At 38.5% G+C, this 72089-nt stretch overlaps 2 protein-coding genes across 3 annotated transcripts; both read right to left on the reverse strand.

Annotated features, from left to right (window-relative positions):
* Positions 1-367: 367 nt before the first annotated feature.
* On the reverse strand, positions 368-32886 carry PDGFRL (platelet derived growth factor receptor like). The gene is made up of 6 exons (XM_083367046.1): positions 32759-32886; positions 31397-31691; positions 24794-24945; positions 20273-20566; positions 4589-4728; positions 368-1357 (listed from the first exon to the last, which is right to left on the reverse strand). Exons 1-6 carry the CDS (start codon positions 32811-32813, stop codon positions 1169-1171), a joined length of 1125 nt encoding a protein of 374 aa, XP_083223172.1. The 5' UTR covers positions 32814-32886; the 3' UTR covers positions 368-1168.
* Positions 32887-36359: 3473 nt separating this feature from the next.
* On the reverse strand, positions 36360-59253 carry SLC7A2 (solute carrier family 7 member 2). 2 transcript variants are annotated; one of them, XM_083366857.1, is made up of 12 exons: positions 59003-59253; positions 56073-56460; positions 53958-54113; positions 52948-53113; positions 51215-51351; positions 49831-50053; positions 44783-44919; positions 43094-43196; positions 41910-42112; positions 41485-41651; positions 39917-40025; positions 36360-39380 (listed from the first exon to the last, which is right to left on the reverse strand). In XM_083366857.1, the coding sequence occupies exons 2-12, from the start codon at positions 56443-56445 to the stop codon at positions 39187-39189; spliced, it is 1968 nt and encodes a 655-aa protein (XP_083222983.1). In that variant the 5' UTR covers positions 56446-56460; positions 59003-59253; the 3' UTR covers positions 36360-39186. The 2 variants fall into 2 exon arrangements, with proteins under 2 accessions (XP_083222983.1, XP_083222982.1); XM_083366856.1 differs by lacking the exon at positions 44783-44919 and adding an exon at positions 45215-45354.
* Positions 59254-72089: the final 12836 nt, after the last annotated feature.

Genomic DNA, 72089 nt, shown 5'->3' on the forward strand with positions numbered 1-72089 from the left:
ACAATGAACCTGGCTGCAGCCATTTTGCTCATTCTAGGTTGGGAGGGGATGCGGGGGATTTTTACTAGTCTAACCATTTTTCTATCTCGTGGGAACCAAGGTCATTTCTGTCGGTTAAGTGGAGGCATGAGCTTTTGCTAAGCTATTCTATTGGGGAACGTAGCTGATTGCATGGTATTGGGGTGGGAAGTTCAACTTTGTAATATTGTTTTGTTTTGGAGGGAATTTCAGACTTGGTTTCACTTTTGACTGTGCTGATACTATGTAACCAATAAACATGTTCTTTGAGGAAGTTTCAAGCCTTGGAGTTCTGATTTGTTTGGTCTTGTTTAGTGGAACCTTGACACTGTAAACACCAATTACTCTGAAACTTGAAAAAAAGTTTATTTAATATGCAATCGTTTTTTTAAAGATACTACCATCAGTTGAAATGCTACTACCTACAGCTTCCAGTCCATCCGGCAAGATATGTTAAGATTCATATATGCTATGGCTTCAAATAAAATATAAAAGCAATTTTAGGTAAGAACAAATTCTGCTTGGGAATGGGTGGCAATAGATACATAATAGATATTTTGATAAGGAAATAAACTATTAGGAAACATGTTCTTGATCAATAAACCTTACAAGTATGTTACTTGTTTGCTTTTCCTGAAAGCAAGCATAAGGAACAGAACTAAAATATTGCAGGCTCATACTATATTATCATGTAAAAATTAATAACTCTCCAAATTACTGTTGGAGAAAAAGGGTTGAATATGTATCATTCATACGCAGACACAAATACACACAAATATGAAATTATTCTCTTAGGTTTAGTGCTTTGTAGTGATATTATGTAAATCTTTACAGTATACTCTGTAAAGATGACCAGCATTTCTGTAGTGAAAATACAGCAAGACCTATGCAAAGGCTGATGCCCAATGATGGCATCTCTATAGCAATCTATGGAATTAACAATAGAAGCAAATTCTGAACCATACATTTCCTTCCTGCGGCAAAGTTTTGAAATGCTTGTACTATGCTGATTGCCAGTCTCTTTTATTCTCAGTTTTAATTCATATAAGATTCAATATATTATGATTTTGGTCCAATGTATTTCCAGTTCCAGTTTTAAAGCTAGTCAGAAACTAGTCAGTCTATTTCTTGTTCCATCTGCCTGAAGACCTCAGATTAGTTCAACCTGAGTAGCTACTGTGGTTTGTCCTCGAAGATTCTGAGCAACACATACATAGTTTCCAGCATCAATGGTTTCCAGATCTTCAACAGTAATAATGCTCTCAGAGATTCTTGTAGTATGACCAACTCCTCTATCAATCAACCTCCAAGAGTCTTGGATATTTACTGGTCTTTTATACTGAAAAGATGAAAACAACACATCACATGATGTAGAATTCTACAAAAAATAAAATAAAATTCCCACCTCTTTTCATTTGCAAATTTTATTTTCTAATCTAAAACATGCATTGTAGTTTTAATCTGAACTACAACCAATAAAAGAGGCAAGTTAAGGCTGATGATTTGACAAATGTCTTTGTATTTATGTTTAATTTATTTTTTAAATAATTCATATTAGGCTTCATATTTGGAAGAAATATATGACACAATTTAAGATTGATCTCCCTTGCATTCCTCCCAGAGAGATTGCTTAATTTAGTATGTTAGTATTAAAGTTTGCATCTCTTGAATTTACATGATTTACCATAAATATTATAAGTCTAGCAGCATGCTTTATGTAAGGAATAAGAAATTAGATTATAATAATCATTCTATCATTTCTTCTTTGTAGACTTCAGACATTTAGGCAGGAAGTCTAAAGAGGAGCTGTACTTCCTTGCTTGCATCACAATTGGGACCAGCAGCTCTATCATTACAGTGACGGCTAAATGGGAAATCAAATGTCCGTGGCAGTGCTTTCCACTTTCCTGTTCTTTGGAATGCTCACATTGGTGCTGGGATAGCAAGCTCACAATGGTTGCCTGTAACTATCAAAACTAATCAGTTTCACTCCTTTGTTTGCCTTTTAACAATGCTTGGTCTTCCCTTCCCCTACTGCCCCTATTGCCCTTTAGAATGCTCACTCTGTGTTGGGATAATTAGCAAGAAAGAAGGAAATTAATGTTTGTATTTACATTCATTGGAGAGGAAGGGATAGCAAGAAAGTAAACAAGCACACAGTGGGGAATACACATCAAAAGTAATGTGATGACACCAGAAGCCCCAAACCTACTATGCAAACAGCCAAGTTTATTCCCCATTTTGTGCCTGCTTACTCACTTTTAATCCTTTCATCTCCAATCTCTCTAGTCTGTAAGAGGAGAAGGAAGTGGGTCAGTCATAGGAGAGTTTTCCTACAGAGATTGATTTTTTTTTCTTCCCACCCCAATGCAGAATAGATAGATTGCTTAGACATGTGTGAGGCTGAAAAAGAAAAAAAAGGCAACCAATCTCTGTAGGTAATCTCTCCTGTGCCTGGCCTGTTTTTTTCCTCCCCACCACCACCTCACAGAGTGGAGAGATTGGAGAAGAGATTGGAATAGTTCATCACAGAATGGTGAATACACTGGGCTATTTGCGTAGAACATTTGGAGTTGATGTCATCACATTTCTCTCAATATGTTTCTGCCATCGTGTGACTCTTGCTCTCTTGTAATCCCTTCCTCTCTAATCTCTTCAATCTGTAAGTGGGAAGGGGAGCAATCACTGATCAGGCACAGGACAGTGTATACTGACTGGAATGACAATCATGTGAAGGGCGCTACAAAGTTTGCAAATGCAGACAGGTTACAAAGCTATTGTTTTCAACCTATCATAACTCTGAATGGTCACTGAATGAGACAGCCAGTAAACAAAGTCTACCTGTACAGCAGTGTGAATGACCTGAGAATTAATACAGCAAGCTATGTATGCAAGTGTACATTTTCCTTCAGACAAAGACTGAATGAAAGTAGAAAGGATGGGACTGGGACTGTTCCTTTTTCCCACATTGCCCAACACCCATACAACCACTTAGGGCATCACAGATCTCTTTTAAGTGGCTACAAGGCCTTATATTGTTTTTGTTGGATTTGGTTTACTTTTAGACTTTAGCTAAGCTTGTGTATTTCAAGCTTCATCAAGAAGGTTGACTCAGGCTCAAGGTTGACTCAGCCTTCCATCCTTCCCAGGTAGGTAAAATGAGGACCCAGATTGTTGGGGGCAATAAGCTGACTTTGTAATAATGCCACTTGGGGTGTGTGTGAAAGCCCTAATAAGCAGGCATATAGATAGAAGGAAGGCTACTGCTAAGCTTGTAAGCCGCCCTGAGTCTTCGGAGAAGGGCGGGATACAAATGGTTTTTTTTAAAAAAAGAAGTTTAGATCCAAAATCAATCACCAATGAAAAATCCCCATGCATTTTATAGAATGAAATGACTGGAAATGATCTGCCATTCTTACCAAAGATCTCAATTCCTTACATGATGATTTGATATGCAGACCAATTAGTTGTGTTAACATTACAGCCTCAGTATATTTTTTTGTATCCCGCCTTTATTATTTTTAGAAATAACTCAAGATAGTTTATCCAACACAGCTCCCTCCTCCTATTTTTACCCACAACCATAACCCTGAGAGATGGTTTGGGCTGAGAGAGATTGACTGTCTCAAGGAACCCAACTGTCTTTCATGGCTAAGGCAGTACTTGAACTCACAGTCTCCTGTTTTCTAGTGTGATCCAGTGGTGGGTTCACACCACTTCGACAGAACTGGTAGTTAATTTTTTGTTGCCCAGGCCCAGAATGGACTTCCAGAAGCAGCATCCACACAGAGAACTGGTTGTTCACATATTTGAACCCCACCACCGGTGTGACCAGTTCATTTTCATCACAACTGCCTTACAACATCATCACTTAATCAATAATAACATGCAAAAGAAATTACTTAACCAATAAAATTATATAGAAAAGAATATATGTAAGTCACATATTGAACTGAGGGAATCCTTGGTGCTTTGGGGGCTTGGTTGTTTTCTTGCAGACATGTCATTACCCAACTAGGTAACATCATCAATGCTACAAACTGATGAAATGACTGCAACAAAGCAATCAGAGAGCACCAAGGATTCCACCATAAACATGCAATATTTTATGTTTTTTGTTGGCAAAGAAACCTTTTTCTGTAAGAAACTAATCAGGGAATTTCAAAGATAATTTCTAGCAAGACTTAGTCATAAAACACTTGCATAATCTAATTTTGCAAAATCTAATTTTGACTGCCAATTCTGTAACATAGTTGCAATCTTGCTGCCCATCCATGCCTTTTCCTAACATTTTTTCCCTCTAGGTTTGTCTAAAACAGGGATAGCCAATTTGTTTATCATCTTGTACTAAATAATCTATACAATATTCTTTCTAGGCTTAGAGTAATGGAAACTTATGTTAATATTTAACCTATACTGAAATCTCTTCTAGTAATTGAATATATTTCTGTAGCTAATTGCTTTGTTCCACAATTATCTAAAATCCACTCTTCCGCATTGTAATACACACATAATGTTCCAGTTTAGACTTTAAGAAATAAGCAAAGGAAACAAAATCTATGGTACATACCTGTTGCCCTGGATATATCCAATTAAATTCCACTTCTATATCTGGCTGCCCCAAAACTGTGCACAAAACATTAACATCACTGCCGCCCTGTAATTTATTGGATGATGCTTTGATTGTAGTTAAAGGAGGTCCATAAGGAACTAATTCAAAGCAAAAGATAAGAAAAGAAGAAAAGTGAGGTTGCTTTGGTCCCATTATATTCACATAAATTAAGTTTCACAAGACAAGAATGGAACGACAGAAATGTATTTTCAATTATTACACTCTTTGTGCTGCCACCATGTGGTTGTTTGGGGAAATTATAATATGCTAACTTGACCCCTTCTACTCTGTGACGTGCTTCCTCCTTCTCCTGACTCTGTGCCTTCACCCCTCCCCTTCCTGGGACGAACTTCCTCCTTCTTCTCTCTGGGTGATTCTCCTCCTCCATAACCGGCAGATACACGTGCAGACACTGTGGATCGTTACTGTCTTTTGACCTTGAAAATACCGCCTATGCATCATCTACCTCACCTTCTCTGCTGTAATCTTCTCTGCATGCAAATAAAGGTACTTCTGGATGATAAAGGTACTTTCACAAGTTCTGCTATCTGGCAAGGGTTGTTAACAGTGATAATATCCGCCTATACAGGCCAAGCACAGGGGTCTTAGCAAGGGGATAAATCATTAAATGACAGTCTGATCCAGAATAGTCAAAAGACAGTTTGAATTCCTACTGCCTGCAATCTATATGTGTGTGTGTTAACTGCAAGCAAGCTCAGTGGAATCCACCATCTTGTGAAAGCACATGGTCGCACAAGCTTAATAGCATTTCCTGTGCAAAGCTGAAAACTGTACGTTGAACCTTGTTATAAACCCTATCTAAGCTACAGTTCGTCTGCTTAAAAAGACAGTACCCATTTTTTTGCAAAACTTGGAAAATGTCTAGACAAGGCTCGGAAAACACCTTTATCGCTGAATCAACACAGATGCAGCGTGGTTCCGACCACACAGACATTCAGGGAGCTGAGTGTGCTGATTCTACTGTAAAATCCAAGCATACAGTAATTTAATTTAATTTAATTTAATAACATTTATATACCGCCCTTCTCCCTGAGGACTCAGGGCGGTTCACAGGGCAGAATAAAATACCAAATACAAACATTAAAAAAAGATTAAACGGTTGCCCTAGTTAAAACAATAGGAGTACAATTCTAAAAACCCCAGGATAAAATTAAGAGACCAAAGATAAAACAACCCCACCGATCCCCATCAGGCTAGGCCAGCTTGTACAAACAAAAACGTCTTGAGATCGCGACGAAAGGAGCGAAGATCGGGCGCCATCCGGAGCTCTACCGGTAGCTGATTCCACAGCTCCGGAGCGCCCACAGAGAAGGATCTCCCCCTGGGGGCCACCAATCGACATTCTCTGATCGGTGGTACCCTGAGGAGGCCCTCTCTGTGGGAACGCACAGGGCGCAGGGAGCTTGATGCCGGCAGCAGATGTTCCCTAAGGTACTCCGGCCCCATGCCATGGAGGGCTTTAAACACCGTTACCAGTACCTTGAATCTCACCCGGAAGACAACTGGCAACCAATGCAGCTCACAGAGCAGAGGTGTAACGTGGGAGTATCGGGAGACTCCCAACACAACTCTCGCGGCTGCATTCTGTACCAGTTGGAGCTTCCGGGTGGTCCTCAAGGGCAGCCCCATGTAGAGAGCGTTGCAGTAGTCCAGACGAGAGGACACGAGCGCATGAGTGACCGTGCACAAATCATCCCGGCTAAGATAGGGCCGCAACTGGCGCACCAGGCGAACCTGGGCGAAGGCCCCCCTAGTCACAGCTCCTATATGGTCTTCCAAGGTGAGCCGTGAATCTAGGAGGACTCCCAAGTTGCGAGCCCTATCTACGGGGGGTAATAGTTCACCCCCCATAGCCAGAGGTGGAATGTCCGAATAGACCCGGGATGAAGGGATGCAAAGCCACTCAGTCTTGTCGGGGTTGAGTTGAAGTCTGTTCCTCCCCATCCAGACCCGAACCGCCTCCAGGCAACGGGACATCACGTTGAGGGCATCACTGGGGTGGTTTGGGGTCGAAAAGAAAAGTTGGGTATCATCAGCGTACTGATGATACCCAACTCCAAAGCCACGAATGATCTCACCCAGCGGTTTCATGTAGATGTTGAACAGGAGAGGCGAGAGGACCGACCCCTGAGGAACTCCACAAATGAGAGACCTCGCGGTCGACCTCTGCCCCCCTGCCAACACCGACTGCGAACGTCCCTGGAGATAGGAGGAGAACCACTGTAAAACTGTGCCTTCCACTCCCAATCCCCTGAGACGCCGCAGCAAGATACCATGGTCGATGGTATCGAAAGCCGCCGAGAGGTCTAATAGGACTAGAACAGAGGAATGCCCCCTGTCCCGAGCCCTCCAGAGATCATTCACCAGCGCGACCAATGCCGTCTCCGTGCTGTGCCCGGGCCTGAAACCCGATTGGTACGGGTCTAGATAATCCGCTTCATCCAGGACCAGAGGGAGCTGATGCGCCACCACACTCTCAACAACCTTCGCAAGAAAGCGAAGGTTGGAGACAGGACGAAAGTTGTTCAATACAGCTGGGTCCAAGGCAGGCTTCTTGAGGAGAGGCCTCACCACCGCCTCCTTCAAGACGGCGGGGAAGATACCCTCACTCAGAGAAGCCGATATAACTGCCTGGAACCAGCTGCGTGTCCTCTCCCGGGCTGCATAGACCAGCCAGGAAGGGCACGGGTCCAATAAACATGTGGTGGTTGGTGGTGCTCAGCCTCCCCATGATCCTGTCCACTTCCTCCGGAGTCACAGAATCAAACTCCTCCCAGGTGATATCGACAAGACCGCCCGTGTCCTGATCGTCAGACTCTGCCCAGTCAGAGTCCAGACCGGTCCGAATCCGAGCGATTTTGTCCGACAGATGTTGGTTAAACTCCTCGGCACGACCCTGCAAGGGATCCTCCCTCACCTCCTGATATAGGAGGGAGCGAGTCACCCTAAACAGGGCGGCCGGGCGATTATCTGCGGACGCGATAAGGGTGGCGAAGTGGTTAGTGGTTAGTAAGATCAACCCAGAAACTCCGGGAAAACTATGAGGCAACTAGAGATGAATTTTCCAGTAATCTGTCAGACTTATGGGACAAAACTGCGCACTGCATGTCAATTTTGCAGAGCCTTAATGATAATCCTGTTGAATTAAGAGACTCTATAGGTCGTCTATCTGCAGCTTATGAACGTTACCAGTGGCTGTCTGCAAAACACACAGCCTTTTTGAAAGACTCTAATACAGGTAACTCCTCAGCAGTACTAACCATGATGGATGCAATAAACCAGCAAAGAGATCTCCTAGTGCAAGATGCAAAGGATAAGGCAGAAATCCATATTGCTGAACTACAGGAGACCAGATCCCATAAATCCACATCAACTAAAGTCACAGTACATTCTGCTAGATCCTCTCACTCCAGGGCTTCAATGATAAGTGACAAGTTGGTAGAGGCCCATGCACATCTAGCAGCAAAGAAAGTGCTTGTTTCCTTTGGCAGAAAGGAAGCAGAGGAGGAAGCCAAAATAAAGATTCTGCAAATGGAAAAGGAAGAGGCAGCTGCCCGAGCAAAACTGAAGGTCTATGAACAGGCAATGAAGGAAAGCACCGATCCAGATTGTTTCATCCCAACAGAAGTGGAGGATCCGATGGAACACACCAGTCAATATGTGCTAAAGCATAATGTTTGCAACGATGCAGAGCCATCTTCTGTATTTCCTACGAACAACGCTGTCCCGACTCACCACACAGAGACCCCAGAACTGCAAAAGCCTGCACCTCTTCAACACCACAACACAAGTGCGCCAACACTTCAAACTGCATCACCTCTTGCCATTGACAAAGTAACTTCCAGCAATAAACAACGGTTTAATCGACAGCCAGCACAAGCCTTAGGGACTACACCACAGCTGAATGATCTTGCAACATCATTCTATCCTGGTATACCTCACCCTTATTCACCAGAGAACTTTCACACCCAAGGGGTTCCACAAGTTTCTTTGGCAACAAGGAGTGAGAGATCAGACCATTCTGAATACGCCAGATACATGATTTGTCGAGAGCTCATCAACACTAGCCTCTCAAAGTTTGATGACTGTCCAGAGAACTACAGATCCTGGAGATCAACCTTTAAAGCTGCTATTGCTGATCTCAACCTTACCACCAAGGAGGAATTTGATCTACTCATAAAGTGGCTGGGGCCAGAATCTGCAGATCGTGTTAAAAGACTGAGATCAGTGCATGTTGACTCTCCAGACACAGGTCTCGCTGCTGCGTGGGCAAGACTTGAACAAGCCTACGGAAGCCCAGAAGCAATAGAGAATGCTCTATTCAAAAGACTACAAAACTTTCCAAAGATAGGCAACAAAGACAATCACAAGCTGCAGGAACTAAGTGATCTCCTCATGGAGACAGAATAGGCAAAAACAGACCCATGTCTACCTGGTCTAAGCTACCTGGACACCTTCCATGGTGTCAATCCAGTGGTGTCAAAACTGTCATACGGCCTGCAGGAGAAATGGACACAGCAAGGCTCACACTACAAAAGATGCTATGGTGTTTCTTACCCCCCATTCTCAGATTTTTGCAGGTTCATCAGCGACCAAGCCTGGACAAGAAATGATCCCAGCTTCAACTTCGATGAATCCAGTGTGCCTGCTCCACCATCATCATCAAGGTGTGATAACATAGCAGCTAGACACACAGACTCACGTGGAGCTGTGTTTACAAAAGAGACTTGACTGGAGGAGGTAGATTTGGCCTAAAATAGCTGGCTCCTTTTTATATTTTGGATTTTACTCTAAGACTGTTGGCTGAAAAATGAGTACATCAAACATTACCAGAGTTATGAAGAAGACTTCTTCTGCACCCTCTGTTGCAACATCTAGCCCAGCAACCCAGGTATCTATTGAAACAATGTTGCAGTGTGAGAAAATAAGCACTGCCCATAATGAAATGCAGGCTACACTAAAATTGATTCAAGAGTCAATGCAAAGAAACCATGAAGAGACACAAAGCAATTTTGAGAAATTAAGCAAAGAAATTTTGGATATAAAGGCACAATTTGAAGTTCACCATCAAATAATTGCCAAAACTGAACATTCAGAAAATGGAAGATAAATCAGATGATATTGATAAAAAATGGAAATACTATTGCAAGAAAATGAAAAATTAGAACAAGCAAATCAAATTTAGAAGGAGCGGTCACGATCTTGGAAATGGAGAAGGTGGAACACTACTTGAGATTTCAAAATATCCCTGAAGACAGAGAAGAAAACATAGCAGTTGTGATCACTGAGCTTCTAGCAGAAGCTTTGAAAGCAGATAGAGCAGAGATGCAAATGGAGATAGATGAAATATTTCAAATGAACTCAAGCTATGCAAGGAAAAATAAACTATCTAGAAAAGTACATGTGAGATTCATAAAGAAAACAACGAGATGAAGTACTGAGAAAAGTGAGAGATGAGCCATTACAATACAAAAATAAGAAATTGTGCTCTTTTTTTATTAAAAAGTTTTAACATACATTTTATCTTTAACAATCCCCCCCTCCCCCTCCCATACCCATCCCTCCCTACCCCTCCCACCCTGACTTCCCAGAGCTAAGTGCAGGGTATAAAAACAAAAAAACAATCATGAACATCCAAATGCTAACAACCATAAACTCTAAAATCTATCACTCTCTAGCTCATATAGGATAACTACAAACACTATTACTATTAAATATAAAAAAAGAAAAAAGAAAAGAAAGGAAGACTTATTCAAATGCTACATGAAACTTTTTAGTCCCATATTTGTTCTGGATATACTCAATCCATTTTCTCCACTCCATAATGTAACGTTCTTGCGAGTGATCTTTCAAATAAGCCGAAATCTTTGCCATCTCTGCCAGGTCAGAAACCTTTAAAGTCCATTCTTCTATAGTCGGCAGTTCCTCCTTCTTCCAATATTGACCTATTAAGAGTCTTGCTGCCGTAATTAAATTCAACATCAACTTAGTGTCCACAACCACAGCATCTGTAATTATACCTAACAAAAAAAGTTGCGGGCAAAACTTTATCCTTTGCTTGAAAATCTTCTGCATGTTCCACCAAATTTTTATCCAAAAGGCCTTAACCTTTTTACAAGTCCACCATATGTGAAAATATGTTGCATCTTCATCGCCACACCTCCAGCACTTGGGCTGATAATTCGGATACATACTTGCAAGCTTTTTAGGATCTAGATGCCATCTATAAAACATTTTATAAAAGTTCTCTCTTAAGTTTTGAGCTTGTGTAAATTTTACATTCCTCACCCAAATCTTTTCCCACGTATCCATTGTAATAACTTCTTGAATGTTTTGGGCCCATTTTATCATACAATCTTTAACAAGTTCTGTTTCTGAGTCAATTTCAATCAGTGCAAGATATATCCGTTTGATATGTGCTGGACCCTGCTTTCTAATTTGCTTTATCAGATTTTCATCAGTCATTGTAAAACCAGTTTTCTGATCTTCTTTCCACCTGGCCCGTAGCTGAATATATTGGAACCAAGTTTGAACAATCTTCTCATCTCGCAAGAGACTGTACGGTTTCAGACACCAGACATTTCTTTCCAAACTTAAAATCTCCTTATATGTGGTCACATCATGTTTAAAACCAACATTTATATTTTCTATTGCGTGTTTTGGGATTGCCCACAATGGTATCTTACAACCTAACTTATGTCTGTACTTCTTCCAAACTCTCAACAATGCTTGTCTTAAAATATGCGCTTTAAACACATTATCTACCTTTTTATCATACAACAAATATGCATGCCAGCCAAACAACAAGTCATGGCCCTCAAGATTTAATAATCTCTCTTGTGTCAAATTAATCCAATCACTTATTCCTGCTAATGCAGCAGCTTCATAATATAATTTAAGATTGGGCATTTTAAGACCACCTCTTTCACGAGTATCCTGCATAATCTTAAGTTTAACTCGTGGCCTTTTCCCTGCCCAGACAAATTTATTGATACCTCGCTGCCATTCCTCCAGATTAGAATCTTTCTTAAGAACCGGTATCATTTGAAATAAGAATAAAAATTTAGGCAGGACATTCATTTTCACTGCTGCGATTCGCCCCAACAAAGACAATTGCAATTTTTCCCAGCTCTCCATTTCTTTTTGGATTTTTCCCCACAATCTTTCATAGTTATTTTTATATAACTTTGTATTAGAGGGTGACAAAAACACCCCAAATATTTGACCCTCCTAACAATCTCAAATCCAGTTAGTCCTTCTAAAAGAGCCCTTTGCGATACTGTCATATTTTTGGCCAGAATTTTAGTTTTTTGTGCATTAACTTTAAATACAGAAACCTTCCCATATTGCATTATTATCTCCATCAGGTCCACAACAGAGTTCTCTGGCTGGGTCACTGTAACAACCAGATCATCTGCGAACGCTCTCAATCTATAATCCTGATCTCTAATTTGTATACCCTTAATTCTTTCCGAACTCCGTATTTTTACCAATAATATCTCCAATGTTAACACAAATAACAAAGGCGATAACGGACACCCTTGCCTTGTGCCCTTCTCAATATTACAAACTTCAGTCAAACTATTGTTAATTATTATTCGGGCAGTTTGTTTTTGATATAATGCCCTAATTGGTTGCAAAAATTTATCCCCAAAATTCATTTTATCTAAAACTTTCATCAAAAATTGCCAATTCAATTGATCAAAAGCTTTTTCCGCATCTAAAAAAATTAGCACCGCAGGGATCTGGTTATTCCTTTCCAAAAACTCTAACACATCAACTATATGCCTCACATTATTTTTCATTTGCCTACCACTGATAAACCCAGTTTGATCCCCATGAATCACCTGTTGCAGAACCCTCATCAGTCTATTAGCCAACACCTTAGCAAATATCTTATAATCTGTATTTAAAAGTGATATCGGTCTATAATTTTTTACTTGAGTAGCATCTTGATCTTCCTTCGGAATCAAAGAAATAAAAGCAGTTCTCCAAGACGGAGGCACCTTTCCCCCTCTCTGAATTATCTGAAACAGTTCCTTTAATGGCTTTATCAACTCCATTTGTAAATTTCTGTAATAAACCGCAGTCAAACCATCCGTACCTGGCGCTTTATCCAACTTCAATTCCTTAATTGCTGTAAGAATTTCTTCTTCTGTTATTAATTGGTTAATCTCCTCTTTTTGTGCCTGCGTAAGAACCGGGATGCTAGCATTCTCCAAAAATACATCAATATCCTTTTCATTAATCTTCTCCTTAGCATATAACTTAGAATAAAAGTCCAGAAGGGCTTCCTTAATGAGATCCTGTTGAAACACCACCTTTCCCTTATGTTCAATTTTATCTACCGTATATTAGAAGCCCTTTGCTTTTTCCTAAGTCTATAAGCTAGCCATCTACCTGGCTTATTAGCATTGCAAAAAGTATTATGCCTAGCAAACCGCAAATTGGTTGCCACTTGGTCAGCCATTAATTTGTCAAATTGTCCTCTTAATAGCTTAATAACCTCCTTAGCCTTCACATCCAATGGGTTCAAGATCAAGGCCTTTTCTTTTTCCCTAATTTCGTTCTCCAATTCTTTCCTTCTGGCTTCCAAAGTACGTCTGTGTTTGTTATTCATATATATCAACACCCCTCTCATATAGGCCTTGCTAGCATCCCAAACCATGTCCATAGAAGTATCCTTATTCATATTAATTTCAAAAAAATCCTTCATCCGCTGTTTACATTCTTCCACATTTCTCTGATTTCTAAACAAGTTCTCATTTACGCACCACGAGCGCCTATCTCTATTGTCCTTATTGATCTCTAACCAAACTGGACTATGGTCAGAAATAGCTCTTGCACAGATCTTTACCTTCTTAATCCTAGAAAAAAAGTCATTAGTCAGCAAAATAAAATCAATCCTGGAAAAAGATTGATGTCTATCAGAAAAAAAAGTATAATCCTTTTTATGCAGGTGAGTGTCACGCCAAATATCTCGCAGTTCCAAATCGTCCTTCATTTCAAAAAAAGATTTAGGCAATCTGGCATGACTCGGAGAGCGCTTAAAAGAACCAGCCTTATCCATCTGTACATCCAAAACACCATTCCAATCCCCCATAAAAATAAACGATTTGTAATCCAATTGAGTAAGCTTTGTATGAAGTGAGCTAAAAAAATCAGCTTGCTGTTGATTAGGAGCATACAGTCCAACTAAAAGCGCTTTTTTACCTTCTAGCAGCAAATCTATCATAACATATCTTCCATGCTTATCTGCTTCAATTAATTCCGCTGATAAAGCGCTTTTAACATAAACAACCACTCCATTTTTCTTATTCATCGCAGAGGCAACAAATTGCGTGCCCAATCTTGAGTTGGATAAATACTTTTGGTCCATAGCCCCAATATGCGTTTCTTGCAAACATATAACATCAATCTTGAATTGTTTTAAATATTGAAAAACTTTCTTTCTCTTCTGTGGTGAATTTAGTCCATTAACATTCCAGGTTAGAAATTTAGTCGCCATGCGTGGCATCCCGAAGCTGTTGGAGCACATCTTTAATAGCCCCTCTGTCTTCTTTGGGCCACGCTCCTCCCACTGCTTCACTGTAAGTACGCTTTGAAAGTTCCATAAACTTCTGTTGGTCTTGCTCTTTTATTTGTTTTGCTCGTTTTAAAGCGGCACGTGTCACCCTCTGCTCTCCAGCAACAGCCGACGAGGCTATAATTTGATCCCCTCCAGCACCATTCTCCTCTTTCTGTCCACCTTCAGCCTCTTGGGATTTCCCTTCTCCACATCCCTTTGCAGCTTCCAGAAGTGATAGTGGGGTCGCTTTTAAAACATTATTGTAGAAGTCACGCGCCTGTGTCACAGTAACCAGACGGTATCTTTTACCTTCATGCATCACCACCAATCCGACAGGAATCTCCCATCTAAACTTTATTTCACGTTGCTTAAGTTCTTGCACGAGAAATGCAAAATCCTTCCTTCTCCTTAAAATCTTTGGAGGAATTTCTTTTAAAACCAAAACTTCTTGGTCAGCAATCACAACTTTAGTATCATAAGCGGCTTGAATAACTTCATCTCTGGTTTCTCTCTTTGTAAAATAAACCACCACATCTCTAGGTAGCTTTCTCTGTCTAGCAATCCATGAGTTTACACGAAAAACTTTATCCATGCATCCCTTTATTTCAGATGCTGGCTGACCCAATACTTCTTCCAAAGCCTCAGAAATCAGCTGCTTTAGGTCTTCTTTAGGATTCTCTTTTAAGCCCCTGATTCTAATAGCATGCTGCATCTGGTGATACTGGACAAGACTCAATTCTCCGTCCATTCTATCCCTTAAATCTTCATTCTCCAGTACCTTTACTTGTAATATAGCATTCTTTTGACTCAGATCCTCCACTTTTTCGTCCAAACTTTGCACACATTCAGCCACGCTTTCCACTGTAGACAAAATGTCTACCCTCATCACACTAAACTTCTCTTCTATCCTCTCCTCCAATTTCTCCAATTTCTCCTCCACCTTTGCCAACTTGTCACCCAGCATTTCTGATATTACCTGGGATTGTTTTTCCAAAGCATCTTCTAAATCCTTCGATGTCAATGCAGCAGGAGGAAGCAAAGCTTGCAACGATGTCTGTTGCACCGGGGAAGTTCCAGCACTCCGAAGAGTTTTTGAGGGAGGTTTAGCCGCCATCTTTTCACTTTCACTTGTTGCGCACTTTCACTTTAAGTTTATAAAGTCCATTAAGCTAGAGAGTAAAAATAAAAGTCCTCTTCACCTTGACCTCCTGTACCGCTCTGCCTGCTCCTTTTTATTCCAAGGTCTTTCCTTCTGGCAGGGGTGGTCGCAAACGCCTGGCTCTGCTCCAAAAATCCCGGAGCAGAGACGCTGAACAGCTGGGAGCAACCCAGGCTACGGGGGAGTTCAATCCTTCAGCCGCCCAAGCTTTAAGCTCAGGCGGCCCCGGAGAACTCAACCCCTACCTGGGGCCTCACCCCCTCCTCTTCTCCCGAGGAGGGGGCTTCAAATCCACCCGAACAGCTGATCGACGCTGTTTCGGGTGAAAACAACTCAGCTGAGCAGCGGGCAGCCCGAAACGGCTGTCTCTGGCGCCGCACCGCCACCGGAAGTCAAGAAATTGTGCTCTTAAAGCAGATACCTAACAGAGTAAGAGATACTCGAAGACATTATCACTTTTTAACAACAAAGCTGATTGCAAAAGGTATAAATTTTAGACTCTTTCCAGAGTCTCAACATCTTTAAGCTGCGGTCTACTTTGTCAAATGCCTTACTAAAGTCCTGGCATAATATGTACACAACATCTTGCTGGTCCACTATTTTAGTCACTTTGACAAAGAATGCAATGTTTGCCTGGCATGATCTGCTTCTGACAAATCTATGTTGCTTTCTACTAATAGTTTTGCCTGTTTCTAGGTGTTCACAGATCCATTGCTTAATTATCTTTTCCAGAGTCTTCTAAGATATTGATGTCAAACTGATCGGTCTATAGTTTCTTGGGTACATTGTTTCCCATTTTTAAAGATGGGAAACACTTCATCTCTTTTCTAGTCTTTTGATAGCTCTCCAATGCCCCAGGATTTTTATAAAATATTTTTATCAAATTTTTATAAAATTAAGTTAGAACACCCCCCACAGGTTTCCTGCCTGAGCAGGGGGTTGGACTAGATGACCTCCAAGGTACCTTTCAACTTTATTATTATTGTTAACATTACAAAATGTATGGGATACAGCTAAAGCATATTTTAGAGGTATAGCTATAACATACATGCAAAGAAAAATAAACAGAAGACAGCAATATGTACTACTGAAAGAAAAATTTGGAAAGTTAGAATCAGAACTACAAAAAAATATGCAGAAAAAGACTTTGAAAAGAGAAATGGAAATAATAAAACACAAATTAAATTTGTTGGATTCAGAAAAATTGGCATAGCAGGTAAGAAGAGCAAAGCAATTTTTTTTTTGAAATTGCAAATAAACCAGGAAGATGGTTAGCTTATAAACTTAAAAAAACAGAAAGAGAAGAAAATGATATATAACTTAGTAGATGAAAAAGGCTGTCTACAATTTAAAAATGAAGAAATAAAAAAGATAATTAAGGAATATTACAAGAAACTGTATGACACAGAAGAAACTTCAAGAAAGAGAATGATTCACTATCTAGAAGAAAATAATCTTCCAAAAATTCCAGAGATATTTAAGACTATGTTAGAGGAAAGAATTACAATGATGGAAATATCAGAGGCTATAAGAAGGCAAAAAAACGAAAAAACACCAGGTCCAGATGGATTACCAGCAGAGTTATATAAAACCCTACAAGACATACTAAGTCAGGGCTTTTCAACCAGTGGTACGGGTACCACCTGTGTTACATTGGCACCTGGCAGGTGGTACGCGACCATCCTAGAAAAGTTGTAGCGGGGGAGGGGAATGAGCTGAACCGGTGGCAGCACCGCACAAGCCTGAGCGAGAGATGGCTGGAGCTGCAGGGCTGTCAGGGCTCAGTGGAAGCGCCAGAATCAGTGCTTCTTCGGGACTGTCAGGGTTCAGCGGAAGCACCAGGATCAGTGCCAGGATCGAGCTGGAGCTCAGCGTTGATCCTGGCACTTCTGCTGAGTCCAGAAGAAGCGCCAATCAACTAGAATGTTGCAGCATCTCCAGGGTCTTGTGATTTACATTCAGATGCTTGGCAACTGATTGATATTTATGATGGTCACAGTGTCCCAGGGTCATGTGAAGTGACCAAAACCTGCTGCAACCACCCAGCAGATAGGGGGAATAAAAACCAAACACCCCACCCCCGCTGCCAATCCTCAACAGAAATGCTCACAATGAAAACCTTGTACAGGAGGAAAAGCGCCGCAGGTGGGCACATATACAAATGCAAACTAGATATGAAAAAGACGTCAAACTGATTGGATTTTATAAAGAACAAACGGCATTTGATAAGACTTTGTTAATTTCAGATAAGAAACTAATTAGGAAAATGTATAATTTTTTATTAATTTTGGAAATGGAAAGCAAACAAGTTAAAAAAACAAAATAAGATGGATGAAAAATTTTGGATATAATATAGAATCAGAAAAATGGCAAAATTGTAAATTGACAATGTCAACTTCTTATAAAGAAAATTTATATAAAATGTTTTATAGATGGCACTTGCCACCAGCAAGATTAGCAAAAATGTTTAAAAATATGTCAGACAGATGTTGGAAATATAAACTTAACTCGGGCACATATTATCATGTTTGGTGGACATGTGATAAAGCAAAGAATTATTGGAAAAAGATACATACTTGGTTGGAAAAGATGTTAGGAGAATATGTAGATTTTAAACCTGAACTTTTTTTATTAGGTGTAATGCCAGAAAAGATTAACAAAACAAAGCCTATATTTGATTTTACAGGTCACAACAGCGGCAAGAATAATATTTGCGCAATATTGGAAAAATGAAGTAATACCACCAGATGAAGAAATAACTAAAAAAAATACTGGAATGTGCAGAGATGGACAGATTGACTATGAGACTGAAAGAAAGAAAAAGAAACAGAATACTACTAAACTTGGGACTTACTCTACCGATGGTTAGAGGAAAGAATAAAGAATTAGGAATTAAATATGTATTAGTGTATTTAAACCCAGACAGCACGTTGGTTGAAAAATGATTATTGTATGTATGGACAAAATTAATAAAAGATTATTAAAAAAAGATTATTAGAATTTCAAAGGGTGGCTGTTGGTTCACCAATCTAGTAAACAGTTGTGGAATTTCTCATGCTTGAATTGTTCAATATTCTATTTTAATAATCCTTCTTTCAGGACTGGTTATACAGGCAGTCCCAGAGTTACACCCATTCGTTCAGTGACCTTTCAAAGTTGCAATAACACTGAACAAGGAGGACTTATGAATGGTGCTTTGAGTTCTGGCCCACACATTATGCGATCATGATTTCTGATGTTCCCTGCTGGTTTCCCACAAAGTGGAAGATTGAGAGGAATTGGGGAGTGGCGGTCATTTAAGTTTCTTGCTTAAAGACAAGCATGGTTCTTTCTTAAAGATAGCAACCAGGACTTGCAGAACTACCATTACTAAGTGACACCATCCCATGACATCAATCTTTATGACCATGTTGTTTAGTAATGGCAATTCTGGTCCCAATTGCTGTCATAAATGGAGGAATACCTCTCCTGATCTATATTACTTTGGGTACTTAGACAATAAACTGTGCCTTTATTGTATAAGCACATAGCAATTCTGTGCCTGGCACTTTTTTTTAAATACATAGTAATTATTTACTCTGAAAGTCCAATTTTCCATCATAACCCTTTTCCTCCCCTAAAAAATACCTCTCTATATAAATATAGACCTATGCAAAGCATGAGTCCTTTTGGTACTGTCCATAGGGTTTTCATGGCCAAGATACTGGAGTGAGTTGCCATTTCCTTCTCCAGTGGATCACGTTTTGTTAGAACTCTCTGCTATGACCTGTCCATCTTGGGTGGCCCTGTACGGCATAGCTCATAGCTTCATTGAATTACGCAAGCCCCTTCGCCACAACAAGGCAGTAATCCACTGAAGAAGAGCCTAATGCTGGGAAAGGTTGAGGGCAAGAGAAGAAGGGGACGACAGAGAATGAGGTGGCTGGATGGAGTCACTGAAGCAGTAGGCACGAGCTTAAATGGACTCCAGAAGATGGTAGAGGACAGGAAGGCCTGGAGGAACATTGTCCATGGGGTCACGATGGGTCAGACACGACTTCGCAGCTAACAACAACAACATGCAAAGCATTTTCAAAACATGACTGCTTTAAGAACTGTTACATCAGAAGTGTGCTATACATAAAAACAGAAGCCTAGTGAGTGAACAGACTTCAGAGTAGGCACATAACTCTTCCAAGGGTGGCTTCTCTAAATTTCAACAAGTGCTTCATTTACATGAATGTGTTTTGCAAAACACCTCTACTGGAAGCTTTGCACAACCCTTATATATCATGCTCATTTCTCAAGACCATATCACTGGATCTGATGAGGTGAATTATGAACTATAAACACTTATGCAATAACAAAGCTTAATTTTCAAGAGACCATAAAATTACTTCTTGAGGGCATAACTCAATGAGCCTAATTTCTTATCACTTTTTTGACTAACAAATTTCATTCAAAGATTTAAATTTTGTTAGTTGGAAAAGGTGCTATCAAAGACTCCTGATTTTTATCTGGTATCATAATCTAACATACTGTAGTTCTCTCCCTGTCTACAAGAGCTATTTTAATATAAGTTAAAACTCTGTCATGGTTTGTAGTAGACAGGTATTCCTCCTACTGTACGTAATCCCCATATCGCCTTTGAAACTTGGAATCTCAAAATTACACTGCTATTTGGTAGCAGATCTCCAAAATTGATTCCTTGTGTTTTCCACAAGGAAATTAAAAGAGGAACTCAGAGAAACTATCAAAAACAGTCTACCCATCTGCATGATATACAGTAATTCCATCATTTTAATTCCTTGTGGCCCCAACAAGAAAACATAGCCAAGGTGTGACTTCTTACTGCTTCAACTGAATAACATCAAAAGTATTCAAATGCATACCAAGTCTCTTGGAATTAACTTACCTTCAACATAAAGCAATTGGTATTTAATAGAAATCTGACGTGTCCCCTGTGATTCAGCTCTGCAGTAAACTACTCCTTTCTGATCAGAGGTTGGATGTTGGTAGATGAACCCCTTCTTGGCATCATAGATAATGTTGATTCCATCCACTTTGATCTCTTCTGCTGGAAACTCTTGGTGCAGAGTTACTTTTGCTGATGGGTTGGTGACTCGGCAGGGAATCACAGCAGGTTTATCTGAGTTGAGGTAGACCACTTCAAAATAGCTGGGAGCAGGAACAAAGAATTCTTCTTTATCTGTATAAAGAAGCAATTCAAGGTGTTTGTGTGTGTGTGTGTGTGTGTGTGTGTGCGTGTAAATGGAGGAATGGATGGACGGATGAATGCATGAATGATAGATAGATAGATAGATAGATAGATAGATAGATACAGACAGATAAATAAGAGATTAGATGATAGATGATAGATTGATATAGATATAGATGATAGAGAAGACACAGATAGACAGATAAAGAGATACGATGTTAGATAATAGATAGAAAATAGATATAGATGATAGATAGAAAATAGAGATAGATAGATAGATAGATAGATAGATAGATAGATAGATAGATAGATAGATAGATAGATAGATAGATAGATGATAGATAGATAGATAGATAGAGCAGACAGATAGATAAGAGAGTAGATGATAGATGATAGATTGATGTAGATATAGATGATAGAGAAGACACAGATAGACAGATAAAGAGATAAGATGTTAGATAATAGATAGAAAATAGATATAGATGATAGATAGAAAATAGATATAGATAGATAGATAAGAGATTAGATGATAGATTGATATAGATATAGATGATAGAGAAGACACAGATAGACAGATAAAGAGATAAGATGTTAGATAATAGATAGAAAATAGATATAGATGATAGATAGAAAATAGATATAGATAGATAGATAGATAGATAGATAGATAGATACAGACAGATAAATAAGAGATTAGATGATAGATGATAGATTGATATAGATATAGATGATAGAGAAGACACAGATAGACAGATAAAGAGATACGATGTTAGATAATAGATAGAAAATAGATATAGATGATAGATAGAAAATAGAGATAGATAGATAGATAGATAGATAGATAGATAGATAGATAGATAGATAGATGATAGATAGATAGATAGATAGAGCAGACAGATAGATAAGAGAGTAGATGATAGATGATAGATTGATGTAGATATAGATGATAGAGAAGACACAGATAGACAGATAAAGAGATAAGATGTTAGATAATAGATAGAAAATAGATATAGATGATAGATAGAAAATAGATATAGATAGATAGATAAGAGATTAGATGATAGATTGATATAGATATAGATGATAGAGAAGACACAGATAGACAGATAAAGAGATAAGATGTTAGATAATAGATAGAAAATAGATATAGATGATAGATAGAAAATAGATATAGATAGATAGATAGATAGATAGATAGATAGATAGATAGATAGATAGATAGATAGATAGATAGGACAAGTCAGCTCAAATTTCTCTGTAAGAAAATAATTACTGCACAATTCTGGATTTTATTAACAATAAACATCTAGTAATATTTAATTTAACCCTAATATTGATGTATTGGGCTGATGTGGTTCCCATCTTCAAGAAAGGGGGGGGGGAAAACAGACCCAGGAAACTACAGACCAATCAATTTAACATCAGTACCTGGAAAGATCCTAGAAAAGATAATAAACAGATCTGCAAACAACTAGAAGCAAACAAAGTTATAACTAGTAGCCAGCACAGGTTTGTTAAAAACAGATCATGCCAAACCAATCTTATTTCATTCTTTGATAAAGTGACTAAACTAGTAGACTAGTGAAATGCTGTGGACGTAGTATATTTAGATTTCAGTAAGGCATTTGATAAAGTAGACCACTATCTACTCCTTGGTAAGCTAGAAAAAGATGGAATAGACAACGTCACCACCAGATGGATCTGTAGCTGGCTGGCAAACCATACTCAACAGGTAGTCCTCAATGGCACTACATCTACATGGCGAGAAGTAAGCAGTGGGGTACCACAAGGTTCCATCTTAGGCCCAGTACTCTTCAGTATCTTCATCAATGACTTAGATGAGGGAATTAAAGGGGAACTCATCAAATTTGCAGATGACACCAAACTGGCAGGAGTAGCCAACACCCCAGAAGCCAAACTCAGGATCCAAAAAGATCTTGACATATTTGAACAATGGGCCCTACATTTGACAAAATGAGTTTCAATTTGGAGAAAAGCAAACTTTTACATTTAGGCAGGTAAAATCAAAGGTACAAGTACAGATTGGGCAAGACCTGGCTTAAAAACAGTAACTGTGAGAGGGACCTTGGAGCCCTAGTGGACGATCACTTGACTATAAGCCAGCAGTGTGCTGCAGGAGCCAAAAAGGCTAATACAATCCTGGATTGCATAAACAGAGGCATAGAATCAAGATCACGTGAAGTATTAGCACCACTTTATAAAACCCTAGTAAGACCACAACTGGAATACTGCAGCCAATTCTGGTCATCATATCACAAAAATGTTGAGAATTTGGGGAAAAATTCAGAGAAGAGCAACTAAGATGTGCCATAAGTGCAAAAATGGCCAATGCAGTCCTAGGCTGCATCAACAGAAAGATTACATCAAGATCATGTGAAGCAGTGACAGGAAATTTCTTCTTAACTTTATGCTGCACTGGTAAGACCGCACTTGGAATACTGCATCCAGATTTCATCACCACAGTACAAAAAAGATATTGAGACTCTAGAAATAGTGCAGAGAAGAGCAACAAAGATGATTAGGTTAAATTGTACAATGAGGCTGAATTGTACAATGAACAGTTGCAGGAACTGGGAATAGTCTAACAAAGAGGAGGACTGGGGTGAAATGATAGCAGTCTTCCAATATTTGAGGGGCTATCATAGAGAGGAAAGGTCAACCTATTCGCCAAAGTACCTCAGAGCAAGACAAGAAGTAACAGATGAAAACTTAACAAACAGAAACCCAACCTAGTATTAAGGAGAAATTTCCAGGAAAAAATCCAAGTGACATAGAAAATCTTTAAAGGGTTCACTACCTACCTTAATTCAAGGCCTGAGGATACATTGAAATTTTCAAAGTTATCCTAAACAGTAGCATTTATAATTTAGCTACGAGTCATGGGCAAAATGCCTATTATATCTCAGGGATATAAGTGTACTACTGTACTTTCAAATTCAAAGGCAACTTTCAGGCTTGACCTGCTTGCAACAACAGCCTGCCAGCTATGTATTTATGTCCTGTCTGGTCCTTGACAAATCCTGTTTTGCAGTCGTTAAGAGGGAAAGGCTGTGTGGGGGTGGAGGGGTAGGGGGAATGGGGGGGATGTGCATGCACAAACACATGCAAGACTATACTAACCTACAATAGGTTTATTAACCTATGGGACATCAGTTCTTCAAGTTTGTTGATCTAAAAGAAAGGTAATGTAATAGTGCTGAAAGAAATAGGGTTTAGTGATACCTTGAAAATTATAGTTATAGCCCCAATGTAAGTTCTTTATTCCACATGGTCTGCTCAGAACTGCAGCTTCCCTATCAGAGGTTTTTAAAACAGCCTAATTTCAAAAACCTTGTGTAATGTATTGGGGGAAAGCAGGTCTGGTTGGAAAAAGCAAACAATGAATATTTGTTGAACATTTGCTACTCGTTCTGTTTAATGTATCAAATATTTAAGGAATGAAATGAAATTTAAAATTGGTTTATACTACTTCCTAGAGTTTCTACCAGTATTCTACCAGTATTATAATGAAGAGATTAACTGACTGAAGTTGGCCAAAACCTTTTGAAGAAATGTTGAAAGATATGTGGTTGGACTAATCAAATGGTTGCTTACTTGAATAGACAAGGTTGTTCTCTCTCTCTCTCTCTCTCTCTCTCTCTCTCTCTCTCTCTCTCTCTCTCTCTCTCTCTCTCTCTCTCTCTCTCCTCCCCTCCCTCCCTTCCCCCACACTCCCTCTCTTCCTCTAAAACAATGTGGCCAGACTTTGGATTTCTGGGGTCTGCTTTGTTTTGGTTTTAGGTCCACAACCACAGCCTAGTACAAAATCCAAAGCAGTAACAAAAAAAATGGGACCAGAAATGTGTTTTAACCATAAAAAAATGAAATTCAGAATCTTTCTGTCCAAAGCCCCACTCCTGCTGACTCAACCTTTTTTTCAGCAATATAATTTGGTAAAGGGAGGAAAAGAACATTTTTGTGCTGTTATTGCTGGAAATCAGAAAGCATATGTTGTATATAATAAACTGGTAAATTCACAGTTGCATTGCCATCATTTCTATCCGTGCAATATGCTAATTAAGTGTACCCAAGATAGCAAGATGCAGTTACAGTTGTGACAATCTGTAGATCTAATCTCTAGAACTGGATAGATGGATCTTTGAGAGGAAAAACAGAAATAATCCTGGTTTCTTTGGTAAGCATAAGTTAGTTTATTACCTGCAAAAAATATGTACGTTGAACCTGTTTTTGACTCATCCTTCTTACAATTGTAGCCTTTGCATAGCAGGAGCCAGCAATTATATTCACCGGTGTCTGCTGCAGTGGCATTTTCCAGGATCAGCCGACTGTACCTCTCATGTTGTTTGATGCTAGCAAAAACAGAGACAAAGGACTATTTCAGCTTCTGGTGCTGATCTTAGGTTCCTTTCTTGCCTTGTTTGATTATTTTGATTTTCATTCTATAACTTTAATCCACTTCTATAAATGAGATGCCACATTTAAAGGTGAAACAAAAATTGGCAGGAAAGCCATTTGACATTGTGTTTTCACAATTTTCTTTGGGTACCAGACTTTCAGTATAAACAGAAATGATACACCCCCACATTCCCACCTGTAGTGCTACAGATCTACCAAAATAACAATCACTGATTTTATATAGTATTGTATAAAAATAGCCTGCAACTAGCTGAATGACTGAATTGGCAGAAGCTATCAGACAATTTAGCTTTTGTACTTTCATGCAAGAAAGAGTAGATGACGTCAAGCAAAGGTAGTAAAAAGGTCATTTTTCTAAGTACCTATTCACAACTTCTGGAAAATTGGAGTGAATTCTGCAAAGGCAGCCAAAAGACAGATATAAAACTGTGGAACAAGCGAAGCAGTAAATAATTTAATGGAAGTTAATGGGTGCATATTTGCAGGACACATGGGTGATATTCAGTACACAAATCTACATTATAGAGATTCAATTGTGCCTGAGGAATTTTGATTGCATGTATTAGCAGAATCTTTTAAATATGGCTAAATTAACCTTAGATGAGACAAGGTCAGCATTAATGAGTTTACTACAATGTCTGTGCCTGCATATAAGTCAAACTGCAATCATTATTAACTTCTTGGTAAAGAATCTAATTTTTCAGCATGTACATGGACTCCTCTTATTCTTTTACAAACTATGTACTGAAAATTAAATTAAATTCACTTTTTGGCATCTGATACAGATATGTTGACACCAGCATTCTCATAATCTTCAGAAAAATGTAAATACATGTAGAGCAGGGGTGTCAAACTCAATTTCACTGAGGGCCACATGAGCATTGCGGTTGCCCTCAGGGGGCTGGATGGGTGTGGCCTGGGTGGGTGTGGCCTACTGGGTGGGCATGGCTAGAGTGCGTATGGCCTACTGGGTGGGCATAGCCAGCTCTACATCATTTGCATCAAGGGTGCCTATGGGGGCCTGGGCAGGAGTGGGACAGATCTGAGGGTCTCTGGCAGAAGGAGGGTCTCTAGGCCAGGGCCAAGGCAGTGGGGGCCGTTCCCTCACTGTTTCCAGGATGGCTTCACGGGCCACATGAATCCACTTCACGGGCCGGATCCGGCCCCCGGGCCTTGTGTTTGACATGTCTGATGTAGAGGAAAACATTAGCCTGAGTAGGCCTCTTTAAACTGAAAGAGTTTACTTGCCATATTACAATATCCTTTCAATCTATTTTGGTGAAAAGATGAAATTGGGCAGGTATATGAAATTTAAAAACAATAGGCGTCTCTGGGACTTGCAATTTGTTCTACAGAAGAGAGAGACACTGATAGCTCAACATATATCTGCAATAAGCTGTAGTTACTAAGTATTTAAGGGACGCGGTGGCTCAGTGGGTTAGGATGCTGAGCTTGTCGATCAGAAGATCGGCAGTTTGACGGGTCGAATCCCGAGTGCCGCGTAGCAGAATGAGCGCCTGTTACTCGTCCCAGCTTCTGCCAACCTAGCAGTTCGAAAGCACGTAAAAATGCAAGTAGAAAAATAGGGACCACTACGGTGGGAAGGTAACAGCGTTCCGTGCACCTTTGGAGTCTAGTCATGCCGGCCACATGACCACGGAGACATCCTCAGACAAGCGGCTTTGAAACGGAGATGAGCACTGGCCCCTAGAGTTGGAAACGACTAGCACGCATGTGCGGGGGAACCTTTACCTTTACCTTTTACTAAGTATTTGATGTTAGCATAGAGTCATACACAGTTGAAACCAACATTCATTTCAAATGCTTTTATATATGGCTGTCCAGATATGGATGGATTTCAGTTTCCATCAGCAATACTTTAGCAAAGCCAATGAGAATTCTACTTCAACATTTATTTTCAGATCCCCTTGTAAAAACCTTTCAGGAACTGATAAAGGTACAGGCATTGCCTAGAACAATGCAATGTTAATAGGCATATTCCAGAAGAAATTAATTAAAATGAATTCCTATTAAATTACCAGGACTTACAGCCAAAAAGACAAATGTAATTCCATTCCTTTCAATTGCAGGTAATCTTGGCTAATGTTCACTGGATTTGTATCTTTAGTGTGTAAATCCTTCCTAGAATAATTGTCACTTTGAGAATCAGTAGACCAGGGGTGTTAAACTGCCAGCCTGTGGGCCAGATACGTCATCCGGAAGCCATGCCCACCCCATTGCCAGCAATGACAAAATAGTCCCGATACGTCTCGTGACGTCACATGACATTGCGGTTTGACATGTCTGTACTAGACCGTGTGATCCTTCACTGGAAGTTCTGGCAGTTCCACCACCAAGTAGGCAGTGGTGGGATTCAAATATGTGAACAACCGGTTCTCTTTGTGGATGCTGCTTCCGGAAGTCCATTCTGGGCCTGGGCAACAAAAAATTAGCTACCAGTTCTGCCGAAGCAGTGTGAACTGGCTAAATCCCACCACTGCAAGTAGGCATCAAGTAGGAAAGCTGTTTCAGGTTCATTCCCTCCAGTTGAAGGCAGATTTGATTAGTATTATAGGTGAAATCTGCCATCTAGTGACCCATTGTTATATCTCAGTTAACAGCAAAATAAACCATAGATCCCTTTGGAGATCCATTCAGAAATATTAATGATTTCTTTGGTTTTGATATGATGAATGCCTACATATTATTAGTACAACATTTTTGAAAAGGGCTTCATGTTCTGGGTCATGTTTATGTAGTTTCCCCACAAAAGACTAACCCAGAGATGGGAAACCAACAGTTCCTTCAACAAAGGTGAGCTTCAGGGCTTGGTGACCATGGTGTAGATAGACAACAGATTTCCTGATAGTGGCCAGCATTTTTAGAGGCAAAATGGTCTGTTAGCCAGTATGGTTCAGAAGATGCCAGTCACAGTTGCAGGTGAAATATCAGAAAATCATTGTCTATCCTGCAATTACTAAACCCTGAAGCTCAACACTGCCCAACAAATACTGGCCATGAAAGCTCACATCAGCAGGTATCTCCCTTAAGACTGAAGTATAATTCTCATCAGACAGCAAACATTCCAAAAATGATGTTTCTGGGAATGGTAATTTAGCAACATTGGAAGAACTATAGTTTTTTTTAACCTCTCATTTAAAATATAGACAGGCATTTATTTATGTTTTATTTATTTATTTTACAGTTTTTATAATCTGCCTCAACCCCCAGACTCTAGGTCAGGGATAGGCAAGGTCAGCTCTTTTATGACTCGTGGACTTCAACTCCCAGAATTCCTGAGCCAGCTATGCTGGCTCAGGAATTCTGGGAGTTGAAGTCCACGAGTCTTAAAAGAGCCGAGGTTGCCTACCCCTGCTCTAGGTGATATACAACAGATTAATAAGAATTAGTATGGTTTAAGAAAGAGCAACAATGCAAAGACTAAAGCTGTATTAGGGAAGAACTCTACCCAGTCCCCAAATCACACTATATTAAAAAAAACAATCAACTCAAGTTGAAATATTTTTCAGGTCATTTCATACTATATAAATAATGGTCAAACTGAAATATTGTTTTATTTGACTTCTGCCATGTAAGCATTTTTAACGGAAAACTATTTTGATTTATATCTTGTAGATAAATCCAATTTCATGGTACAAAAGTAGTTAATATTCATTGACAGGTGAAAGTTCTTATGATATTTCTTTCTCCCTATTCAGTCATCTTATTCTCCTACTATTTTATTTATTAACTCAAATTGTTGCTCTAATATATTTGACTTGCAAACATTTATGCTGATGTAATCATTCATTTCACCCCCATGACACCTAGAAATTTGGGGCATAGGAAGTAAACAAGAAGGTTTTAATCAGTAAAATTATGGCTGAAGTCAACAGTACTTGATGGACTCTTCTTTCTTTGTGAAATATTTGTATTATTATTTTTATAAATAATTCAAGGCAGCAAACATACCTAATATTCCTTCCTTCTATTTACCCAACAACAACCCAGTAAGGTCAGCTGAGAGACAGAGATTGGCTGAAGGTCATCCAGCCAGCCTTGTGACTAAAACAGTCCAGAAAACTCCCTGTCTCTTGGTTTCTAGTCTAGAAACCACTAGACCAGGGGTAGGCAACCTTGGCTCTTTTATGACTCATGGACTTCAACTCCCAGAATTCCTGAGTCAGCTGCTGACTCAGGAATTCTGGGAGTTGAAGTCCATGAGTCATAAAAGAGCCAAGGTTGCCTACCCCTGCACTAGACCAAACTGGCTATAGTCACCAGAGCGAAAGATGACCTAAATGAAAGTACGATAACTATCTTTACTAAAGCTCATATATTTGGGACAAAGGTTTACAAGCTTTAGTCAAGATAGTTATCGTACTTTCATTTAGGGCCATCTCACTGAGTTGTTGTTGTCAGGTAAATAGGAAGGTGTATTAGGTATGTTCACTGCCTTGAATTATTTTTTTTAAAAAATAGGAATATTTCACAAGGAAAGAATACTCCATTATGTACTGCTGACTTCAGCCATAATTTTACTGATTAAAAACTTGTTTACTTCCTATACCCAAAGTTTCTAGATGTCATGGGGATGAAACGAATGAGGACATCAGCCTAAATGCTTGCAAATCAAATATGCTGGAGCAACAACTTGAGTTAATAAAGAAAATAGTAGGAGAATAAGATATGACTGAATAGGGAGAAAGAAATATTACAAGGACTTTCAGCTGTCAATGAGTTTGCAAGAGAGCAATTTAATTTACTTTAGATCTGCTTTTTTCAACTGCCTGGGTGTATTTAATTCTTCAATTATAATTCTGCAATTTTATTAACTGTGATAAATAGTTCCTGATTGCCATGGGTGTGGTGACGGAGCAATGCCACATTCATAAAAATAAATTCATTTAGTAAGGTTGGTCATGAATTCTCTAGTGATATAGTTAAAGCCTATGTTTAATTTTCCCCCATAGTTCTAGCTCACAGCTTTAGAAAGTAAAAGCTATCCTAGCACTGACATCCTTTACAAATCACTCATGAAAAGAACATGTCCAGTTGAAATAAGAGCAGTTGGCTTCATATCTTAGAACAAGAGTTAAAAAACAGGCTCCTTGGCCAACTGGGGCCTGCCAGCATCCATCCAGACAGGGTGGGGCCAAAACCTGATAGCCATTCTTTCCATTTGGAGGGCTGGCTAGGCTCTCAGGGGCAAAATGGGTGCCTTAACTTTGCAGATACTTTCAAGAGTACATTTGTCCCAAAGTTGGTTTTTCCAAAAGATAACTGGACTTTCTTGGTTTTTTCATTGAAATCATTTTGCTTCTCATCCAAGAAACTTCTTCAGCTCTGACTGGTGTGAAAGGATTTATATTCCTTGCAGTCATATGATTGTTAACACTCTGAGGGTTGAAAGTTTATCTGTATCCTTGGAGTCACCCGAATCAGAGCGTAAATGAGTGTGGAACCCCTCCTTCCATCTTCCACCAATCAGTTAGAACTGAAGAAGCATCTTGGATAAGAATCCAAACATTTTTCAAAGAAAAAAGTAAGAAAACATGGTTGTCTTTTGGAAAAGCACCTTTGGGACAACCATGACCTGGATGATTGAGAACCTTCATAGACAAGAACACATTTGATTCCTGAAAACATTTTCCCCCTAATGGGATGAAGCCTTCATATTGCTAGAGCCTGGTATTGCCGCTCAAGTGAGAAACTGTGTTTTCCTGTACTAAAAATATTAGTTTTTTTCTGCTCACGGCTGCCCTGTAATATTGATATTTGTGATGCACCTTGAGGCTTATGGTGCAGTCATGCCCACTAGGAAAGAAATGGTAAATTTCTAACTTTTGTCTGAGATTGTTGGAAATAAGAGGAAGCCAGAAGAATGGTGAAATTGTGTACCGTTCAGCCCAAACGTTGATGTAGGTACTAATAAAGGAGAATATTTGTAGCTCAGAGTTGAAATGAGGAGTCCTTGGTCCTCTCTGAGCTGGATTGTTTTCTTGCAAATGTTTCATTACCCAAACTAGATAACATAATCCGTGCTAGTCACTAGTTATTACCTAGTTTGGGTAACGAAATATCTGCAAGAAAGAACACAAGGGCCTCTCATTGCTTTAGGTGAAAGACTTTGGGAGTCTTTCCCACCAGATGCCTTCCGGATGTATTGGATTATAATTCCCACAATCCCTGGCTACCATGGCCACTGGAAGAGGGATGCATCTAACTATATTTGGGAGATGCTGTCTCCTAAACCAAGCAGATATTCTATCTGTCTCATGTGTTTTACCTGAACAAGACCATCCACATTTGCCTACTTTGTTCAGAAAGTATTTCAATGAAGCCTCAGGACCATTTCATCCTCTTTCACCTGGCAAGCCTTACCTAAGCCTGGTGTCTTTAAAGGTGTCAAGATAAGGAGGGTAGCTCCATCCAATTCTATTCCCTTTACACCGAAGCTCTATACTTTGACCTGCTGAAAGGTTTAATGTAGCCGTGGGTTTCTGGAAGTGGCCCTTCTCCATCACTCGTATCATTATGGAGCTGGCCTTTGGGGAAGGCTCTGTGGAATTTCTTTCTTTTAATTTGGGAGTTCTGGTTTTGACTTTTTTGTTGCTCAGCTTAATCCTGTTCTCTCCAGGTTCCTTTGGACGTTTGCTTTTTGCAGGTTGACCAACAGCTATTACAAAGAGAGGAGAAAAGATGATGCAGTACATTATTAATAGGAATGTTTCTGTTATATTTTTTTCTATGGGTACACTGAACGGAAGAAAAAAAATCTGATTTAAAATTTATATCCAATCTGTTTTTATATGAGCCTAAACTGCAAGCAGCTTATTGTTAGCAACAAGTAAGTCTGCCACATCAACCAGGACATTCAGAGACAGGCAATTTTTAATGCTGCATTGATTTCAATTAAGCTCATGTATATGAACAATTACCCCTAAGGGATAAACAGGAAAAGTAACAACATCAAAATGTTTTTCCCCTTGAGTATGAAATTATAGCAAAAATACTCCACTGAGATTATAGATATTTGGTTTAGAATTCTATACAATTAAAACTTGTGGATATCAAACCTGAATAATTAGAATAATTTTATTTTTACAGGAACCACCTCTCAATTCCCAAAATCTCAGATGTCAGACAGAATTTCTGAGATTTGCTATTTAACTCTTAGCAGGCTGTTTTTCATGCCTCGATTTCCTTGAATTTCTCTTCCTTTCTCCATCACTTTTTTTTTCCCTTTTTGTTGTTACCTGAGGAGAGGGGCTATCTTGTCTGAGTTTATTTCTAAGCTGCCGACCTCTCCAGCTGCATTGAGGGGTTATAAAAGGATACAGAACCCAGCGCTAGAAACAGTTTTAAAGCGAGAGGTAGGATTGCTGGACAGCCTGTTTTCAACTACATCAACGAAAAGTTTCCAAGTCCTTAAATTCTTTAATGGGGCGGAGGTTGCAGTCATCCGGCTCCATTACTTATAGGCACTCTCGTGCGCGGAGCAATTCAGGCTCCCTTTCAGGAAGGGGGGGGGTCTGTGGCCAAGAGAGCCACGGCTGCCCTTCGCTCTCTTTGCCACGGTAGAAATCACACTTGCTCCCTCTCCCCCCCCCCCGCCCGTCAAATTTACTCTCAAGCGTGGAGAAAGAAGGGGAAGCGAGAGATTGATTGATTGATTTTAGACGATGCCGCCCGCAGGAAAAGAAGAGCCGGGGCAGCAAACCCGAGGAGGAGAGCGAGACTTACCGCTCTGAAGCGTTTGCTGCAGGAGCAGAAGGCTGAGCAAGAGCCAGGGCTTCATGGCAGGAGGGGCGAAGCGCAGCGGCCACGAAGCCTCTTCTTCGCCGTCTGCCAGGAGGGATGCGCCTGATCCGGGCCTGGGCTATAGCGGGAAGAGTGAGCAGCTCCTTCCTTTCCCGCCCCCAAGCCCCCTCCCCTCCCCGGAGGTGCCTTGACTGTCAGGCGGGTTGGGCCTCCTTCCGACCCTGAAGGAATACTAGGGGCGCCCCCATTTCATGGGAATGACGAGCACCGAGGGAAAAGCAGGCAGGCAGCTGAGAGACGAACCGGGAAAGCTGACCCCGCGCGCTTCAAGCCTTCCAAATTGGCTAAACTTTGTTTCTTTAAAAATTGCATTTGGTAGAATTGTAATTGTTTACTATTGTAAAGACATACACTACGTAAGACTTTTGTCGTTTATTTTTAAACTTCATTTTAAGCACCTAGATATTTTTGACAGGATATGTACCTCTTTGCGTTTTGTTCCTTTTTATTTTAAAAGCAAAAAAAAAAAAATAGTATTAAAAAATTCAGATGGTGAGCCAAGATGGATGGATAGATGCCACACGTACAATAATACTTTAATTATGGCAGTATAATATAATACAGTAGTAGCTTTGAAACTATGTGCTTCCGTAAATCTTGTTTATTTACAAAGTGGCAAACTATTAAAATGATAAATCACGAACTTGTTGAAGTTCCTGTACATTTTTTTTACACTATTTGAACATGATGTGTTTTTCTGTGCTGCTTTGTATCTTTTTTCCCCAAACACAAATAAGGGCAACAAAGTGATCTATGCAACATATTTTTTTCAGTTTTATTTTAAAAAATAGAGAACAAATGCACAACCCTCTTCAAAGCAGTATTTTACAGTGAGCAACAGCAGGAATATTTTATCCAGCAAAGTGAAAAAACCAAAGCACCAATTTACCTTTCTTTTACTATTTCACATTGCAAGTGATTATACATTAATAAAAGTGGATTTTTTTCCTTTAGTTGTTTACACAATATTGTGCCTGACTTTTACAGATTCTCCCCTTTAGTAAACAACAAACATATACACAGTAATAATTATTACAGTTATCTATCTACTTATATACACATAGGCAGTGATACAGCTAACTTTGTATAAAATGTTAGACATGTGACCTGTTATGAGGTTTATTCTAGTTTCCGAGATTTCCCACTCAACTGAGTTTTATGGGAGGTTGCCAGGAACAGAAAGAAAAAATACATATTTACAGAAACATTGATTCACTACAAGTCACCCTACACAAGGCCCATTATAGTGAATTTTTCTCCAAACTACATTTGAATACTCTGCTTTATGATAAAATGTTTACAATGAAAACCCCCTACATAGGAGTACACGTATAAAATACTGTTTCTAGAGAACAAATTTAAAAATCAATATACAATATACAAAAAGGTGTTTTATAATTCAGATCTTTCTAAAAATATTTGGACCTTCTGAAAGAATGGCTTGTAATTGGGGTAAAGATTCAGCCAACACAAGCCTGAATAAAAATACAGCCAATACAAGTAGTCCTTGACTTACAACTACAATGTCCATTGTTAAGGCAAGATAGTTAAGTGAGTTTTTACTTATTTTACAATCTTTCTTGTCACAGTTATTAATTCAGTCATTGAAGCTGTTAAGTTACAACACTGTTAAACTGAATTTGGCTTCCTTGACTACTTTGTCAGGTCACAAAAGGTGATCACATGATTCCTGAACACTGCAACTATCATAAATAAGAGTCAGTTGCCAACTGTCTGAATTTTGATGATGTGACCATAGATATGCTGCAACAGTCATAAATGCAAAAAAAGTCACGTCACTTTTTTCAGAGCTGTTGTAACTTTGAACAGTCATTAATAATTGGTTGTAAGTTGAGGACTACCCATATATACTTTTTCATTCAATGCTACATTACAAAGGACGAAAGTTGTGAAAAACTACAAAATTTTTAGATTTTTATGCCTATGCATGTATTTTACTAAGGCTCCCTTATAGTGCTATAATGTATTTCAAAATAAGTAAGAACAGTTAGTGATCACATCCAATCAGATTTATGTGTTTTAAGAGTGACTGCAGAAAAATACAATTGCATTTTTTATTCTATTAAAAACAGAGACACTATTACCATTGACTAGCTCAGCCATAAGTACATGACAGCTATTTATTGGACTGTATGCTGATTTAGAATTTACCTTTAGTTTTAATGGGGCTTATTCTCAGAGTAGTATAGGAATATTACAAAGCCTATTGGCAATATTACTAAGTAATACATTTAATAAGCGTGTATTTGCATTTAGGAATTACTCACAGATGTACTTAGGTATCGGTCTAAAGATTTTTCCATCACGGAATCACCCAGCTTTTACCAATGGAGTGAATGGGAAAGCCACACCAAACAACCACCCCAAGCTCAAGAACTGTGTAAAGGATTTGATCTAAGATGATTATATGTAAGTCTTAGGTTTGACATTTTCTGTGGAGTTCTTGGTGCTCTCTAAGCTTGGCTGTTTGCTTGCAGACATTTCATTACTCAACTAAGTAACATCATTACAGCAAGCGGGGTTTGTTGTCTATATATAGAGAGAGTAGCTTTCCCTGAGAATTTGGTGGTAGTGTGGTTTTCTTCTTGGTAGTTATTTGATTAGGGTATTGTTTTCTGTCTGATTGTCTGGGGTTAATCCCTGCTTATCTGTTACCAAATGGAAGGAATGTGTCTTTTTCTTTTCTTCCTTAGGTTTGTAATGGTGTGTAAATATAGTTTATGTGTATATTGATGTCTGAATGCCAAGTGTCCTGGCATTCCCTGAGATTTTTCAATTTGGGTTAACATTTTCCATTTGCCTGGCAGAGAGGCATTTAGTTTTAAGATAAAAAAAAGACACACATGAAAGGTAATGCTTTTGTAGTGATGAATATCTAGAATCAACTAGATTCTAATAATTACCTAGGCTTTGATAATAATTCTTTGTTTTTAAAGCACTATGCTTAATTTCAACGTGGCCTTTTGCAGAAAAATATTAAAATATAAACGTAGATTTAATTAAAAATATTCCTTTTCTCTTTTAGAAGGATTTTGTCAAAAAAAGAAGCACTTTCATCATCAGTTTGGGCTAAGTACAAAATATGTATATTTTGAACATTCTTTCTGAAGGTTTCTCTAAATTTTGTTCTGTCTCACAGCTTGTATAATCTACAACAGGGGTGTCAAACTCAATTTCATTGAGGGCCGCATCAGCATTCGGTTGCCCTCAGGGGGCCGGGTGGGTATGGTCAGGGTGGGTGTGGCCTACTGGGTGGGTGTGGCTAGAGTGTGTATGGCCTGGGTGGGCGTGGCCAGCTCTACATCATTCGCATCAAGGGTGCCTATGGGGGCCTGGGCAGGAGTGGGACAGATCTGAGGGTCTCTGGCAGAAGGAGGGTCTCTGGGCCAGGGCCAAGGCAGTGGGGGCCGTTCCCTCACTGTTTCCAGGATGGCTTCGCGGGCCACATGAAACCACTTCGCGGGCCGGATCTGGCCCCCGGGCCTTGTGTTTGACATGTCTGATCTACAACATAAATTTTTCTATTAAAATTAAACAAGCTAGACATATTTGTTATGAAAAGATATCTTAATAACAGTTTAAAATAACTTTAAGTAGCTACTTTGAAAAGCTACTGTAGATGTAAAAAAAATCTTCTTATTCTTTCATTTCCCGTAGTAAAATATCATCTATCTAATTTTATAACAGTTTGGGAATTGAATGAGACTATTTTGTATGATCCTAAATAATGATCATAATTTACAAGAAATTTCAGGTTGTTTGTTTTTCCACAGATGGTTCCTAAAAATTTAAAAATCTAGTTCTCTATTTTACTGATTTTCCTTCAGAAAGTAGTTTCCTAAATTTCATTTAAACAAAAAGACTATTTTTAAAGCTCTTGTATGTTTGCTTTTATAAGTAATAACATAAGTAATACATCCAGATATATAGTTTTTTGCATGTACAGGATTTCAGTATATATATCTGAGATGATCAAATGGTGATAGCACAGTTGTTTCTTAAAAGTGCCTTCCCATTGCATGCATTTTTGTAAATGTTTTTGTATCCATTTATATAAACTTGAGCATAGAAAACTAAATGAAGTTTGTATGCTTACATTTTTTTAAAAAAAAATTGTGCTTCCACATCTGCTATTCATACTAAAGTCTGCAATGACATATTGGTTTCACAAGTTAAAAATAAATATGCAGGCTGAAGTAGGAAAAATTAGTGCAAATGTAAGTACAGTATATTAAAGTAACACATAATTATAGTTTTTTAAAAAAATATTCGTTACCTTTGTTAGCATTTTATTGTTTGTTTAAGGAAAATGAACCTGAAAATTAAAAAAATAATCCTTACATGGTGAAACAGAGAGATGGAAATAAACCCTCTTGGACTCAAGAAAAAAGAATTTCTTTAGGACTTGCTGACACTTACACATGATGCTTCTAAAATGGATTCTTATCCCAAATGATATGATGGGAACTAATCTGTCCATTTTATACAGTGTCAAGCCACAATCCTACCCAAAGGTAAAGCCAGCAATGGGTACCAGCACGAAGGTGCCTACACTTGTTGGTAAACATACTTTATCCCAAAGTTTAAAAAAGACCTATCACACTTAAACAATAGTGTTGCTAAAACATTTGAGCTATTTTTTCATTTTCCCCTCCTCTCTCCAAATATATACATACCTCTATTTCATAATCAGAGGGAACATCACAAAAATAAAAAATATCCATGAGTTATTTAATAAATATTATATCACCTAAGATGACAAAAGAATCTGAAGGGAATTACTTCCTAGATAAGAAGAAGAATTTAGTGGCTATGTTTGGGTATTGTGGAAAAACCACAAATTATGGTGATAAGAACAAGTGGTAGTAGGCCCAAAGCTTGCACTGCCTGCTCCTATCTCCTGAAGTGGCTGAAGAGGACAGTCCTTCATTTCTAATCTAACATCATGTTTCACTTTTGTTCCTATTAACTGTGGATTTTAAAAATTATTTTATAAACCATAGTTTGAAATTGACATTTTAAATTAGTTAAAATAAATCACTGTCTGCTAAGGATCTGATGAAATGTGCAAACAGCAGTCAATGACCTAAATGAAACATTTCAAATGCTTTGTGACAGAGCAGAAGAACATGCAAGTTCAATGCTTATTCTACTCACCACATCCCCAAATCAGCCAGATTTCGAATAGTTTTTTTTCCTATATTTAATTGAATAATCTACTAAGTAATATATGGGTGCATAGTTTTGCAGCCACTCTCTGGCAGTGCTGACTTGCTCAGAACCTTCATATATTAAGGAAGTCAACAGATGCATCAACATTTTGCAAATTTCAGTTCCACAGAAGTGCCATTTTGCTAGTGCTTCATCATTTGTTTCAATTAATCATTCATTTGGAAATAAAACTGATATCAACAGAATTTCAAACTAGATTTTGTATAAAATATGTTTCAAATATTCTTAAATATTTTTTTAGAAGAATTGTCATGATTTATACTGCTTACAGATAAGAGCAAAGCAGAAGTTAGATCAGATAACTCTGGTTTCCCCCCCCCCCAGGAATTTCTATGAATCTGGGGCCTTTCCCCACTCATCTTTAAATCAGCACAATATTGTATTGGATTACATTCTCTACCCTTCTTGCCAGCCTCATCCTGTCACGAATGCTGCGTTCCCAGTCAGTAACCATTACCTCACTCTGCATGACAAAGTATAATTGAGTTTATACAACTTGAGGCTGCCTTTGATATAATGCACAGGTAAGCAAAGCCTCACCCTCTCACAGGGTAGTGGTAACATAGAGCAACAATACAAAGAAGACATCACAGAAGAGGTGGCTGGTTTAGAAACAAGCTATGAAAAGGCACAGAGAGCGATGGAAATCAAGTAGTTATGTGATTATTTAGCAATGCTACCCTATTTTTAAAAGCAGTTAAGAAGACATCTCCATATTATAAACCATAATATTCAACTCTTCTTCTTTAGATACTCCTTAAGAACTAGTTATATATGCCAGTTAAAGTTGGAAGATGTTGTTAAGGAAATCACCAACATGACAGATGAATCAGATTGGCCCCCTTTGAAAATTCATTTTTCCTCCACTTTCTTGCTCAGTTTTTTAAATATTACAACCCGCTGAGGCAAGTCTCTGATAGAAGAGATATACTGCAACTAATTTAGATCATCTTTCATGTATTTCTGCTAATGTTTCCATAAAGCACATAAAGTACAAGTGGGTTACTGTTAATTTAGGGGGAGCAAATAGCAACTCCATTTCACCAGCAACTCCATTCGGCTGCCATCACTGCCTAAAAGCGCACACAACAGGTTTATCAGCATTCACTTGTCTTTTCATGTGGAATAAACTGAGCACTTTCACTTGCATGTTCAAGTTCACTTGTATCTCCCATATGCTTCTTTTCTGAAATTTCACTTCTTTCTGAGCAGCTGTCATCATCTTCCTCTTCCTCCTTGGGACACCTTTCCATACTATGCCGGATGCCATATGCAAAGTAAATCAGGAGTCCTTTTAAAACAAAACAACCAATATTTTTTGTAGACTTGCCATATGTCAGTCAACTTTGTACAAACTCTACTGAAAATTACAATTTGATTTTTTTTATTTTCTCTAACTGTGGTATACAAATTCTTTCCCACATATATCAAGCCAGCATCTAAATATTAACTTAACCTTTATAGTCAAAGAGAGTCCCCATGTACTGTTGAACTGTATTTCTTGCTGTCTCACTATATGACATGCAAAACTGTTACAAAACAAAAATTATTAAACAAATTTTAATAACTAGACGCAGAGAATTTTTATATTCATGCAGAAGAAAGACAAAGCTACATTAATCACACACACAATAGACCAAAATTGAAAGAGCAGACAGGAAAAAAAAATCTTATGCCATGACTGGTTTCCTTATCTTGTTGCAAATGATTGTCAATGCCAGCTGAAACCAGTCCTAGAAAATTTCCTCTCCCATCAAGACATCTGTGCAAATATTTATGCAGATGTACACAACTGCACACACCCAGTAGATACTTTACAAAACCTACCAAGTGCCATCCAGATGCTGAACCGGATCCATGTCTCTCCACTTAGCTGTATCATCAAGTATATATTCACTAAGATACTTAAAGATGGCAAGAATGGCAAGAATGGAACCTAAGAATAAATATTCCACAGTATTTACTAAAATACCCATACCCAACACTTTCACTTTATATTAAAATTTATAAAATTTAACTAAACACTAGTTTCAAAATCTGTGAAATCGAAGCACACATTATGTCCATATAACAACTAGAGATGAACCATGTTCCTCTCCATAGGACTGCATATGATCCCAATATAAAGTACACTTCAAGTACAGCAGTAAAATAATTGCCTAAATATTTATTTGGATAATATTTGAAATAGCAAATAGCATAGATGGAACAAAGTGAACAAGGTTCTTCATAGGAACTGGGGTGTTTCAAGATTCATAAATCACTTCTGAATGTCAGGAGACCTTTCACAGTAGCATCAAAGAGATGCTGCTGGAGCCAAACTCACATAAACAGAGATTTCAGAAGCATTTTATATTCATAAAAAGATACTACCGTTGTCTCTTGGTAGAAAAATCATGAATTGGCAGCTAAAATATTTAGAGAAAGTTGGTCTAAGTGGAGTTACAGTGTGATATAGTCCATAATATTACCAACTTATATTTTAAACTACAATGTGCATTTTGATTTAGAGGCTCTACTTTGGAAAACCTTAGATTTCAAGTAATGTACTTCAATAAACTAAAGTCCCAGTATGAGCTACGCCAGTATGAGCTTCATTATGTCTTGAAACCAACCTTCCTATTTAAGTGTAGGACTGTATACTTCTCCCTGTAAAATTCTATCCTATTCCCTCCTACCCACTGCTTAAGCCTGTCTAGATCTTTTTGGATTTTATCTAAAGTATTAGCTTTGTGCCAGTTTTAATCACTCATTTTCTCGTCTAAGTCCTTGATTTAAATTTGAGCAGCACAGAATCCTGGACAGGACTCTGTGGACTCCAGTTGAGATGTCTTTCTGAGCTGACATGAAGCCATTAGTGAATGAATCTTCTTTGGATATAGTCATTCCGCCAACTTCAAATTCATCTATAAGTGGCATCATCAGTCCCATACTTGACGATTTTATTAAGGAGAATTTGTCAAAGGCTTTGCTGAGGTCATGGTATATTATTGCATATTAGCCCAATGTAAAAAGCTAGTAACATTTTCAAGGAAAGAAAGCTATTCAGGTATAATTTCTTTGCTACAAATCATCACTGGTTCTGTTAATTGCAGCATCCTATCCAAGTGCTTAGAAACATGTTGCTTGACCATTTATTTGTTAGAGGACCGTGCCCAAGATGATTTATCTGTAGTTGCTCAGATGCACCTCTGTCTCTTTTCTGGAATTTCTGGGGTTGCCAAAAATAAATTATGACATTTGTTAATACAATTTATGTACTGATTTTTCACAGCAAAATTGCAGAAGTGATTACACCATTTCATGCAAGTTGCCCCAAATAAATATATATCAGAACAAGTCGCACTCCTCCTTGCTAAAAATGAAAAGTTGGTATCTACAAGCACACTCTTTACCATAAATGTCACTTTCTGCTGGTTCTGAGGTTGTCTCCAGATGATAAACATAATAATCCCAAATAGTATGAAAAGAGATACAAGAATAAAAATACTCCAAAGCTCCATATTTGCAAGTGAATGAATTCCATGGGTTGTCAGAATGCTTAATCCACAAGTGAGGACAGCTAAGTGATGATAAAAGAAAACAGACTATTTTAGTATTTCAAAAATCTGAAAATTTGTGATATAAAGAAAAAGTAGAAATTAATGTCTTTTTAAAGGGAGAACCATAGATTTATATTAAGAACACACAAGTCCTCACTTCAGACTTGAATCAAAGGACTAATTTACTACAAAATATATGAATCTGATATTTTAGCTGCATTTTGCATATAGCTAAATTTTCAAAGAAGTTAAAAGCATTCCAATAGGTTTGGACTTACCGAAAAGGGCCACAAGAAGGCTCACCGCAGTAGCAGACTGTTCAGTTGGTAAACTTGATGGATTAATTAACATTTGTAGATTAAACCTTTTTCTTGGTATCATGCTAATTTGAGATTCACTCTTACATTCGCCTTCTGATCGTGCAAGGGCCTCTTTTTCTGCTGAATATTTTGGTTGCTCATAGTTTAAACTGGGTTGGTACCTATGTGTGCAGACATGGGTTGCTAATGTAAAATCAGTCTAAAACCAAAATTAGTTCTAGAATACATGCTATTCAACACTTATTTAGTTAAAGGTAAAGGTTCCCCTGCACATGTGTGCTAGTCGTTTCCAACTCTAGGGGCCGGTGCTCATCTCCGTTTCAAAGCCCAAGAGCCAGTGGTTGTCCGAGGACGTCTCCGTGGTCATGTGACTAGACGCCAAAGGCGCACGGAACGCTGTTACCTTCCCACCGTAATGGTCCCTATTTTTCTACTTGCATTTTTACGTGCTTTCGAACTGCTAGGTTGGCAGAAGCTGGGACGAGTAACAGGCGCTCACTCTGCTACGCGGCACTCGGGATTCGACCCGCCAAACTGCCGATCATCTGATTGACAAACTCAGCGTCCTAACCCACTGAGCCACCGCGTCCCTCCAACTTATTTAGTTACAGTGTGTTAATTGATTAGGGACCACCTAATTTTCAAGGAGTAAGGACCACTGCAATATTCTGAACAATCCCAAATTACATTTAAAATAATTTAATTTATTCTTTTAATATGATAATTTGAAATGGTATCATCTTATGAAATCTCACATAAGAGCATAGTTTTGGTACGATTTGTGAAATTTATTTTTATGACCAGAGATGCCACCTACAGGTTCAGGGTGCAACATGACACCTCAGTGTCATTATATTGTCAATGCACTATTTAAAATAATACAACCATTGCCTTAAATATGCATATCTTCCCCAGGGTTGAATCTGCACTAATACATAGTTTTGTTAACTTTAAAATCTGTAGAAATATAGGTATCACACATGGTCTGAAAACCTCTTATGATGATCTCATGCACAAAGTCAGCATTTAAATATATTGTCTGTTTCTGTAACTGAGGCAGAAACAAAACTGTTTACACAAAAATTATTTTAAAGAAAAAAATCTTTGCAAATTGCTTATAAAAACTCAATTTCAGAACTCACCTAAGTATGAGAACACAAGCAGCTACCAATGAGTATGCAAGAAGTGTACCGATTGACATCATGTCTACTAAGGCTTTTAGGTCAAAGAGGAAAGCCATTAGAGCTAGAAGAAGGGGGGAAAAACAGCATTTGCATTAAGTATCTACATGTTGGGCAAAACATATATATTTCTTATCATTATATGCTTATGCATTTAATGTTTATTTCGAGTTTGTTGAACTGTTTGCAGTTTTTGATAAATTATAATTATATAAACCTTGAATAGGATGAAGCATTGCTATATGACCATTAAAGTCTGTCCACGATAGCAATTTTTATAACCTGATTCAGATAAAATAATTCATTCATGGAAGCTTTTGTTAAGTTAAAATTATTCTCAAATCATTTGCAATGTTTGGGTTTTAAAAGGCACAATGCCCAAAAATCCCCCACAAAGCCTTATTCTATGTGAAAGTCACAGTAACTTTAAAAAGCATGCAGATGATTTAGGCAAACTTTATTGTGAATGACCCATCTGAGCAAATTAAGAAAATTTTGGATCAAACTGATAGGGTACAGATAGATAGGAAGTATTTTGATAACTATGGTCATGGTTAATCTTCTGTTTCTTGCAGAAAGCTCATGCAAAGAATTTTGAACTCTCAGGCATCCATAAAAGACTATCTCTCTTTAAACAGTGTTAAAACAAATAAAATGTATTGGGGGGTTGTTTTACTAAAGAAATAGTAGACAGTCTGTTAAGAGGAAAGAAAATTACCGTAATCACATTGTCTTCTCCAGGTATAATACTTGTTTATAAAGAAGAACTAGATTTTCAAGGAATGATTTCTTTTCCTAAAATTTCCTGTTGTTTTGTTGATTAAAAGAAACACGATACTCTTATAGCCATCGATCTCACTTCAAATCACAGACTTTTGTTTATGAGAAACACAGTCTCTATTATTTCAAGGGTAAAATGCAACTACTATTACTCCTACTAATTGGAAAGAAATATAAAACAATTTGCAAGTGGAATTAGAGAGACTGCAGAAATCGGTAAAATAAAGAAAATGTTATTTGTAGTTCTATTATATTATTACTTCCTGACCTTTTTTTTTTTGGTAATGAACACATCATACATATTATGGGAGCAAAAGACAATCAGCATTTTTTTCAGCTGTCTAAATAATCTGAACTGGCAACTTTTCTGGAAAATTCAACACATAAAAATTTAACACTGTTTAAAATGGAGACATAATACATGCTGAGACTGCAACTGTGCCAAATGGAGAGGGTATCAAGCACAGTTTTCATGCCACTTTCCTTTGGCAAAATATGCTGCTGAGCATTGCTTAAAAAGAGACGCAGAGACTGATTGTAGAAAAGTGTATATGAAAATTGTGCAAAAAGCACAATGGGAACATTGAAAAAACAGTAGACTATCAAGGTAATATTTATTTATTTATTTCACACATGTACCAGGCAGTATCATTGGTCACACTGGAGGAAAGCTTTGGAGAAGAATTCTAAGGAGCTTGTTCTTCCACCACCACCATAATCATAATTGAAATGAAATACGCCTTCTGATTAGTCAGCATTCTGTTCCCAATTTACATGCAGAAAACAACTAGCAAGCAAGGCCCATCATATCACAGAGCCATGCATGGGAAAACAGGTCTCAGTTAAGAAACCTCAACATACAGAGCTTACCGGATATGAGCCCTGCTGTCAATGTGGCAGCAACTGGAGACTGCCTCTTGCTCACTTTGGCAAGAAATCTAAAGAGTAAACCATCTCGTGCCATGGCAAACAGAATGCGAGGCAAAGGGAACATAGAGCCCAGAAGACTAGAACAAAAAATGTATGTAATTGTTCAAGTGGCGCAGTAACATTACATGCCAAAACTAACTCAACATACAGACATAGATAGAAATGGGTGCATTTTCTGTCAAATGCACTTGTATCCAGGTTTTCCAACCGACAATGTCTGTGACAGACAAAAATAATATTTTTACTCAGAGAATCACAATTTAGAACTTGAGTTGCAATAGAACACAGTCATAACTATCCATGTATCACTCTGAAAGTTGTCTGTGGCTGAAGACATCCATTGCCTTACAATACATTCACTTAGGATCTCACCTGCGACAGCCCCTGATGATAAAGTTGCAACAAGTGGAGTCTTCGTTTTGGGGTTGATTTGAGCTAGACATGTGAAAAGCAAGCCATCCGATGCCATAGCATAGATTACACGCGGCATGGGGAAAATGGATCCAAGGAGACTGAATAAAAAGCAAAAGAACATGCAACATGGCCAACACCAATTCATGCAATTCATTATAGAAAAGCGAAACAATACTAATTAACAGTAAGTGATTCAGAAAATGGGATTTTGGCAAGGAGGTGATATGGTATACAAGACATTAACTACAGTTAAGACACAAGTTTCCTGAATCCATTGGTTTTTAAATGGTACAAAAATACCATATGCAGACTTTTTTTGGAAGGATTTATAGTGTGGTTCCAATATGTGATATACATCATTCATTTTTATGGATTGAATATTAATTCATTCCAATATCATTCATCATACAGATTATAGAAAGCAGATCATGACCAATGTATGCTAATATTGTCCTAAACGTCTTTAGAGTGTAATAATAACATTATCTTAAACAATATCACAATATTATATATTCGTACTTGATCTTATTTATCTTTTTTTTTCTTATTCACATTGTATTCAATTTTGTTTGTCCTATTGTGTTCTGCCCACATCACTTGATTCTGGAATCAAGGGATGCCTAAATCAAGTAAATTATTATTATTGTAGTATTGATAATATCTACTATAGTATATTGTGCCTTATATAATTCTAGCCTATTAATAAAATTTGTTTCAAAATAAAAACCCACCTAACAGTACTAATAGAACAGAATACAGGTAGTCCTTGACTTACGGCCACAATTGAGCCCAAAATTTCTATTGCTAAATGAGACATTTGTTAAATCAGTTTTGCCCCATTTTTACAACTTTTCTTGCCACAGCTGTTAAGTGAATTACTGCAGTTGTCATGTTAGTAACACGGTTGTTAAATGAATCTAGCTTCTTCATTGACTTGGCTTGTCAGAAGGTTACAAAAAGCAATCACATGATCCTGGGAGAGTGCAACCATCATAAATATGAGTCAGTCGCCAAGCGTCTGAATTTTGATCATGTGACCATGGGATGCTACAGTGGTTGTAAGTGTGAAAAATGGTCATAAGTCACTATTTTCAGTGTTGTGGTAACTTCGAACAGTCACTAGATGAACTGTTGCAAGTCAAGGAGTACCTGTATTTGTAGCTTAGGGTTAAATTGTGGGGTCCTTGGTGTTCTCTGAGCTTGGTTGCCTTGTAGATGTTTCATTACCAAACTGATGATTTTACCTAGTTTGGCAATGAAACATCTGCAGAGAGCACCAAGGACCCCAGCTAACAGTGCCAATCACCAAACCCAAATTATTCTCTCTCCAGTTTATACAAAGTAAGTGTATTATTGTCATATCAACCAGACTTGTGATATGATAAAAAGCTTCAAAAAGAAAAAAAATAAGATTAGCCTAAATATTGTGTAAAGATGCTATATGATACACAATGTATTTCCCACAGGTATATTTTTAAATTGGGGAGAAAAGTCTTGATTTAACTCACTGACGTTGAATAATATCTGTAATTTTTAGTGATTATGACTGGTTCCACAACTATAATGTTTGCAATAAAATACTGACAATTATATAAAGCTTTAATTTCATGGGTCCAACTTAGCAGATCTTTGGAGGCATGGACAAAATAAGAATTTACACCGAACTGTCAAATGATTGTTGAATCAAATTTAGATAATTTACATTAAAAAGACTTGGCTTCAACCAATTTTCAGTTTCAATAGACCCACTTTCCTAATTTTTCCTTAAAATGAAGACTTTATTTTAATTACTGAAGTAGCTTGTGTCTTCACTGTAGTTTTCCCAAAACAATGTACCAGTAAGTTGTATCTTGGCATAATGTAATTAAGCATAACCACATCTTGAACAATTGCATCAGGCAGCAGAATTAAAAACAAGCAACAAATATCCCTGCAATGATTAAATCCTTATCAAATATCAATAACAAAATATATATAAATAATTTGAAATGACATGCCATTCTTTTTAAATAGAATGGTCTACTACATTACCTTAAATAAAGAGTAATCCTACTAACAGCAAACTTTATGCATTTCCACTTTAGGTTTATTTTTCCTTATATGGCTTATATCAGAGGTGTCAAACTGCCGGCCTGCGGGTCGGATACGTCATCTGGAAGCCGCACCCACCCCATTGCCGGCAATGGCAAAATTGTCCTGATACATTGTGCGACGTCACATGATGTCGCGAGTTTGACATGTCTGGCTTATATGATAATAGTGCATAATTAAGAAAAGAATTATAAGTCTTATTCTTTGACTATACATCTATATTATTTTAAAAGAAATGAATAGTCTATATACTATATACCATATAATGGAATAAAATAGCAAAACTACTGTGGTTTAAAATAACTATGATTAAGACTACTATGACACAAACTTACATGCCTCCATTCCAAGATTTTCAAGGAGTACCATTCTGCAATATTTATGTCAATTAACCAGCATTTACAAGGTCAGTAAAATTAAAATCTGGTTATAAGGACGATATTGTTTAATGTTAAGAAATAAATAAATAAATGAAACATTATGGTTAGAACAATCTAAGCAAGAGAAATGGAGACCATACCATAACATTAGTACATGTTATAATCTTCCAATTATGGTTTGTATATTAGGAATATCGTGTCTACATTAGAATGAGTGACTTGATTAATATTAGCATGCTGAAGAGATTGCTTACACCTACTGAGATTATATGCCAGTTTAAAATATATTGGCTAACAGCCTCAGCGTTATTAGCAAATAGGCATATAGAAGCATTAGGAAGCAACTATATTGCTTATTTAAATCAAAATGCTGAATTTGAAATTTGCACATATGAGTATTTAAAGTATTGCTATGGTGAATATTTTGAAAGTCAATCTTCAATGTTATGGAAAATCATTGTTGTTGTTTTTTTAAAAAATTCAAAACTGAATAAAATTTTGGTGAATCTATGGTAGTGAGTGTAGATGTTATTGCATTTATCCAAGTTAAAAGCTAGCCAAGATGTGTATTTCCGGTATTTTGCTGCAAAATTGTCACTTTAACGTATCACATTTCCTATCTTTCAATGACATATGAAAAAAGATGTTTTCATTTGTTGTGTTTTGCCAGATTAAAAGGTAACAGTCAGGGAGACTACAAAAGATTTGAAATAGGAAAAAACATACAATTTTACCACCAAGTCCAAAAGCCTGCTTCAGAAAAATTCCAAAGTACATTAAATGAGTATTTGTGCAGTAATTACGGTAATAAATAAGATATAAAAATGATGTCTACTTTACAGGGAAAATAATCCTCTAAAAGAAATTCAGATTTTTGTGTGATATCAACTGAAACCATATTTACTTTAAACTAAATAGGAATACTGGTTTCAATAATCTGTAGAATTATTGGGTTTCTTTGAATCTTGTATTTCAGACAGGACAAACTGTATTAGCAGGCAATGAAGCTAGAATACAGTTTCAGAGATTTAAATCAGATGCAATTATTGGAAGTATACACTTAAAAGCAAGTATTTTAGAAATTACAATTTAATAATTCTGAAAAGAACTGCTCTTTTTTAGCTAAACTGCTAAAAACTGCTGCACTTTTAGAAGATCTTTTCAATGTGTTATTTTTTAAAAAATGGGCTGAACAAAGGGGCTGTAATGTATTATTATCCACTATGAATATTTGTATTTGTATTAACCCAGTATAATGCTTAGACTATATTCATCAAACTATGATTGACTGAATAATTAAACACTCCATTCACTGTGTGCTGCCACCACGTGGTTGTTTGGGGAAATTATAATATGCTATCTTGACCTGGTCAGCCAAACCCCTCCTACCCTATGACATATTTCCTCCTTCTCCTGACCATGTGCCTTACACCCCTCCCCTTTCTGGGATGGACTTCCTCCTTCTTCTCCCTGGGGACTCTCCTCCTCCATAACCGGCAGATACATGTGCTCCTCCATAAACGGCAGACCAGGGCTTTTTTTCTCATAGAACGCTCAGAACAGAGTTCCGGCACCTTTTTTGGATGGAACCTTGTAGGGTAGGCAAGGTGGTTTGTATGACATGTGTGAGTTCCGGCACCTTTTTCTTTTACAAAAAAAGCACTGCGGCAGACACACGTGAAGACACTGGGAGTCGTTACTGTCTTTTGACCTTGGAAAATACCGTGCATTATCATCTAATTCACCTCATCTGCTGTAATCTACTCTGCATGCAAATAAAGGTACTTCTGGATGATAAAAGGTACTTTTCACGAGTTCTGCTATCTGGCAAAAGCTGTTAAACAATGATAGAATCCGCCTATACAGACCAGCACAGGGTTTTAGCAAGGGGAAAAAATCATTAAACGACAGCTTGATCCAGAATACACTGACTTCTTCATACTAAGTAGCATACAGATTAATAACTTAAGTTACACATCAGGATTTGAAGTAGAACACTATACAATTTACAACTAACCTGCTTTATACATGTAATGAACAATTTAAGTCTTATTTTGTCACTCAAATTATTTACTGACAATTGTTTATTTTTCCTTATTTTACCTTGTTGATAAAGCACACAGAGATCCGACTGCTACAAGGTATTTCGCTGGACCCCATCCAACATACTCAAATGCTACAGGGAGAGGACTTTTCTCATCAAGTAAATAGTATGGCATCATAAGTGTCAAAGCAGCTGAAACTCCGAAATAGGCCAGAAAGCAGACAAGTAGAGATGCTACAATTCCAATAGGAATGGCCTTCTGAGGATTCCTTACTTCTTCCCCTAGAAGGAGAAAATAAATGCAACTACAGTGACTTTCAAATGTGGAACATGTTGGATACAGTATTCAAATGATAAAAGGCCAATAAGAAAAATCTAGAATATGTACCCAAGACAAGAATAATTATCTAAATCTATTGGAAAACTTACATCTGGTTGCAATGGCTAAAAATATTCTTGGCTAAATTTAGCATGGCAATATGCTTATGTATTTGATTTAGAGCACATAACTCAAACATGTTTATTCAGAAGACTCACTCTGGTCTTTTCTACTCTCAAAACTCACTGGCTGACTTTGGACCAGTCAATCTCTCTCAGGAAAATCACAAACAAAGGATGTTGTGAAGATAAAATGGAAATCTGTTTATAGGCTATGTTTTAGAAAAAAATGAAAAAAGGTGAGATCTAAGACAAACAAATATGTTTGCAATTCCAACCTGGATATGACTGGCATTGGGAAAGTACATAGAGGAAAAAAGAACTGCACAGAGTAACAAAGCTCTTTCAATAGTATGTTGTTTTGCTGTTCTTCCTGTAGTAGCAGTTAAGAATGTAATGCAATGGCTTATCTGTGGGAAATCTACTGCTTTCTTCCAAGAGGAAATCACATAAATTAGCAAATCTACCTTTCCAACATTCTTCCCTTGCTTGGATTTTTTTTCTTAAAGAGTAGCTAATCCTGTATTTATCACTGCTGCTGTGAAAATATGAAGCTTGCAGCCTTGCTCCTTCAATGGAGTGAAGTAATATATTTTACTCCAAAGGAAGATTCACATACAAGAAATTCAGTTGGACCTGTATCTGAATAAAATATAGGATTGCCCCTTAAAGCAGAACAGATCTGCACATTCATCCAACATGGTCCTAAGAGCAACTAACAACATCTTAGACAGAAATCTCAAATTTATTGGTAATGTTACATAAACCTGAGTTATTATAAAACAAAGAGCATAACATGCGTGCATTCACCATCAAGATATGAGGCTCGTTGTGGGGAAAATAGGAGGAGTATGTCATATTAGTTATTTTCACCACTTTGAATTATTTATAAAAATTATAAAGTGTATGGAAGGACATATTAACTAAGAATACTATCTAGCTAGCTAGCTAGCTATCATCTATTCTAACAATTTCTATTAAAACATCACAGTTTTAAAAGCTCACCAGTAGTTGCAATGCAATCAAATCCTATGAAGGCATAAAAGCAGGTTGCAGCGCCGGCTAGAGTTCCAGTAAAGCCATATGGCATGAAGCCACCAACTCCAAATATACTTGTCACATTCTCAGAGGATGATAGATTTCTAAATATACAATTAACAATTTAGAACAATTTTAGATTTGTCACTTATTGTAATTATCAAACAATCCTAAAGCAATTATTATTTTTTCATAGTTGTGGCACTGCATAGATTGGTGTTAGTCCAGCGATATCATTAGTTTCCTGCCTTCTTCACAAATCTTCAACTCCACTTCATAAGGCAATATAGCTGACAAAGACTCACAATAGAAGTGAAATGTTTCTTTTCCATTTCTCCTAAAATACCAATACTAAAATAATTGTTTTTTCTATGATCTGCAAATTTTCACCATTCATACCTAGATAGAGGGCCACACATTACTGTCATAAAAGGGACTGCAGATCTGTGGCAGACTTTCCATAACAGTTATAATTTTAAGACTTATCAAATAAAAAAGAGTCACACTACAAAGCTTACAGTGCATTATAATTCACAGGCTTCTTCCCAGTTTTAGTGATAAGGGGGACAAAACGAAGAAATAGAGACTAGTGTTATTTGTATCTTCCCCTAGTAAAGTTGGAAGATCTGAAGTGACTGATTGAACCTGGTCCCATCGTCTGCCAGGGTATTTCCCATATCCAGGTTAATATAATAGTAATTTCAGTCAAAACTTTGCTGTGTGAAGTAAATAGGAATACAATACATTTCCCTTCCTCTTTATTTTTCAAGAGGGATCCAATCCATTAAACTGTAATTTAGCATGTACAATGCAAAAACATGCACACACAAAAACATGGAGACTGCAAAAGTAGCATACTTGCCCCTTAAGCCATACCCGCACCTTATGCTACTTGAACCAAAACTCCAAACCACAGTTTTATTTGGGTAAATTTCTGAATTAAATATCTAATAAAAATTAGATATTATGTAAATTTCTGCATTTATTTTTAAATTGGAACAAGAAAGTAACATAATTTTAATTATTAACAGGATCTGTTATTGTTAAAAGTCTTCCTTGGCTCATGGATGACCCCAGTAACTTCACAGGCACATCAATGCAGTCTTCTTGGCAATTACATGAAAATGATTTGCCACTGCCTTCTTCCGAGACTTTAAATTTTCCAATCTAACCCTCAGCCCTGGGATTTCCTTAGTTTCCCACCCAAATCGCAAACTTCTTAGTATTTCAAAATCACCCACGGTCAGCTAGGTGCCACCAACTATTATAGATTGATAGGAGCTATTATCTTTCATTTTACGATTCCCAATTTGTATGAAACAAGATAAAAGATAAAAAAGGAATGTCATCTCTGGCTGATTAGAAAAGAGAGAGGAATTAAACTATTGCCTTCCAAAGAAAGTCTGTTCATACTGCGTTCCTAAGAAGAAATAACACTATTGGATTGGATCACAGCCTACTCCTTGACCCATAACTTCTAATTTATCTGCAATTCCTGTTCCCTACATTCTCTGTCAACAGATATCAAGTATGAGAAATAGCATTTTGATAGCCTCCACCCATCTTCAGCTGGGAGACTATGTGAGCTAAATCTGGGATATGGACAGATTCCCAATTCTTAGTTTAGTGTGATCTGTAAATGCTCTCAGAACAGAAAAGATGAGTGTCAATGGAATATAAAACAAGAAAACCCATATTACTTTATTTCTGCAGTGTAGTTTATCAGAAATTCTTCAGTTCTCTTCCAGTTATTAATGTTGCCTTTCACAAAGCCAGAAATCATAACAAAGAGCAGAACCAAGATGTTAACAGCAGTGAAGACTTTATTTACCCATGCAGATTCTTTTACTCCAAATGATAAAAGTCCTATAAAAGAGATGTTTTAATCAAAACAAGATCTCTTAATGTTCCTAATACAATTATTATACTTGACCATACATACAATAACATATGTCTATATGCATAATGAAAGCCTCTACTGGGCGTAGATGCAGTGTCTGCTTCCTGTAATACTACCACTTAACCTCCGAGCCAGAAGAACTATGGAAAAAATATGAAGATAGGCCACTAATATCATCAGATGCAAATAATACATTATTCACACTGTAGTCAATAGTGAGTTTTGAGCTGCAATGAATACAAATAGATCTTGTTTAACAACTGCCCTGTTTAATGATCATTCATAATTATGATGGTGATGAAAAAAATGATTTTATGACCAATCTTCCCATTATGAAATTTGCAGATCTGTAAAGCAAAGGAAAACTGAAGTAAGATCATAAGCACAATTGTGGTTTATTTAGTGACCGCTGTGTGTAACAACCAAGTTGCCAGTCCTAGTTGTGATTGCTAAATGAGGAACCTGTATACAATTATGTATTTGGTGATTATACAGAGAAACCCCAAACACAATCATTGACAAATAAAGGGCCCAAAACAGCTTTTACCCTAAAAGTGCTACTAAGAGCAAAATTAACCACTTTAGTTTTAATTCAAAAGAATAATCCAGGTGTAATTATACCTTTGAAATAAGGACTGATTCACAGATTTGCAGAACAAGATTAGACTTTTGCTGCAATTACCTAAATAGTTGGTATTCTTGTACACCACACTATAACTTTGTGTGAATCTAGCAATACATATTATAAAACACATTTTTCATTTAACAAAGATTATTGTCTTAGAAAAATGAACATTAAAAGTACTGTACCTGCTAAGAGTAATATTAGACAGACTGCAAAAAAATCTGGATATTCTGCTAAGCCAGAGTAATTCATTCTGAAGTAGGTTCGGAAAAAATAACCAATTTGTTTTCCAAGAAGTTCATCAAAGGTTCCACTCCATGCTCTTGCAACACTTGAAGTACCTTTGCAAGAAACAACAAAAATGTGATATATTTGGCAGATCACAATGGCAAATAGCACAAAAGTACTGTTCAATTCAGTCTTTTAAAGTTGTGATGGCATTCTGTAATTATGTTATCACACTAATTTCAAAAAACTTTCCACTCTTATGCCTGAACCAGCATGCTAAAATGATATCAAATAAACACTACAAATAAAGTGTTCATTCATATTTTAAAGATGCCCAACTTTTTATGTGGCCTAGATTACATAAATGGCCATGGGAAAAATAAATAAATTAAAACTCAAAATTCTGGAAACAACATGGACACATCATGAATTCTAGAAGCACATTGCAATTCTATCATTGCCAAATATTGAGACCAAACTACCAAATTTCAGTGGTGAATAGCACAGGGGTTATAAGGGCTACTTACAGCCTATAGGCAATTCACTTCAATATATATATATAGAAATAATTTAATTTATAAGTAATTAGGAAAAGCTGCTTTGGAGTAGACGGGCATAAACATAGTCCTTGCTTGCAATTTTTTAAAGCAATCTTACTCTATAATATATATTCAGATGAATATCAAAACAATCTTTTTAAAGTCAAAGCATAACTTTGACTTTGAAAATGAAAACAAACACTGCTGATAAAAAAAATCCAATTGAAACTTGAAATAGGCTGCGTATCTTTAGTATATACACACAAGTCATGTGCAACCCACTTTAAGGGATAAAAGTTTACAGCATTGTTTCACTTCTCTGATATTTCACATTTGGTTACATAAGTAGGTATTTCCTAACATTGCAATTTACTGACCAAATATTGGAGAGGTAGCGTTAATCCAAACAGGATAGAGTCTTTTTTAATCAGTAGAATTATTTTATCAGAAGAATTATCAGGTAACTAATGAGTGCTACTTAAAGTGGAAAAAAAGAGTAATGTTAAATAGAATTTTTTTAGCTTTACTTTAAACTTTTAAATAATATGTATGAATGACGATCAGCTGCACACTATACTGAATGTATCTTGAATCATACAAAAGCTCCTACTTTAACAGAACAAGATCCATATCAAATTAATGTCTCTTTAAAAAAGAAAAAAGAGAAGAATTAAGAAAAAGTGAAGTTCTATCTATCCTGGAAGAGAAAAAATAGGGACTGTAACCACACTTATCAATAATCTTGGATCTTTTCCAAGATGTAAATGAATGATCCACACCTATCCCACAACAAATAGCTTTAATAACTGACTGAAATAAATGTTTAATCTGTAATTAAAACTGATTGATAAAATGTTTGATGAGATACTGATCAAGATGAGGAAAAATTTAATGTATCAAGCAGTTTGCAAAGCTCCACAACTTTACTGATTTGTGTCATACTCTTTAGAAAAGCTTCCCAACTCCCTCTTCAGCATGGCACGTAATACATGAACACCGTGCTTCAAATAACAATCAGAAAATACAGTGGTATCTTTTGCAATTTGCTACTTTTATAGTTTAAATCCCACATACCCACAATTGGTTGATTCATACTGTGCCTGAAAAATCATATACCGTATGTCAAACATATATACTATATTCAACTCTATGTACTAAGAGAGTCAACCTGTTGAATGTTATTTGGTTTCCAGAATTTCTATTGGAATTCAAGACCTATATTTGAAATTGAAGTATCCTCTACTTAGTTCATGTATCATTTCTATGCCATCATCCAAATGCATAGTGAGTTAAAACCCCTCTCATATTGCTGGTTGCTACGTTCTGTCCTATCTTCACCATTGCCAACAGACAGTGAAAGGTCAAATGCATTTCAGAGTATGTCTAGAAGCTCTGTCTCTGCTTCTTTCTCCCTCTGGCTCTCTCACCAGAGAAAAACAGCAGAGGCTTAGTCAAATTAGTCAACAGCAGCAGGATCCAAAGCCAAAAGGCTGCACTGACTTTCCTTATAAACCTGACAACTTTCAGACATACCTATAACGTAGGACAAAATGAGATTCCAGCCAGTGATAAAAGCCCAGATTTCACCAACGGTTACATATGTGTACAGATAGGCTGAGCCAGTCTTTGGGACACGAGCACCAAATTCTGCGTAACAAAGTCCGGCCATGACTGAAGCTAGGGCAGCTATGAGGAAAGAAAGGACAATACTAGGTCCAGAATCTGCTTTTGCAACTTCTCCAGCAAGAACATAAACACCAGCACCAAGGGTGCTTCCTACTCCTAAAGCGATAAGATCCACAGTTGATAAACAGCGGCATAACTTTGAATCTTCAAGACTGTCCCCAGTGACAATTTTTCTTCTCAGCAGGCACCGAGCAAATGACAAAGCTGGGCCACCGGTCATGTTGGATGAAAAAGCCTAAAAATGAAAGAGATGATTGTAAAACAAAGAACCCAAAATATCATATTCAAATTCATACAACCATTTGTATGCAGTGAACCTTGTTTTAACAGACTTAATGGAGAAGGGTATCTTTAAAACCCAAATTTCTGTTACATCCAAATAGGATTTGGATTTAATATACATTTGATATATTTTGTACAAATTTGAAATAGTAAGGTTTTGCTGTTCTGTACAACTATGGACAGAACCATATAATGTAGAGACAGATTTTATCCATTGTGTCCAGAGTCTGCTAAACCAAAACCCATTTAATCAAAGGTTTGATATAGTTAAGAAAAAATACTTTACACACAATACTAAGAAATAGCACAAAATTAAGGGATTATTCTTTCACTTACTTTCAGACCACTGAAAATATACCTAAATTATGATTATGAAATTTCATTTATTATACATAATACTAGCACGTTGAAGGTTAAGAAGACAACTGATGGATCAGCATTCAGTCTAATCTCTCCTATTATGGTTTTTCAAATTCACAACCTTTTCATAAGCAGTATCCACTGTATCTATCCAAACAAGTCTCCCCTGCAATGTATGCATTCATAGATGCTCCCAAAAAATGGCAGTGTGTGAAATGGCCTTAAGATCTGCTTTATTTGCAATTGCATTTGGAGATATGTCACTGACAAAGAGAAAACTTTCTCAATTAGTACGGAAAGAGGAAATATTTATAATCCATAATGCCAAAGTCTTTCAAAATGGACCAGGCTAAAGGACCACATTATATGCATTACCAACATCTTGATTAGCTATATTCAACCATGTTACAATAATCTACTCTTTTTCATTATGGGGGGGTCAAAGAAAAATGTTCTCTATTAAGTCAACATATGCCTACTTTCATGAAAGTCTTCATGATCTTGCTCCTTTCATCGAAGTGATGAAGCCAGTGCTGCACATAAATGTTTCTGATATACACACACAGACAACTGCCTCCTTTTCATCAGAGTGTGATTGAGAAATCATATATATTTTCTCTATCATTATAGAACAGATGATTTCTTTACCTGAATAAATTTAATTGGATGGGTAAATGAGATAAAGTCTATATCACAATCATAACCTGAAAAGATTATGATTCTACTACAAAATAGCTTATGTGTTCCTTTCTCTGTTGTAGCTTATTATAGCTTATTATTGCAACTTTACCATTTAAGTATGACTAAAATAAATGTTATCACCCTTAGCTATTATATAATCTACACAGTTATTATAACAAGCTGAAATTAGAAGGGGACTTTGAGTCAATACTGACTCCTGGCAATTACATAGACTACTAGTCCATGAAGTTTTCTGGACAACATTTTCCAAAGTAGTTTGCCACTGTTAGAACTAAGATTTCAATCTTTCTAATACAATGCCCTTAAACTGCTTAGCTACTGTTTCTTTCTCCTTAGCATGGAACTTCCAAACATGTAAAATAAATAATACTGTTGCTTTCCATTTCCAAATCTTAGATACCTGCTCTCAAAAATAGCATTTGTAGCAAGAATTTTCTAGTATCTAAAATAAATATCTTAAACTATGATCTGTAGCATCAATTTCTCAATCTCTCTTACTGGAACAGATTCTCACCCTTCCAGAATCTATCCCAAAGGATCCCACAATCCTGCAATAAGGAAGGAAACATGAACAGTAAAATATAATTCTACACTCTCATAATTTTACATATAATTATTTGCAAGGGAAGGCAATTGTGATAATGTGACTGTTTTATGGCTCTATGAATCAAGGGTGTTACTCTAAAATGTGTATGATAAGTAAACATCTCTCTCCTTCCCATAATCCATCAATTTGTTTTTCAAGTTAGGTCCTAAGCATTCTCTTTTCCCATACCTTTCAACCTCACCAATCCCATTTTTAAGTTATAGGAGAAAAGCTAGTCTGAGGTACAGTATTTACTCACAAAGCTCATTTGTTAAGCTATTGTCTTTCTTAAAGTATTTACTAAATTGTTTGTACATTATAGCACATTTATTGACCTTACTAAGTGCTGCTATAAAATAATCTATTGTGTAATTGTAAAAAGAAATTCTCTCCTGTTAGTTTCACAGAGGTTAGTAAAACAGATTTCCAACTAAATGTTTTTGGAAGTACAGTTTCCATCTACTAACGTGAACTTAAAATGTCCCTTTACAAAACACTGAACGTAACATTAAAAAAAAACTTCACAGAACTTTTAAATCATTCCAATAGTATCTTTGAATAAATTTAGCTGCAGCATACTTAGAGAAAATTTAAACTTCCAGGATTAAAACATTAATTTTTGCTTCCTTTGAATGTTTACATTATATAAAATCATACTAGAATATTAACATATTATATGTTACATTTCTAACCTACATGAATAAGAAAACATCACTTTAAAAAAAAACCAAATTTTTTAACAGGGGCCAGCATTCTACATTCAGTGGGTGAGTGGAAGAGTCCAGCAAAGTATTTTGTTTGTACTTTGTTTCAATACAGATTTATTTTGAGCCCAGTCTTTACTTACCAGACAATAATATTCAAGTTCTGTATTTCTCAGGCACAGAGAGGGTAAGGAAGATGCGGGCTGCAGGAAGATTTTACTTAGATAACTGCGTTTTAAAAAATTGAAAGATTAGTTTGTGTGAAGCTGCTTGCTTTCAGGGGGTGGAGAAAAATCAGCTACAGGTGATTGGATAATACAGAGCTTACCCACCTTTTTGGCAAACATATAAAAAAAGTTATGGTATTCATTTATATAATTTAAGAAACCACACCAGCTTCTTTTCCTGTTTAAAAAGCAAGCTGGACATTTGTTAAATGTATGTTCACAAATAACAAACTAATAATTATGTAGGTTTAATATTAGCATTGTAATTGATTGAACTGGTAAATCTGTAAACACTACGAAAGTTAGTCCAGCCTAGGATTATGATCAAAAGAATGATTTATGTATACTCAGGTGTGCCAAAACATGAAGATAAATCTGTCATAGGGAGCGATGCAATGCTAAGACACTAACCCCTATGAGCCACCAGACTAGTAATAAGGAAAATGTCAACACCATTAGGATTCAAAAACTATCAAACAAACAATGAGGCTTGACAAATATCTTCCCTGATTGATGATCTCACATTCTCAGGCAAAACCTCGTCACTTAAACAGACATGTAAAAAGACAGATCTTGGCTTTTTCTGCATTAGTCTGCTTTCATAAATTATATTTCTAAATTACATTTTTAAATTTAATTACAATTTTATTCAGGAGCCATTTCTGCTTACTCTTACCCAGTGTTAACTTGATATCCCTTTAAAATTTGAGGAGTTGCTCTTTTTGCTATGGAATTGGGTAACTGGCATTTTTACAATATAAATGTACCGTAATAAATATATTCTACCTATTGCTAATTAAGAATGGAAATCTTCCCATCCAGTTTGCTAAAGCTATTTTACTTCTAAATGGACAGCAAAATGGTTATTTGCAGAAAAAGGAAGCTAACCCATTATTCTATTGCTATATGGGATCACCAAAAAAGAGTCAAAGGTTTTTATTATAGAGCAGCAAATCTGTTGATAGAGGCAACTGAGACGGTTCCATTGTCACTGATCATTGTTACCCATGGAGACCATGCTCTGGAATGACGATGACTCGCCACTCAAAAATATTTTGGAAGAAATGTTTTTGAAATAGTGAAGCCAAGCTAAATGTATAAGTGGTGAGGATGTATTCCGTTATATGTGGTCAAGAAAAGAAAAAAAGGACTTTTTCTCTAGTCACTAATCACTTTTTAGCATCCTAAAAGTTGTTCCATTAGATCAGGGGTCTTCAAACTTGGCCCTTTTATGACTTGTGGACTTCAACTCCCAGAATTCCTCAGCCAGCAAAGCTGGCTGAGGAATTCTAGGAGTTGAAGTCCACAAGTCATAAAAGGGCCAAGTTTGAAGACCCCTGCATTAGATACTGCTCTTAGTTCCGGTGAGATGTGCCTTAATCAGAGAAAAGACTTGAAGAAAAGCAGTGAGGTTCAAGTTAGTAGGGGAAAGACAATTTTCTATGCTAAACAAAGCCACCACCCCTATTGTTTTAATGAAACAGAATAGGTAAAGAGTAGAGCAGACTTCTCCGCACCACACATCAGGGAAGATATGCATCTGGTTATACAGGTGTTCCATTTATATTTCTGCAAATGTACTGTTCTGGATTGGGGGCATTCAAACAGCAAAGCACAGAACAGGAAGTCAGATCAACCAATCAACATGCAGGATATGCATCTCCAAATGATGCACAGTTGGGATGTCGACAGGTCTGCAGCCATCTGCAACCTACACTTACCCATTAATCCCTTTGCAGTGTAGGCATGTGGTGATGCCTATGTGCAATTGCAGGCAACACAAAATCAGCCTTAAGCTCTCATACATAACACATTATAGCTAATTATAGTTATAGTTCCATGACATATGAAGGATGCTATATTAGAAAAGGATGTTGCAGAGTTCCTTCAATCAAGCTCAGTTTCTAAAGACTTCATGGAGATACCTTGTAGTTTTCTTGGCAGCAATTTTCCATCACCGCTTTGTGCATTTTTTCCTCCTGACTTCCCAAAGGAAGTCTGGTGGTCTTCCATTCAACGCCAACCAAGTTAAGATGGATTAGCAATTTCCAGAACAAACAAAGTCAGCTAGGTGCTTTCTTCAATTGTCAGTAAGACTACGGTTTTAGATTGGTAGAAATCCTTAAGATATCATTACAAATTGTATGAGGAACTTGGGATCCACAGATATGAACAAGCCATTGCAATGATCACACAAGATCTACCACGTCATGAAGACGTTAAGTACAGTGAATGCAAGATAAGGATGAAATAGAAGAGCCTCTTTCTGTTTTTTCTAATTAGGTTTTGTGTAAAGGAACCCCAGTAGTCACCAGTCATACTGACTGAGAATATGAAAACTTGAAGCCATCTTGGAAAAAGTTCAGAGAAGAGCAATTAAGATGATCAAAGGCCTGGAGACTAAAACATATGAAGAATGGCTGCAGGACTTGGTTTGGCTAGTCTAAAGAAAAGAAGAAATAGGGATGATATTCCAGTATTTCAGAGGCTGCCACAAAGCAGAGGGTGTAAACTATTCTCCAAAGCACCAGAGGGCAGGAGAAGAAACAAGGGTTGGAAACTGATCAAAGGGAGACGCAATCTGGAATTAAGGAGAAACTTCCTGATAGTGAGGACAATTAACCAATGGAACAACTTGCCTTCAGAAATTGTGGGCGCTCCATCACTGGAGGTTTTTAAGAGACTGAACAGTCACTTGTCTGAGATGGTATAGGTTCTCCTGCTTGAGCGGGGGGCTGGAATAGAAGACCTCCAAGGTCCCTTCCAGCTCTATTCTATTCCTCTGTAGCATATAAGAGTAAATACTCCATGCCGAGCTTGACTTCTGACTGATGCATGGGCATGTCCTTGTAATTTGCTTGGCAATAATTTAGATAGAATTTACCACTTCTTCCAGAATGCTGTTCCAACTTCATCTACTGAGCATTCCTCATGATATCCTGCCCAATACTAAACAGACCTGGTTTATTCCTAATGCAGATAATCTGGAAAATGTCTTCTCTTCCCACCCCTAATCCAATATAGGTTTCTATACATTATTTTATGGCCACTATAATTTTACCTGTTTTGTTTACACCTAGTGGTTTCAACCATTTCCCTTTTTTGGGGGGGGGGGAACCAAAAAGCAATCACATGAGCTGAATGTAGATGCTTGAGTGAGCAACGTATTGTATAAATGCCATTTATATAGATCTAGGTTACAGGAAAACACTAGAGAAGGGGTGTCAAACTGCCAGCCTGCGGGCCGGTTTCATCATACCAAAGCCGTACCCACCCCATTGTCAGCAATGCAAAAAGAGTCGCGATACGTTGCGACGTGGCAAGTTTGACATCCATGCACTAGGTTTTTCAGGAAGAGTCCCAAAAACTTCATCTGAGGGCCATAAATTCATTAAACTAAAAGCCAAATCAACAGCTCAAGTAAATATTGGAAAATGTAAGGTCTCCTGCCGTGAGCAGGGGATTGGACTAGAAAGCCTCCAAGGTCTCCTCCAGCTGTATATGCTATGTTCTAGAATAGTACAGCTTTAACTTGTGCATTCTACTCAAAGGTAAATCCCACTAACCTCAGTGAATTTACTCCTAGGAAAATGGTGTAGGACGACAGCCTTACAGAGCAATTCCACATACGTTTCCCCTCCCAATAGTTCTGAAGTTTACCTAAGCAAATGATCTATTAACTAGGTATTTACTTTTAAGCAGTACAAAGTAAATAGCCTTTCCAGTGGACAAAGTTGTTAAATGACTGCAGGTCACAAGGCAAACTCACCACTGCACACATACACTATCAAAATGTTCCATTGCAGTCATGTTTACCTTGGGAATAGCAAAATAGCATCTGTTGTTTTTGCCCCTCCATTAAGGTTAAATCCTTGAATAATTATGTTCACATTTTTATCCTTGCATGGTTCCAGTGTAGCATTTCATTCCAGCATGCTTTCCATTCAATACAGATTCTTCTATTATTTTATATGTCTTCTAGTTTAATATCTTTATGCTCTTGGTTATCTTGAGTAGTTTTCTCAGGAAGGTATTACATATATTTTTTATTTATTTTTTATTTTTATTTATTTATTATGGGACTTATATGCCGCCCTATCTCCCAGAGGACTCAGGGCGGCTAACAACAATAAAAAAACCAGCAGTACAAAAGTTAAGAAAAAATTAAATAACAGCCCCAAATATTTAATTACACAGTTAAAATTAAAACTTTTAAAAACCCATCATCAATCCAGGTCAGCCTGATGGAAAAAGAACGTCTTGAGGTCGCGGCGAAAGGACCGGAGGTCCGGGGCCATCCGAAGCTCAAGGGGGAGTTGATTCCAAAGGGCTGGCGCTCCCACAGAGAAGGCCCTCCCCCTGGGGGTCGCCAGCCGACATTGTCTGGCCGACGGCACCCTGAGGAGGCCCTCTCTGTGTGAGCGCACTGGGCGATGGGAAGTCGTCCCCGGCAGCAGACGGTCCTGCAGATATCCCGGGCCTAAGCCATGTAGGGCTTTAAAGTTAAGTACCAGCACCTTAAATATTACACATACATTATGCAAAACATAGTTTAAACAAAACTGCTGTCATTTCTAGGGATCCAGATAGTTAACAAACATACCTGGAATGAATCCTTATAGATTTTAATTGAAGAGATTTGCTTAAGGAGTGTAATCTTACAACAGAATCTTGGGTATTTTCTTTGAATACAACTGGATTTAATGTAGCAGGTATGTACAGAAATTAACTGTTCATTCGTGTTTATTTATACTATATGTCTACCCATAACCAAATAACTCTGTACAAAACATGAACATAAAATAACATAATATAGAAGCCATAAGGCATACACAATTCAAAATAACTGAGGATCCTCATGAAACTCCTTCACAGAACTTGAACAAAACATACACCAGGTTTCACTAATATCCTGGCCCCAAAGCCTGAGGAAAAAGCCAGATCTTCAAGGCATTCAAAGTGGTCAACAGGGTTAGGACTATCCAGATCTCAAGGCTGTTCCAAAGACAGGTGCCATAACAGAGAAAGCATCCTCCTGGGTCCCACTAGATAACTGTTTTATTTTGCATTATGTAGAGATTGAGCATAAGATAAGGGAGATGTGACATTAATACTAAAACTAATTCTTACCATTCCATGCTGGAAATTTCAAGCTACATTTCCATAGCACTCTAATATTTCCAACATAGTTTTATTTTCAGGACCAAACTGTCTTCCTGCTCCTCACACAATCATTCCTTTTCCACCCCTCACTTTGTATGAGGCAATTATGTCTACTTATCATTTGTGCTACTTTGGGTATGTATGAGCTCCACTGAGACCAACAGAATTTTATTAAGCATTAACTGCTTTTGACAGCTAATAAAGAGATACTGCCTTGGGGCTCTGCTCTGGGCAAAAATAGAAATTTTAGCCTCCAGAGTTAGAACTGAAAGGAAACATGCTGGATCATTTGAAGCAATGCCAAATCCACAGCACAGGATTTTTATATACAAGTCTATTTTTAATAATAATAGTGTATTAAATTTGTATGCCAACAACTCTCAACAACTCTGAAATTCTGTAAACTTCCACTTTAAACAGATATTTGCAATGTAATACTGTTGATAAAAACTAGGGAAGGCAACTGATTGGACAACTGAGAAAAATTTGGGGGAAATATCACAAGCACTCTCCTCCAAAACAGTAATTATGAGGAAGGATTTGCTTACTTACAAAATTGCAATGGTAAGCACATAAGCATAAGGTCCCTGGCCCATGTAGTCTTACAGTCTGTTCTTATAATGGTCAACCAACTACACAAGGAAGCCCACTAGTTTTCTAGGAACGGCCTTTAGAGCCAGTTAACCTACCATCAAGGCTAAAAGGCACTGTTTCCCATAATTTCCCATAATTTCCTTGGTGGCGCAGTGGGCTAATGCCTCCTTAAGTAACACCAGCTGCCTGCAATTATTGCAGGTTCGCATCCCACCAGGCTCAAGGTTGACTCAGCCTTCCATCCTTCCCAGGTAGGTAAAATGAGGACCCAGATTGTTGGGGGCAATTAAGCTGACTTTGTAATAATGCCGCTTGGGGGTGTGTTGTGAAAGCCCTAATAAGCAGGCATATATATAGAATGAAGGCTACTGCTAAGCTTGTAAGCCGCCCTGAGTCTTCGGAGAAAGGCGGGATATAAATGGAATTAAAATAAAATAAAAAAATAAATCTTTCCAATCCTTTTCTGAAATCAGCCAAGCTGGTAACCAGCACAACATAGTGAATTTCAAAATGTAATTATTGATTCTGTTTTTTTAAAAAATACTTTTGTCTTTCCTGATTCCTCATGGACTCATTTTCATAGGATGATATAAAGTCAGCCATTAAATACTCATTTTTCAGGAAGCAATCTAACAAGGTTGCTGTCATTCTTTCAGTCCTCCAGAATGCTGTTTACTATTCTGGGCTATTTTTTACCTATTTTTTTCTAGACAAATAAACAAACAAAGCATTAGTTGCAACTCTTCACCGGTTTATGAACTATGATGCATTCTGAAATTCTTAACTGGTGCTTTGTTTTTCCAAGCTATTTCCTTCTTTGGTTATTTTAATTTTGAAATAATGAAATAATAGTAAGATCAGACGAGGCAAATAGTTGTTCACAGAAACACCGATATCTTGAGCAGATACTGCAGATATTTTTGAGTCTTCTGATGTGGATAATGACATGGCTAAATGGAAAATCCTTCCAAGCAATTTCTAGATAAATTGAAGGTAATAAAGAATGCTTAGAATTAATAGAAGAATTCTTCACTGCAGGAAGAAAGAACATACTAAAAGAAGGAAGACAAACGATTCTGCAAAAGATTTGCAAAACATGTCTGCATGTGCAAAACGTTTTGGTTGAGGTTTTAAGGCAGCTGCTTCCTTAGAAGGTTCCCACAGCTGCTCTGAAAGCTTTCCTCACTTCTCTGAGCCTGGCTGCATAAAGACTTCTCTTCAACTGCCAGCAGAGTAGGAGTCTGGACATGCACACAAGTGCAGAAGGTGTCCAACGTGGCCGTGTGACCCTTCCAGGACTTGCTGTAATGGTTCAACAAGAGATGCTTGGAAAAGCATATTTGCAAAGTACATCTTTAAAATGCTTTGCATGACTCCAGAAATTCAAACCCTTCTACTCGTAAGTGATTAAAGGTGCATCAAGAGATTCAGAAAGCACAAGAATGATCACACATGTTGCACAAAGAGAGGGAAATCAACTCTTAAGAGAAAAATTCTCTCACAGCAACATTTGCCTTTGACAAGCTGGTATTTTTTAGTTAATGAGGATTTGCAGTACCAAAAAAAAATCTGGAATGGTACCAAACTAGAAGATAAGACTACACCACATCATCATAAGAATAAACACACACGGTCACTTTGCTCTAGTTTCCTATTATTTGCACATTATGTAACTCCAGCTGTACGTGCGCACACTTTTTAAGCTAATGATCAGCTTTTTTGAGTACAGGTTGGTTCAGAAAAAAATGTATCCAAGAATTTCTGTGAACTACATACAGCTTGATCCATACAAGTCATTCTGTTTGAAACCAATATAGCTTTAAAATTAGTTAAATCAGAAGTAATTGTGAAATATAACACCTAACGAAACAATAAATCTGAATCCTTTGGGGAAAAAACTCTTCAAGAATAGTATGTATGCATGCTGTGAATTAATCAACACAAAGAGAATAATTTATTCCAACTCAAGATCACATTCTTAGGCTAAATCAGCAGCAGCACTTCTGCTTTCTTTATTTTTTTAAAGATGTGAGTGAGTTTATTCCACTCCCTTAGCAAAATCATACCTGCTGCAGTGGGTAAAGCCTGTCACACAGAAGTTAGCAGACCTTTGAAACAACAATGGTGTCTTTCTTTAAAAAAACATTATTAGTGGAGAATATATACCAATAGCTTCATTACAATGGTCTTAACAGGGGAAAGCCTTTAGCTAATTTTGTACAACAAAGAAACTAAGTGTTATATATTCAGACACAAACAACCCCTCACACTCATAAGGGATCCCCGGCAGCCGTTTGACGGCCGTCAAATGGCTGCCGCGGCATTCCCCCCCCATACACGCGGCGAGTGGCCGATTCTGACAGCTGTCAAACTGCCGCGCATGCGCAGTGCAATGACAGCTGTCAAACTGGCCGACTCTGACAGCTGTCAAACTGCCGCGCATGCGCGGTACACTGACAGCTGTCAAACTCCACAGAGCCGCGCAACAAGCCGCCTCAGCCGCAGCTGGTCCCCTGCTTATTGGGCGTCCTAATCTGGCGCGAGATTCTTGCCTGTTTATTGGTTTTGAGAGTTATTGTTGCTATCCCAGTTTACTATAAATAAGAGAGGTTCCCGGCATTGTTTCGCCCGGGACCTCTGCCCAAATAAACGCTGTTGTTTTGAACCTGCCTGCTGTCTCGCTGTCGTCCCTCAAGACTTTACACCTGGCGACGAGGATGGGATATGGGTCTGCTTGTTAGCTGAAGGTCACTAGCTGAAGCCACAAATGAAGGAGGGAAGCCGTCCCACCAGCTGACACCGCTGAAGTCACTTGCTGGTCGGGAGAGCCCTCCACGCACGACATACAAAGCAGACCCGTGGTCCGGACAGCATGGCAAACCTTGGGCACGTCCAAGAATTCGATGTGTCCCAGCCCGAGGGCTGGGAATCGCATCTCGGGCAAGTGGAGGGGTACCTCCTCGTCAACAACATTGTCGAGGATCGCCCCAAAGCCGCAGCGCTCCTTTGCCTCAGCGGCCCGGCGGTCTATGATGTCGCTGTAGGACTCTGCGATCCTGCTCCGGTGGCTTCTGTGCCCTATGCCGAGCTGGTCGACCGCCTCAATCGGCATTTCGCCCCGAGACGGTCCGAGCTGTACTGGCGGTTGAACTTCGCCCGCCAGTACCAACGACCAGGCGAGTCAGCTAAGGCATTCATAGCCACGGTCCGACAAGCGGCCCGTCGCTGCCGTTTCCCGGACCTCGAGGACCGCATAAGGGACCAGGTCATCGCCGGTCTGAGGAACCTGAAGCTCCAGAAAAAGTTAGTCACTAGACCGACGATGGACCTGGCCGAATTGACTCTAGAAATCATGGCTTATGAAGACAGCCATCGGGAAGACGCGCTGCCACCTGGTCATCCCTTCACAGGGTCAGTCCACCGTCACACACTACAAAGACAAAATGCCTCTCTGTGTCGCCTGCAACACTTCCCCCTATGGCATAGGCGCTGTCCTCAGCCATCTCCACAGCGATGGGACTCAGTCGCCCATCGCATATTATTCCAGGACCTTGTCCAAAGCCGAGCGCAATTACGCGCAAATTGACAAGGAAGCCCTAGCACTGGTGGCGAGCGTGAAGAAATTTCACGATTACTTATACGGCCGCCACTTTACAATCTTCACGGACCACAAACCCCTGCTAGGGCTCTTCACCTGGGACAAATTGACCCCGCAAATTCTATCCCCTAGAATGCTCCGCTGGACAACATTCCTAGCAGCATACTCCTTCAAAATTGAGCATAAGCCAGGCAAGGAAATGGGCCACGCAGACGGCCTCAGCAGGCTGCCCCTGCCCATCCTCGACCCAGACCCTGCACCCTCCGGCCGAATCATGGCCATCCAAGAATTGCCTGACCATCCTATTTCAGCCAAAGAGATAGCTGCAGCAACTTCTAAGGACAAAATCCTAGGCAGGGTTCTGACCTGGGTCCAAAGCGGCTGGCAATCCACATCCCCGGGGCCAGAATTTCAGCCTTTTTTCCAGAGGCGCCTGGAACTGTCAGCCCACCTCGGCTGCATCCTTTGGGGCAGCAGGGTCATCGTACCCGCCCCACACAGGCAACAAGTCCTAGCCTCCCTTCACGAAGGCCACCCAGGGGTGGTCAAGATGAAATCCCTCGCCCGCAGCTACTTGTGGTGGCCAGGGCTCGATGCAGACATCGAACACTTTGTCGCAACCTGCAACATGTGCCAACAGACCAGGCCACCGCTCCCTCACGCCCCTGTCCATAAGTGGGAGGTGACAAAAAACCCCTGGTCCTGAATACATGTCGATTACGCCGGCCACTTCCAGGGACAAAATTTCCTAATAATTGTAGACAGTTTTTCAAAGTGGCTCGAGGTCATCCCGGTCACCAGCACGACCTCAGCAGCCACAATTAGGGGTTTGAGGAGGGTATTTGCCACCCACGGGTTGCCTGATGTCATCGTATCTGACAACAGCCCCCAATTCACTTCCACTGACTTCCAGGTTTTCATCAAGGCCAACTTGATTAGGCACGCCACCTCCGCGCCTTTTCACCCCTCCTCGAACGGTCTCGCAGAGGCCATGGTAAAGGCGACCAAAGATGCCTTAAGAAAAATCATCTCCGGCGACTGGCACTGCAGACTGGCAAAATACCTCCTGGCCCAGCACTCTACACCATGCACCACCACCGGCAAGTCTCCGGCAGAACTCCGTTGGGGGCGCCGCCTAGTCACAAAATTGGACCGATTACATCCCGACAGGGCAGCCGCCGAACAAACCATTGCACCGTCCACAAAGGTCTTCCCTCCCGGCCAGCCCATCTGGGCAAAGAACTTCGGGGTCGGCGACAAGTGGCTGCAAGGCGTGATCTCCGACCAAACTGGCCCAGTCTCCTACCTCGTCGACCTAGGAGACGGAAGGCTCATCCGGAGACACGCTGACCAACTGAGGAACCGCACACCGCAGAACCACAGTTCCCGAGGCCAACCGGGCACTTTACTTTTTCCACCAGCACCATCAACGCCACCCAGCCCATTGCCGCTCGTCCCTGACGCCGCCGCCGACCCCCATCCTACTGACTCCGAAATTCCCCCCACCGGGGAAAGGGAAGACCAGCCCTGCACAAGTCAGCCCAGCCCAAACCTCCGTCGCTCCACCAGAACACGGAAGGCTCCCTTGTACTTGGCGGACTATGAATGGGCCGGCAGCAGGACTAGAGGAACTGACCCCACCTAAACTTCCAGGGGCAAGGGGGGAAGGGGTGTTATATATTCAGACACAAACAACCCCTCACACTCATAAGGGATCCCCGGCAGCCGTTTGACGGCCGTCAAATGGCTGCCGTGGCATTCCCCCACACACACGCGGCGAGCGGCCGATTCTGACAGCTGTCAAACTGCCGCGCATGCGCAGTGCAATGACAGCTGTCAAACCGGCCGACTCTGACAGCTGTCAAACTGCCGCGCATGCGCGGTACACTGACAGCTGTCAAACTCCACAGAGCCGCGCATGCGCAGTTCGGCCGGAGCTGTCAAAACTGCCAGCTGGCCCCGACAACAAGCTGCCTCAGCCGCAGCCGGTCCCCTGCTTATTGGGCGTCCTAATCTGGCGGGAGATTCTTGCCCGTTTATTGGTTTTCAGAGTTATTGTTGCTATCCCAGTTTACTATAAATAAGAGAGGTTCCCGGCATTGTTTCGCCCGGGACCTCTGCCCAAATAAACGCTGTTGTTTTGAACCTGCCTGCTGTCTCGCTGTCGTCCCTCAAGACTTTACACTAAGCAAGACTGGAATGGTTAGTACTTGGATGGGAGTCCATCCATACTCCCAGAGCTGTAAAGTAGACTAGGAAGGTTGACTTATTGAAATCATACCATACAGCACTTCTATATCTTGCCGGACTAGTTTAAGATTGTCTTCACATTTATAACGGGCTACATTAGAAGCACTGAGCCACTCAGATCAGCTGTCAACAACCCTTATTTCTATTTATCTTCCCAGTTACTTAGTTTCCAAGTCAGTCTCTTGCAATAATTCATGAACCTCTGATATTATTCATGCTATAGCATTTGTAGTTGAGGTTTAGAAGGCTGGTTCCAACCATTAAAGCAGTAGTCTCCTCCAGCCTTCTGTTGATTTGACATTTTAGGAAGTGCAAGGGTCACAGTAAAAGGGCAATGAAGGGCAAACTCAATGGAAGTATGCTTTTTCTTGGCTTGGAATGGGGGGGAGCTTTTGTATGTTTCTTACTTTAAAAAAAATCAGCATTAGCCTTATGGTAGGACATGCACTAGAATTTTAATCTGCTTCCTTCCTAAATATGGTAAGGATTTGTGTCCCAGTTTCAGCAACAACAGTTACAGGGGAATGTAGAGTGCCATTCAGGCAATCAGGAACTTGATAGGAAGCCTTAGGGCCATATAGCCTTTGCAGAGTTATACAAAAAGAAAAATTACAAGTATTCCCTCTCACTTATGGCTTCAGCTAATCTGCTTCTGATATATATATTTCCAACTTTTCTTAGAACCAATAGTCTTGTGAAAGTTTGAAGCTGCGCACATCAGCATATACAGTAAGGCACCCAGAAGGCTCTTCGTGATTTTAAAACTCTGTCTACATAGGAGACTTCTAGGATGTTCAGACTCACTTTCAGAAAGATTTCCAGACTGCAGTCTCCCTCACTGGCCAGTGAAATAATTAATTATTTTTTCTATGAGCCATATCACTTGCTGCATCTTGCCTCACAATTTTCTCAAGAAAAAAAATCCTAGCAGGGTTATTATATGTTGCTCTCTTTCACTGCCACAAATACATGCAACACAATTTTTCTCTGTCCTTTCCCAAAAAGAATAATTCGAACCAAGAGTATTAATGTGATCTGTCAAATCTATAACGCCCCTTATCATATCAAAACTGTATTTTTAAAATTTGGTACCAGAACCATTGTATTTCAAAATTCTTTTTGTATCTCATACAATAAAAACATGCCCTTATTGAAATGAAAGTGATTACTACAAACACAATGTAATTTCTAATACAGGTTGTCCTCAACTTGCAACCATTTATTTAGCACTGTTCAAAATTATAACAGAACTGAAAAAAGTGACTGATGACCCTAGCAGCATCTGCATAGTCATGTAATTTGGGACTCGATAACTGGCATGCAATTACAATGGTTGTAGCATCCCAGAATCATATAAACATTTAGCAATCTTCCCAGTTAGCTCCCAACCTGCAAAGT

This window comes from Vipera ursinii, assembly GCF_947247035.1.
Source record: "Vipera ursinii genome assembly, chromosome: 7".
In the NCBI taxonomy this organism is placed as follows: Eukaryota; Metazoa; Chordata; class Lepidosauria; order Squamata; family Viperidae; genus Vipera; species Vipera ursinii.

Coding starts and splice junctions, on each gene's coding strand:
- SLC7A2 (XM_083366856.1), bottom strand. CDS start 56,445: ATGACCGGTGGCCCAGCTTTGTCATTTGCTCGGTGCCTGCTGAGAAGA. Junction 54,114..56,072: donor CATTTTGTCCTACGTTATAG/GTATGTCTGAAA, acceptor TTTCTTGCAAAG/GTACTTCAAGTGTTGCAAGA. Junction 43,197..45,214: donor ATCATCAGGGGCTGTCGCAG/GTGAGATCCTAA, acceptor CCCTTCTTCTAG/CTCTAATGGCTTTCCTCTTT.
- PDGFRL (XM_083367046.1), bottom strand. CDS start 32,813: ATGAAGCCCTGGCTCTTGCTCAGCCTTCTGCTCCTGCAGCAAACGCTT. Junction 20,567..24,793: donor AACGTACATATTTTTTGCAG/GTAATAAACTAA, acceptor TTCTTTATACAG/ATAAAGAAGAATTCTTTGTT. Junction 4,729..20,272: donor CCAATTGCTTTATGTTGAAG/GTAAGTTAATTC, acceptor GCTTTGAATTAG/TTCCTTATGGACCTCCTTTA.